Source organism: Myxocyprinus asiaticus, chromosome 30 (genome assembly GCF_019703515.2).
Source record: "Myxocyprinus asiaticus isolate MX2 ecotype Aquarium Trade chromosome 30, UBuf_Myxa_2, whole genome shotgun sequence".
Classification (NCBI taxonomy): Eukaryota; Metazoa; Chordata; class Actinopteri; order Cypriniformes; family Catostomidae; genus Myxocyprinus; species Myxocyprinus asiaticus.
In genome coordinates this window covers 12,507,417-12,569,389 of record NC_059373.1, presented here as the reverse complement: position 1 = coordinate 12,569,389, position 61,973 = coordinate 12,507,417, and the positions used below count along the sequence as shown (strand labels likewise).

General features: G+C 36.8%; 2 protein-coding genes across 4 annotated transcripts; both read left to right on the top strand.

Annotated features, from left to right (window-relative positions):
• The first annotated feature begins 2,752 nt into the window (after positions 1–2,752).
• On the top strand, positions 2,753–6,634 carry txnl4a (thioredoxin-like 4A). Its single transcript, XM_051664453.1, has 4 exons — positions 2,753–2,887; positions 3,160–3,336; positions 3,529–3,632; positions 6,203–6,634. Exons 2-4 carry the CDS (start codon positions 3,184–3,186, stop codon positions 6,372–6,374), a joined length of 429 nt encoding a protein of 142 aa, XP_051520413.1. The 5' UTR covers positions 2,753–2,887; positions 3,160–3,183; the 3' UTR covers positions 6,375–6,634.
• Positions 6,635–8,816: 2,182 nt separating this feature from the next.
• On the top strand, positions 8,817–38,572 carry LOC127421410 (cytosolic non-specific dipeptidase-like). 3 transcript variants are annotated; one of them, XM_051664443.1, is made up of 12 exons: positions 19,533–19,599; positions 19,902–20,015; positions 20,167–20,310; positions 23,227–23,389; positions 26,039–26,127; positions 28,530–28,730; positions 30,988–31,072; positions 31,749–31,909; positions 33,284–33,448; positions 33,552–33,693; positions 34,068–34,215; positions 37,912–38,572. In XM_051664443.1, the coding sequence occupies exons 2-12, from the start codon at positions 19,956–19,958 to the stop codon at positions 37,976–37,978; spliced, it is 1,425 nt and encodes a 474-aa protein (XP_051520403.1). In that variant the 5' UTR covers positions 19,533–19,599; positions 19,902–19,955; the 3' UTR covers positions 37,979–38,572. The 3 variants fall into 3 exon arrangements, with proteins under 3 accessions (XP_051520404.1, XP_051520405.1, XP_051520403.1); XM_051664444.1 differs by lacking the exons at positions 19,533–19,599; positions 19,902–20,015 and adding an exon at positions 8,817–8,861; XM_051664445.1 differs by lacking the exons at positions 19,533–19,599; positions 19,902–20,015; positions 20,167–20,310 and adding an exon at positions 9,100–9,186.
• Positions 38,573–61,973: the final 23,401 nt, after the last annotated feature.

The window sequence follows — 61,973 nt, the reverse complement described above, 5'->3', positions numbered from 1 at the left end:
TGGAGGGTCATTTCAGGATGAGCCTGCAGGAAGGGCACCACATGAGAGAGGAGGATGCCTTCCCTGTAACGCACAGCGTTGAGATTGCCTGCCATGACAACAAGCTCAGTCCGATGATTCTGTGACACCGTCGCAGACCATGACTGACCCTCCAACTCCAAATTCATCCCGCTCCAGAGGACAGGCCTCGGTGTAATGTTCATTCCTTCAATGATAAAAGCGAGTCCGTGACTCGTCAGTGAAGAGCACTTTGCCAGTCCTGTCTGGTCCAGCCATATTCAACGTTGTTGCCGGTGATGTCTGGTGACAACAGGCCTACAAGCCTTCAGTACAGCCTCTCTCAGCCTATTGTGGACAGTCTGAGCACTGATGGAGGGATTGTGCATTCCTGGTGTAACTTGGGCTGTTGTTGTTGCCATCCTGTCCCGCAGGTGTGATATTCGGATGTACCGATCATGTGCAGGTGTTGTTACACGTGGTCTGCCACTGCGATGAGGATCAGCTGTCCTTCCTGTCTCCCTGTAGTGCTGTCTTAGGCGTCTCACAGTACGGACATTGCAATTTATTGCCCTGGACACATCTGCAGTCCTCATGCCTCCATGCAGCATGCCAAAGGCACGTTTGCGCAGATGAGCAGGGACCCTGGGCATCTTTCTTTTAGTGTTTTTCAGAGTCAGTAGAAAGGTCTCTTTAGTGTCCTAAGTTTTTATAACTGTGACCTTAATTGCCTACCATCTGTAAGCTGTTAGTGTCTTAATGACCATTCCACAGGTGCATGTTCATGAATTGTTTATGGTTCATTGAACAAGCAAGGAAAAACTTAAGTTATTTGGATTTTTACATAATTATCTTTAAAATACAGTGTCCTGAAAAAGAGACGTTTCTTTTTTTTTGCTGAGTTTATATACATATATACACTGGCGGCCCAAAGTTTGGAATGAAATTGGTACTTTTATTCACCAAACTGGCATTTAACTGATCACAATGTATAGTCAGGACATTAATAACATGAAAAATTACTATTACAATTTGAAAAAAATGTTCAGAACTTCTTAAACTACTTCAAAGAATTCTCATCAAAACATCCTCCACGTGCAGCAATGACAGCTTTGCAGATCCTTGGCATTCTAGTTGTCAGTTTGTCCAGATACTCAGGTGACATTTCACCCCACGCTTCCTGTAGCACTTGCTATAGATGTGGCTGTCTTGTCGGGTACTTCTCACGCACCTTACAGTCTAGCTGATCCCACAAATGCTCAAAGGGGTTAAGATCCATAACACTCTTTTCCAATTATCTGTTGTCCAATGTCTGTTTACACAATGTTAAGCTTCATTTAACGAAACAAATAGCTTTCAGTAGTGTTTGATATAATGGCAAGTGATTTTCTAGTACCAAATTTGCAATTTAGCATGATTACTCAAAGATAAGGTGTTTGAGTGATGGCTGCTGGAAATGGGACCTGTCTAGATTTAATCAAAAATGACTTTTTTCAAATAGTGACGGTGCTGTTTTTTACATCAGTAATGTCCCGACTATACTTTGTGATCAGTTGAATGCCACTTTGGTTAATTAAAGTACCAATTTCCTTCCGAAACAGCAAAATCTGTACATTATTCCAAACTTTTGGCCGCCAGTGTATATATATATATATATATATATATATATATATATATACTCAGGGTTGGGAGGGTTACTTTTGAAATGTATTCAACTACAGATTACAGAATACATGCTGTAAAATGTAATTTGTAACGTATTTTGTTAGATTACTCAAAGTCAGAAGCGTATTCTAAATACTTTGGATGACTTCTTCAGCACTGGTAGATTTTTTCACTTGTTTTGACTATAAAAACTCTGCCAGTACAGTAAGACAAAATACACATGTTAAAAATACATTCTCTGAAAAACCTAAATATCTTATGCAGTGTAGTTTCTAAAACAAGATAAATCAAACTGATCTTGTTTTAAGGATTTTTAGATATTTTTACAGGAAAACAATACAAAAATGATCAAGAATACGGTTTTTGCCCTAATATCAAAGGTATTACTAGAAAAAATAAATTATGATCTAACGTGAATTTTCTTGATTAAAAAAAATATGATCGTGCCTGGTAACATGTACATGTAAAATGGCTAGAAATAGCATTTTAGCTTAGCGTAAAGCTGACAATTTACACAAGGTCTATTTCTATTTCTTCTGTTCTAAACTTACTTCAAACTTACTTCTCTGTCTGCTCGTATGAATGTAACACATCATAAGAAAGTGTTTCACCGCTGTTCAAATGCACTTTGGATCGCATCATTTATATGTATAAATGTTTTCCATCTGAAAAGACTAAATATTAAATGAAACAAATGACAATAAAATGCAAAGTAATCTCTTCAGTAATCAAAATACTTTTTGAATGTAACAGTATTCTAATTACCAATGATTTAATTTGTAACTGTAGTGGAATACAGTTACTTATATTTTGTATTTTAAATATGTAATCCCGTTACATATATTTTGTTACCCCCCAACCCTGTATATAGTACATAAAAAAACAATAATAAAAAAAAAAACTTAAAAACGACAAAAAACCAACATGAATTGTGTAAATGTAAATTTGTATCACACCATTGAAGAGACTGTAAATCTACCCATCACAGCCTCTTTTTCATTCCCGCCAAATATTAAATATGGCGCTACTCTCTTTCTGGAAACTTCTGGAGCGCTCCAATCCAGGAGAGGGCGATAGTGACATCGTATCCGTTTAACGTTTACAAGCATTGTCCACTAGCAGCCCTCGGTTCAGTACGTAAATACAAGAAAGCGCTCTTACAAACTAATAAAATCACAGAACGCACAATTATTCCAAACATTTAAAGCCTAATTTATATTGTAAGGTAAGATTCGCAATTTAAATTTCGTGTCTTTGTAGATCTAGATCCAATTAATTATGGACAACCTGTAATTTCTTGTCAATATTTTCCAGAATTTTCAATGCTAATAGCTAACTAGAAACAAAGCTAAATGTAAAATGTAAACAATCAGTATCGTATTTTTTTATACTATAACTTAGTGGAAATGCTTTACTAAGGGGTTATTTACTCCATGCTTAGATCTGTATGGTTTGTATGCACGTAAGTATTACACCAACTTGTCGTGTGCTTTTTAGGAGTATATTTGGATCTTCATCAAAATGTCGTACATGCTCCCTCACCTTCACAATGGCTGGCAGGTTGACCAGGCTATTTTATCCGAAGAGGATCGTGTGATTGTTATCCGCTTTGGCCACGACTGGGACCCTACATGTATGAAAATGGATGAGGTTTTGTACAGCATGGCAGAGAAGGTATTTTCGTTTTCTAACATCTAAACAATGTGAAAACGTTACATCAGCTAATTGAGTATTTGGTGTACGAATAGATCGGGTTGACCTGTCTTTGAAACTTTACAGCGTTGCTTTGGGAATTATCAACATTGTAACATTATTGTATCAAAGTTTTGGTCTGTTTTTGTGCTTAAATATCAAATGTTTCCTTAGGTAAAGAATTTTGCAGTCATTTACCTCGTGGACATCACAGAGGTGCCAGATTTCAACAAGATGTATGAGTTGTATGACCCTTGCACAGTCATGTTCTTTTTCAGGTAAGCCTTAAGGTAGCAACACAATGTCTACATAGACCACATTTGCTTGAGTAATATCCATTAATTATTTGTTATTAAAACAGTGACTAAAGTGAGTCCAATTAGTGCCAAAAATTATATCGATTGAGCTTATCCTTTTTGACCTGGTACATTCATTAAAGAAATATTTCACCCAAAAATGAAAATTCTGTCATCTTTTACTGACCCTCAAGCCACCCCAGACGTGTATGACTTTTTTTATTCCGTAGAACACATACGAAGAATGATTTTTAGAAGAATATCTCAGCTCTGTAGGTCCATACAAAGCAAGTGAATGGTGACCAAAACTTTGAAGCTCATAAAGGCAGCATAAAAGTAATCCATAAAACTCCAGTGGTTAAATCCATGTCTTCTGAAGCGATCCAATTGGTTTTGGATGAGAACAGACCAAACGGCAACTCCTTTTTCACTTTACATCTTGTCATTGCAGTCTCTTGGCACGATCATGTTTTAAAGCTCGATTACACTTCCTTGCGCCATCTAGCGCTCTGCCGGAAACTATTTAGCAGAGATGAGTCTCATCCAAAGCCACATTAATGCATGGGCTTACCGGGGCTTAAGCCCCGTGGCTGCAGGGGGCCCCAAACTCCTGGGGACTGGCAAGGGCCCAGCGAAATAGTAAGGCCCGGGGCCTCGCAGCACCTTAATGCGGCCCAGGGGCCTCATGTATAAAACTCAGATTTCTTCCTAAAAGTGTAAGCACAAAAGTCAGATTTTGCATACGCACAAAAAAATAAAGAAATAAATATAAACAAAAAAAATAAATAAATCCCAGCTAGCGGAAGATTGTGCTTACATGCACGTGATTCATTCCCCACCCCGTCTCCTCCCCAAAATAACCATATATGGAGTGTAAAACGGCTGTTTTTACTATGCATATAATTATCTGCATACAATTACCATATGCATTTCACCATCCAGACACGTGATTACTGTGTTTAACGGTATTAGAAATCGTATTATAAGAGATAAGACTGTAAATGTCACATGTGCCCAAAGGTTAGATGCTGCACCATGAAGAAACATTATTTATTAAGATATGAACTTGTTTTCAAAGAATATATCTTGAGTAACACTTGGTAAAATGTTTTCATCTTTGCAGACATAAATCTAACCTAAGCAATTTTGCTTCTCAGAAAAACTTTTAAATCGTTTTAAGTGTGTTTTTATTGAGAAGTTAAATATTTAGTACTATAAACGAAACGAAAATTATTAAAATTCTTTGTGCAGCATTGTCTGATATCATCGCATTACTAAGATTTTATATTTGACTGGTATTTTATATTCAAAAAACATACAAATAATATAGCCTTCTATTGGCTTAACGATTACTTCTGTTTCAAGTGCTTAACTACATAGTTTTTTTTATTCTAAATGAAAATCAAGAATAATCAGTCTGTTCAGTTCATTATTTGTCCAGCTGGAGTCGTCAATTCACACACACCAGTAGAAGAGTGCGTATGCACAGCCAAGAGTGTCCGGACGGTGCGCACATTTATGGGTTTATTTTTTATAAATCATGATATGTTTGTGGGAAATTGCGTATGCACATTTCAGTTGAAAATTTCGTTTTTTTGTGTAATGAGCTAAAAAAGAACAATTTATGATACCACTGTTGTCAGATTTTACTGCTGATTTGAAATAAATACTTTGATCGTAACCTTGACCAACCATTTTGGAGATTTCGCTCTTTCCCCATTCAAGTATATAGGATCTGCACTTATATGCTGTGTGTTTACAAAACAATAGCTGTCTGGGAGCATTTTAAAGATGGCTGCCGAGTGAACTGACTTGGTAAAAAGACTTTGGCTCTGCGCATGCATGAAGCACTAGGAAGTGTAAAAGCATCGTGCCTAGAGACCACAATGACAAGACGTACAGTGAAAAAAAGAGCTAAATTTTGGTCTGTTCTCACCCAAAACTGATTTGCATCACTTTAGAAGACATGGATTTAACCATATATGGTTATATTTAACCATATACCATATATTTAACCATTAATGGAGTCTAATGTATTAGTTTTATGCTGCCTTTATGTACTTTTTGGAGCTTCAAAGTTCTGGCCACCATTCACTTGCATTGTATAGAACAACAGAGCTGAGAGATTCTTCTAAAAATCTTTTGTGTTCTGCTGAAGAAAGCCATACACATCTGGGATGGCATGAGGGTGGGTAAATGATAAGAGAATTTTCACTTTTGGGTGAACTATCCCTTTAAGACTACATTGTCAAGAACTACATTTGTAATTATTTGTGAACAATGTGCATTTATAACTTAAGTTCTTTAAATTAAAGACTACTACATATCTAAATGGTTTAGGCCTTTATTGCAAGGATTTGTAATTTTGCATGTGTTGAAGGTCTTGTGTATATAGAGTTGTCTCCCCCCTAGCGGAGAATTCAAGTAGAATAAAAAAAGAAACCTTTTTATTCACGGCCCACAGGCACGGTTTTCTTAAAGGTGGTGCTAGTTTTATGATGCATACTTTTCTTTATAACATGCCTGTTTATGCTTTTCTATGTGTATCTCAGGAACAAGCACATCATGATTGATCTTGGCACTGGTAACAACAATAAAATAAACTGGACCATGGAGGACAAGCAGGAAATGATTGACATTGTTGAGACAGTTTACAGGGGGGCGAGGAAAGGAAGAGGTCTTGTGGTTTCCCCTAAAGACTACTCCACAAAATATAGATACTGATCTCTGTGCTCCTATTTTTTTTTTTTTTTTTTTTTTTTTTATTACATTTTTTCTTTTCATCAACATCTTGGTTGGACAAGATCCGAGCATTCAGTAATAAGGTCATTTGGATTATTTAATGGCCTTATCTGGGATTTACAACTGTATTTAAATGTTTTTACACTGTTGCAATTATAATCATCAGAAACATGTCTTTTCTAGTTTTGTTCTTCTGAAAATGCCACTTTATTTTAAAGGAATTAATAAATGTTTAATGTGTTTCTGCTGTTTGTGTTTTCAAGCTCTATTTTTTCCTGGCAATGCTATTAGTTCATTTTATCCATAATAAATACCCAAATCAAAACTAAATATGTGCCAAAAATCAAAATGAATTGCCTTTATTGATGAGCTGCAGCAAGAACAATGTTTTATTATGGGTGGGTTTGTTGCAGCATGGGCCTACATTGACTGCTTCAAGACAATCACAAAGGAGATTTATTTGTGAAATATGCACTAACATTATACTGTAGCTCTAAGATATACACCATTTGTTTACTAAAAGCAGAATAATACTCAAATAGCAATAGAATAGTTCATGTTATGAAATCTTGTGAAAAACTGAATAAAGTTAAGTAACAAGTGAATGTGTAAAAAGCATTTGCTGAAGTAGTTATTTTTTCATATGTATTTGCTTAGAAATGTTACTTAAACATGTCTTTCCACTTTAAAAGTATTTGTATATGGTGACCCTTATATACCCCAAGTATTGAGCTCCAATATTTATACTTTATCCTATACAGTATGTCTATACGAACTTATGAAGTCTTTTGATTTGGAAGAGCTGCCTCCTTTTGGATTAAACTATTCAAAAATTGGCCACATTCACTGCCATTCATTGCTTCACTGTAACCTCGATTTTTGCTTTTTTTTTTTTTTTTTTTAAAGAAAAGGAGGGGCAAGTCGAAATTAGTTTTTGTGGTAACCAACATTATGCCACAAATGCTGTCAATTGAGCTTAACTTGTATTGAATCCAGATATTCCTTTGAACTGATAATTGCTTTATTGATAATTTGGGAATTTGTTATGCCTACATTAACCCATCTTAACAAAGAAAATGACTGACTGACAGAAATTAAGTCGCTGCGCAGCACGATGCTGTTTAAATACGGCTCTTTCAACTCCTCCCCCAACTGCTATGGAGGACCAAGTAAGCCAATATTAAAATACATATTTCTAAATAAGTGTAAAACAATGAAAGAAAAGAGTACATATAAATAAATGCATTAAAAAATTGGACAATATTTTTTATACTTTTATTTCCTTATTTATGTATTAATTATACATTTCCACATTTATTTATTTCCACTTGTTTTTAATTTCCTCATTTATACATTTATTTATTTTCACATTTATTTTTTTTTAATATATATTCCAATATTTATTTTTAATAAATGTATTCATTTATTCTTATTTTTTTTTTTTTTTTCAGTATGTATGTTAATGAGGTGGCGTGTTTTTACTTCAGGGGCAGCAATCAGGCTCAGAGTGCTCCAGAGTTAAGTCAAGGTTGGAGGTCACAGTTTCATTTTGTGGTTGACAAAATTAAATGCGAGAATACAGACTTGATATATAGCCACAGATGTGTATGGACGTGCATTTTAAAATTGTATAATATACCTGTGAAAAGTTCGAGTCAAATAGATGTGTTACTTCTCTATAATTTAACAACTATGCTCATTCCCGTGATTGTGATTCCTGTGTAAGTATATTTATGATCTTTCGAACTGATTTAGGGTAAAAAGGGACTTACATGTTTATCTGCTTCTCATCCACACATATTGTATCGCTTCTGAAGATATGGATTTAAACACTGGGGTCATATGGATACTTTTATGTTTCCTTTATGTGAATTTTGGTGCTACAAAGGTCTGATCACCATTCACTTGCATTGTATGGACCTGCAGAGTTGAGATATTCTTCTAAAAATCTTAATTTGTGTTCAGCAGAAGAAAGCATACACATCTGGGATGGCATGAGGGTGAGTAAATAATGGGAACATTTTCATTTTTGGGAGATCTATCCCTTTAAATAAGATAAATACTGAATCATTCATGTACACACACTGCTTTTTGTCCATGTCAAAGTTTCTTTGATCAGATCTGTTCATGTTGTGGTTTCTGTTCAGATTGTCTGCCAAGATTTTCAGACATATAAATACTCACTAACATCATATTTGAAAATGAATTAATTTATTACTATGTACAATATTTTTCATTATTTACATTTATTTACAAATACAGAGCACAGTATGTATTTATTTATTTTTAATATTGGCAGACTTTGTCCTCTATAGAGGTGCAGTTGAACTCAACACACCTAAAATCTTTTCTAAATGTCAGTTGGTCTTCTGCCACTGTCACTGTGTGATTGGATCACTGTGGAGCAGCAATGTCTTTCCTTCCAATTCTCTTTAATATGTGGATGAGCACCAGGACCAATATGTTGAGGTATAGAATTGAATTTTCTTCCTCTTTCATTTTTTTCCAGATGTTTTTAATATTGGAATATGTTGATGCCAAGCAAGTGGCACATACATGTATATATAATACACACACACACATACACAAACACACTGTGTTTATGGAGTAAATTTATATGTAAACACAATGTATAAATGTTTGTTTGAAGCGCCTGGCACAATGGGTTGCTGTACAGAGTGTGTCTGCCTGGCCAGAGAAACGAGGAGAAATAAAAAAAATGATGGAGATAGCAGCCAAAGACATTGAGAGACTTGGGGGAACTGTTGAGATGGTTGACATAGGCATGCAGAAGGTGGGTTTTTGCTTGAATTCTAAACAGTTTCACTAGGGGCGTACAAGAACGGTCTAGAGGGGGGCACATTCTAAATCTCATCAGCCTCTCTTCACAGTACAAAAGTTTGAAAGAATTTTTAAGAATATGTTATATCATTTGAAAGAAAGCATATCAACGGAACTAAGAAACATCAGTCGATCAAGCACTTTTTATCATAGAACTTTTATAATTAGAACTAAAATGTAGCAACCATGTATGAATGAAAATGTTCATATTAAACAGAAGAAGAATTATCATATAATTTAATGACTGCTGTCAAACATTTCAAACATTGGTCCAGTCAGCCAGAACCAAAGAGTTAAAGAATTAAATATCCCTTAATCTCTTTGTCAAATATGAGATACTACTATAATGGTTACTACTACTTTTCTAGGGACGGGGTGTTGCAAATTAGCATTTGCTATAAACACTATGATACTTGCAATGGATAGCTGTTCTCAGTTTATCTATGTATATTGTATCTGTCCCTAACAAATAAACCATAAATTCATAAATAATAAATACGCCCCTGAGTTTCACAGTAAGTCTGAATGGTATATTTCAATTTCTTGGCTTGGTTGCATCTGGTTTTGGAATTTGTAACAATTTTTCCACTTGGACCGGTCAGCATTTGGCTGAAATCTTTGTCTATATTTACTGATACTGTTTTCCTCCACTTAAGCTGTGAAATGTCACCCGTGTTCGCATTCAGGTTTAAAAATGACATGTTGATGCATAGCATTTGTCACAACCGAACTTTGCATGCCAGTTTGAATATGTGAAATGAAGAATGAGATTTAAGGGCTGCAGTGATGGGTACGATTTTCAGTGAATAACGACTTAAATTTTGGTCTCTTGATGACATTTTTCATTTTAGGTTAACCCTTCCTTTAGGTGTCTGTTGTAGTTACAGTAAGTTTAACTCGATCCAGTAGTTAAAATACTAAACAGTCTATATCTCAGCACAGATGTAAAAGCACTTTGGCTAGTAAATTTAAAGGCATAGTTCACTCCAAAATGCAAATTCCAACCTGGTCTCTTAGTAAAAACGTGACTCTATATAAATTTTTCTAAAACCTGTTATACATGTCTCCAGGTACAATTCCCTGCAGTTTCCAGGTGAAATGAACACTAGAGGCGCAACAACAACTGTGTGTTTTATTCACTTTCACTCAAATCTGACTTTAATGGCTGATTATGACTATAAATACTTTTTTCACTGTTCAATTCGGGCACTGGCAAGGGTGTTCATCCACTGAACATTGGGGCACCATACGACTCAATCACCTGCGACACGATTACGAGCTTGCTGATTAATGTGCTCTTCAAGTGGAGTCGGAACTATCGCAATTATGAGTTCTGAGCACATCAATGACCCTGCTAGGTCTTATTAATGAGTGGGAAACTCGGAAGTCTAGATGATACAAAAGTTTCTGAGTTGGAAGGGGCGTGTCCACATGAAAGATGACAAAAAGCAAAGATTTTGCTAAATTATTTCAACTTCTGTAATTTATTTAAATATTTATTGACAGTTATTTATGACAGTCAACTATTGACTAAACCTTCGCGGTTTGTTTTAATCAAATTAATTAATAAAATGTTAGATTATATGCATTAATAAGTTGTTTAGAAGTGATGTAGGTTTATTCACTCATGTTTATTCACCGGTACAACAGAAAAAGTGCTTTTGCTCTCGTTCTTAGCATATTTTTTTAAGATTAGCTTCTTCTTTTTCTTCTTTTATTTTTTATTATTATTAATATTGTATAACTTTTTCATTCTAACAATTAGGTAATCCTCTGTGTTGTCAGAGAAGATTAACAACAGTTATGGGTGGTGTTAACAATTTAGTTATTCTCTGCTGTGCCAGGAAAGATTAAAAACAATTAAAGTGTGTGTTAACAATTTTTGGTTATCCTCTGTTTATTCAGAGAAGGTTAACAACAGTTAATGTATGTGTTAACAATTTAGTATTCTTTTTCTTTTTTATTCATTTTAATCATTTTAACTTTTTTAAAATATATTTTATTTCTTTTTATTCTTATTTCATGTTCTTAATTAGTTTTTAATTTTTTTCGTTATGTATCTTGTATTTTCTTTATCATTTTTATGTAAAGCACTTTGAATTGCCATTGTGCATGAAATGTGCTATATAAATAAACTTGCCTTGCCTTGAAGGTGTGACATGTCATAGGAACGAATGCCCGACTTGGAGGTACGAGCTTCCTAGGTGCACTTGAAAGCAGCATAAACAAAGCTGGTATAGAGCGCAACCCGCCCACTTATTCAGCTGTCTGGGTTCCGGAAATATTTTCCCCAGTCATTTCTTCCATAGACTTTTTTTTAAAATCATTCTTAAAAGAGTTGTAAGCCATGAACCAAACCAACCAGCTCCAAGGTAAATCACAACACCACAAACTTTGTTTTGAGGCTAAAAAGTATTTGAAAATCTGACAAAAAGACAAAGGTACAAAGATGAGTACTTAATGTCTTTCATGAGGGCATGGACTACAATCCCATGAAGCATTGCTGTCATTGAATAAAAAATGATGGGAATATATAAAACTATTGATTTTATGTTGTTGATTATAAGTATAGAAACAATATATTTTTAAGTTTATTGCAAAATATTCCAATATGTAAAAATAGATAAGTAATTTAAGGGTGAAGAGACACTGACTTGATTAATCTTTCACAGTGCATCATGGGAATGGTTGGTCACACTGAGGCACTACTTGTAAGCTTTGTTGGCTGCAGTTCTCTGATTGGTGAAGCTTTCTTTTTAATTATTATTATAATTGTATTTATTACATGTTATACATATACAGTGAAATTCTTTTTTTTTTTACATATCCCAGCTAAGCTGGGGTCAGAGTGCAGGGTCAGCCATGATACAGCACCCCTGGAGCAGATAGGGTCAAGGGCCTTGCTCAAGGGCCCAACAGTGGCATCTTGGTGGTGCTGGGGCTTGAACCCCCTGATCTTCTGATCAGTAACCCAGAGCCTTAACCGCTGAGCCACCACTGCCCCTTTCTCTGCTGGATCATGGGTTATGTAGTTTTTCTTTGCCATGCATTCCGCTATCAAACGTGATTTTTAAACAATGAAGATGAAATAACACAGACAGATGACTTCAATGGAAGCATATACCATCAATGAACAACCTTGTAGATCACAAGGTCTGCCTCTAAAGGTTTATAAGTTATCACTGACAATCAGTTCATCTAAGAGATAAACTAATGGGATTTTTACTTCCGGAACCAGACTGTTGCGCTCTATTAACCAACAACATCGCTGTGTAAATGAACTAGATATTAAAACGTACAGTGTTATTAAAATATAAATATACAAAGGAGTGTATTTTTAATCTTTTTCAAACAACATTTTGATATCATATATTTTCACTAGCACTTCTTCTAATGACTTGAGAGACTTCAGAAGACATGACGATGCTTCCAGTAAGGGAACATAGTGAGCAACGATGCTCCCTGGCTTTTGTGGTAAATTGTGGGAATTTTTAGGGAGCAAACAATTTTGCGATTGACACAGCCCTAGAAATGGTCAACTCACTGGTCAGTGTCCTGACTACTGAACTATGAGCTGATTGAGACGCACCCTTAGTCAGCGCTTTAGTCAGCATTGTTTATGCAAGTGGCGCCCTCTAGCCCTATTCACGCTAGTGCCATTTTTTATTTTTAATGGGAATGATAATGAGGCGAAGGAAGTACAACCTCTGCTGGGCTTTTTTCACAATTGAGTCAATGTGGGTCTCCCACTTCAGGTCCTGTGAGATGGTAGTGCCCAGGAACCTGAATGACTCCACTGCTGCCACAGTGCTGTTTAGAATGGTGAGAGGGGTCAGTGTTGGGCTGTTCCTCCTAAAGTCCACAATCATCTCCACCGTTTTGAGCGTGTTGAGCTCCAGGTTGTTTTGACTGCACCAGTGAGCCAGCCGTTCAACCTCCCTTCTGTATACAGACTCATCGTCATCTTGGATGAGGCCGATGACAGTGGTGTCATCTGCAAACTTCAGGAGCTTGACAGAGGAGTCCTTGGCAGTGCAGTCATTGGCATACAGGGAGAAGTGTAGTGGGGACAGCACACATCCCTGGGGGGCACCAGTGCTAATTGTACAAGTGCTGAAAGTGAATTTCCCCTGTCTCTCTAGCTGCTGCCTGTCTGTCAGAAAGCTGGTGATCCACTGACAGATAGACGTGGGAACGGAGAGCTGGTGTAGTTTAGTCTGGAGGATAGCTGGGAGGATGGTGTTGAAAGCCGAACTGAAGTCCACAAAAAGGATCCTTGCATATGTCCCTGGTCTGTCCAGATGTTGCAGGATATGATGCAATCCCATGTTGAATGCATCATCCACAGACCTTTTTGCTCGATAAGCAAATTGAAGGGGATCTAGAAAGGGTCCAGTGATGTCCTTCAGATGGGCCAATACCAGTATCTCAAATGATTTCATGACCACAGACATCAGAGCGACGGGTCTGTATATATATATATATAAACAAAAGGCTTTTGTAACTAAATGTGTACACTTCTCCTCATATTTAAGTCATATCTATGAATTTCTACTCCCTATTTGCTAAATTATTACTGCTGTTGTTAGGCATCTATAAATCATAATAATAACTATAAAACCAGCAATGATAATAAAAATACTAATGATAATAAAAATAATGGAATCTGAGTAAATATTAATCATGAAATTTGTTGAATTCATCCATCTGCTCAACAGCAAGGTTTGGTAGCAAACCTCAGAAACAATTCACAAAACCAACAACATTACTAACTTTCTTTCTTTTTTTTATCTTTCTCTATGTCTCAAGGGGCTGGGTGCCTTCTCACGTGCAAGGAATATTGTGAATATGGCAGCATTTTTGCAAAATAAAATTATGTGGCTTATTACACTTCTCAGGGCAGTTCTGAAGTATAATGTTCACTTTGTGGTGCTAAAAGCGAGTGTAATGTTCTCCCGAACAGATGAGGTTTTTAAGGTTAATGTTCTATCAAGAATTAAATCAACAAATCCAACCTCCCCACCCTAAACCTTAAACCTAACCGATAGTGTCATAAAAAGGAAATGTGAGATGAAAAACACAACCAAATAATTTTGTGGTGCTTCTATGACACTTTCGGCTCACGTGTCTACTCGCGTGCTCTTCAGGACTTGTAACCCGGTCCTTTGTATCGCATATGCAACACTCTATCAGTTGAGCTCCTGCACAATTTGATCACACTTAAACAAGCTTGTAAATGTAGTTGGTTATTCAATGCAAACGTTAAAATTAGTCATGTGCTATAGTAAAAGTGTTTATATGTCATAAGATAGCATTGTGTGAGGAACAGAATGAAAAATAAATGTTTATGATAATCTGATGTTTTACTCATGATTTGAGTGAAAGGGGAAAAAAGTAATTGTTGTTTCAGCGCCTCTAGTGTTCATTCCACCAGGAAATTGTAGTTATATACAACAGGCCATATAAAAATCATTTTGCAAAAATGTAGTTATTGTAACATGATTTTTTGACCAGATTGCGAATGCCACTGGGGGAGGAACATGACACTCATCAGAGACAGTAAAAATGCAACTTAAACTAATCGAACTGAACAACAACCTCTCTCACACAATCTCCTCTTTTGATTTCATTCCAGCTAGGAAAAAATTTACTTTTTACTTTTTTAATACTTAAGTACAATTTAATGTGAATATTTTTTTACTTTCACTAAAGTATGTTTTTGGGTAGATACTTGGACTTTTAATTTAACTTTCACTTAAGTATAATTTCTGAGTACTTTTTACACTCCTGCACAGCATTATATATTATCCATTATACCACAACAGAACCTAAAAGTTGGTAACTTTTTATTTTACCATGATGTGGTTGACATTTCTGTGGAATTGCCCAACATATGCATAATAGGAATTTGTGATGTTCAATTATACAAACATGTCAAATTTGAGTTCTGTTTTTTAAAAAAAAAAAAAAAAATGTTTTTATTTTAATGAATTTTATCCCCTTTTCTCCCCAATTTGGCATGCCCAATTCCCACTACTTACTAGGTCCTCATGGAGGCGCAGTTACTCACCTCAATCCAGGTGGTGAAGGACAAGTCTCAGTTGCCTCCGCTTCTGAGACAGTCAATCCGCGCATCTTATCATGCGGCACGCTGTGTATGACACTGCGGAGACTCACAGCATGTGGAGGCTATTCTCACGCTATTCTCCGCGATCCACGCACATCTTACCACGCGCCCCATTGAGAGCGAGAACCACTAATCACGACCACCAGGAGGTTACCCCATGTGACTCTATCCTCCCTAGCAACCGGGCCAATTTGGTTGCTTAGGAGACCTGGCTGGATTCACTCAGCACACCCTGGATTTGAACTCGTGACTCCAGGGTTGGTAGTCAGTGTCAGAGTTCTGTTTTTTTTAACAGCAAAAACAGAAGTGCAAAAATGTTTTAGAAGTACAAAATAATCCTTTTTTACATCAAGCATCATGCTTTGATATTTAGTTATTTTTCTTTTTTTTTTTTTAAATCTTTTTATCTTCCATTTATCTTTCATTGTGGCTCTCTTTAAAAGTTTGACCTGTCATGTGTTCAACAGATCCAATCCATGTTCAATGGGAATTATTTTTTGTTAGAACATTAAAAAAGCTTTTGTAGTTCTTTTTACATTTTTAAAACATAATTTCTGAGCAAAACAGTGATCTGATGACAAAATAAGATAAGTGGAAAAATATCAGTTGGTATCCGTATTGGCCAGTTTTTTATATAGTTTTATCAAAATTCTGGCCACAATTGACTTGCATAGAATGATGAATATTTTTATTATATTTTTTTTTCATGATGAAATATTAATTTAATTAAAATGAATACAAAACAAAGCATGCAAAAATCTGTTCATCTTGAAAAATGTTTGTACAGTCACAATACTCTGGCATTATAATTTGATTTGATAGTAGAAGCCTATCAATGTAAATTGATATGTTTTGTATAGGTCACTTTAGTACCTGCCACCGTCAATCTCAAATTGTGGAATGAATGGAGTGTCCCATATTTTCCTAAAAATAGATTGGCAGTCCCCATTATTTATTACCACTTTGTCTGTGTAAACAAGGAATTGTCAAATTTAACAAAAGTTAAGTATGGAGTGCCACAGGGATCAGTTTTAGGGCCTCTGCTTTTATCCTAATATATGCTTCTGTAACAAGTGATAGTGACAACAAACAGACCCAAGAGCAGAGGAACAGTTCAAAGGAATTTTTAACAGCAATAATGAGCAGTCACTGGGTTGAGGAACAGATTCATAGAATCCTCTGCTGAAGCTCAGTGAGATGCAGAACAACGGCCAGCAGAGATGGGCGATCTTAACTCCCAACACGCAGGCAGAGATGAGGTATCCTCCGTGGAAGACCAGCTGACATGCAGCAAAACTGGAGGGCAACCACACACCTGACATGCAGCAACCAACAGTTACACGAGACAGGACCAACTAGGCAGAGAGTGTGAGGTTAGAACTCAACATCAAACAACAATGCTCAAACTCAATCAACACTGAGCAACATTAAACATTCAATGTCTAACTACATTTAACAATCCAGCAAAGTACTTGACACATGAGGGGATTAATATAGGCATGAACAAACAAGGGGCAGGTACCGCTCGCAGCTGAAAGTTGGCATGATCAGGGTTCCAATGGAAATGCTGATTCCGCATGCCAGAGGCACCTGAAATACATGAGGGCAAAAACGTCAACACGCTTGGAACAAAACAAACAGGGAATGATGATCACCGGAGAGCACACGGCGGTAACTCGCGCACGGCGGTAACCAACAACCGCACCCATGTACTCACACAAAGAATGTACACAAAACACGAGACAGACAGGGGACGATAATGCCATGGTCCTGTCAGACAGAAACCCAACCTGACAAGGTGACAGGACCCTGATAGCTTCCCCTGGGAGATATTATCAGGAATTGTGGAATAAGTTTCCACTGTTATGCCGACGATACCCAACTTTATATTTCTTCAAAACCTGACGAAATTTCAAAATTCTTCAAATTAGAGTGTATCAATGAAATCAAAGATTGGATGGCCAGAATTGTATTTCTACTCAATTCCAACAAAACAGAGGTACTAATTATTGGACCAAAAACCTCTAAACATAAGCCGCTAAAATATAATTTGACTCTTGATGGATGTACTGTTACATCGTCTTCTACAGCGAAGAATTAGGAGTTATGTTTGATACCAATCTGTCCTTTGAAAATCAAATTTCCAATGTTTGTAGAACAGCATTCTTCCACCTCAGAAATATTGCTAAGTTACGACACATGCTTTCTGTGGCTGATGCCGAAAAACTAATTCATGGGTTCATGACCTCAAGACTAGATTACTGTAATGCATTACTCAGAGGATGTCCTGCAAGTTCAATAAATAAACTTCAATTGGTTCAAAATGCAGCAGCCAGAGTTCTGACTAGAACAAGAAATACGATCATATTAGCCCCATTTTATAATCGTTACATTGGCTACCTTTTAAATTTCGTATTATTTTTTAAAATTCTGTTAACTACGTACAAAGCTTTGAATGGTCTAGTTCCGCAGTACTTAACTGACCTTCTACCACACTATATTCCATCACGTTCATTACGATCGCAAAATTCTGGCCTGTTAATAGTTCCTAGAATATCAAAATCCACAAAAGGAGGTAGATCCTTTTCCTATTTGGCTCCTAAACTGTGGAATGGTCTCCCTAACACAGTGCGGGATGCAGACACCCTCACTCAGCTTAAGTCTAGACTAAAGACTCATCTATTTAGCCAGGCATACACCTAATTTATCCATCAACTCACAATTAGGCTGCTTTTGTTAGGTCTGCCGGAACCAGAACAACTGATCATGATCTATAACTCTGCAAAAAATTTAATGGCATCTACGCTAATATTATTCTATTTATTTCCCTGTCTCAACCTCGGGATTCATATCCCAGAGGTTGAGACAGGTCATATCCAGCTCCGTTCCTGCTTGGTGATGACGACTAAATGCAGCCGGTGCCAGCCAGACATCACTTCAGTCTATTACGATGGACTTCAGGGGATGAACTGATGCCAACTGCAACCATAAGATACTTCATATGTCACTGCCTTAACATTGGACTTAGGATAGACCTCACCGAAATGACCTGCTGGTTGAACTGTGATGCACCTCATTGATCTCTGCCTGCATCACCTTGGTCTAATGATGGACTACACTCTTAAAATTGAATACATAGACTATCAATTAATTACCAACAAAAGCCTTCATCAGACAACTAACAAAGGACAATGCATCTATGTGAACTTCTGCAGTTAATCCAGGATGGACTTCAAAGACATTTGTCATTAATCTTAAAGTTCATACAAAATCATTTTTTAAACACTGGCCCTTAACATTTACTTAGTTTACAAACCTTTAAACCATGACTTGCACTGCACATAAATAACTAATATTGGCATTATATCCATGCTGTTTAGCCAGAGGGGAACTGGCCCCCACAGTGAGCCTGGTTTCACCCAGGGTTATTTTTCTCCATTAACCAACATTTTATGAAGTTTTGTGTTCCTTGCCCCAGTTGCCTTTGGCTTGCTCACTGGGGTTCTAAATACAATTATTATATAATTGTTTCATTATTTATTTTTAAACACAATTTACAATCATATTTATTCAAACTACACAATGATGACTCTAATACTTTATAGATATTACAGTTTCATTTTCTGTTAATGCATGATTTTCTGTAAAGCTGCTTTGAAATGATGTGTGTTGTGAAAAGTGCTACACAAATAAAAATGACTTGAATATTTGCCTCTACTGAAGTTGGCAACCCTACAGCAGTCTAATGAATTTCTAGTGGTCAATATGCCATTCAGTCTATCTGATTTCCTGATTAATATCTGAATGGTTGTCATTATGGAATATAGCATAATCTGTTATCTGTTTTAATCATTTTACATACATATTACATATGCACGTCAATAAAATGCAAATGATCTCATTCAAATTGAACTTTTATTGCATTTCCAAATGCTGAATGGAAATAAGCGGCACTTTCAAGACACTATGTGTGATAGAATGTTTAAAATCGTGCAGAAATGTACCTTAAACATCACCTTTTGTAGAATGACTCAAAAAGTCTCGCTATTTAGACACTTGACACTTTTCTTAACAAGTTTTCATAAACTCAACGACCCATTTGACCCAAATTGATACGTGTGAGTGATCTGCCCATGTATCAGACTTTTATTTTGAAAACCATTAGTCTCTTCTAAAACTCGTGAGTGTGCGGGTTTCACACCACGTGCATGCATAGAGGGCTTGGGACTTTATTGAGATGTAAAGTGCTTTTTTTTTTTTTTTTATCAGGTTCCTTTGTTGTGTCACATGTGCATCTGTTTGCTGTTGTTTATTTAGTTGTTAGCAGTCATTGCTAGCTAAATGAATTCCTGCGATTAATATGTCGCAGTGTGTTCTATTTTGAACAGATTGTTACTTTGTAGCGCAGCCCATTTCTGATCCCTTTCATCCATTGACAGACTGAGGGAATGATTTTATCAGCAGTTACAGAACTGGGAGGAGTTTCTGTTTATCTCAGCCATACAAAATCTGTATTACACATCAATCTCCCTTTCTTATAGAGAAAAAGTTCAGTGTCTTCTGTCACTGAGTGGTTGGATCACTGTGAAGCAGCAATGTCTTACCTTCCAACTCTCTTCAAATATGTGGATGAGCACCAGGACCAATATGTTGAGGTATTTAATTTGCTTTTCCCTCTTTCTTTTTCTTTACACCGTGACTGTTTTTAAAATCATCAAATAAACATAATTATAATTACAACTGCATATGTTTAACCTGTTGAGTACATGGGGTAACTTTGTATGATAACACTTTGATTCTATGAAGCGCCTGGCACAATGGGTTGCTGTACAGAGTGTGTCTGCCTGGCCAGAGAAACGAGGAGAAATCAAGAAAATGATGGAGATGGCAGCCAAAGACATTGAGCGACTGGGGGGAACTGTTGAGTTGGTTGACATAGGCATGCAGAAGGTGGGTTTTGCTGAAATTCTTTCACAGTAAATCTGAATTCTGCTGCAATGGTTGTGTCTGGCTTTGGAATAAAAAAAATGTAACAGCTGGACTGGTAATACCAGCATTTGGCTGCAATATTGTTTGTCAAGCTAATTCCTCTTTTCTTATTATTGTGGTAGTGAACCACCTGACTGCATGTGTCACACAAATCACAAGTTTGCGGTTGTGAAGTTATGCTTTGAATGTCTTAAACCAAGAACACAAGTGAAAGTTGATTTAAAAAAGCAATTACTTAAAGGTATAGTTCACCCCCAAAAGAAAATTTTCATTATTTACTCACCCTCATGTCTTTTCAAGCCTGTTATGCAGCACTTTTTTAATATAAAGACAGTTAATATAGAGACTGTGTCTGTCAAGCTACAAAAAAACAAAACAAAAGAAAACAAATATAAATCATAAAATCTTGTATGCTATAAGCTAAGTCTTCTAAAGCCATACATTAGCTCTGTATGAGGAACTCAAATTTAAATTGTTATTCACTGAAAACTGTACCCTGCTCCAAAACTTTAAAATTTCACTTGCAATCAAGTTCATATTAAAAAATGGTGCATTAACGCATTACACCAGGTTTGGTGTCATTGATGTACACCATCCATTCTCATGTACAGAAAAACAGAATGGGCAAGGATATTTGAGATTTTAAAGGGCTAGTTCACCAAAAAAAGAAAATTGTGTATGACTTTTTCTTCTGCAGAACACAATTGTCACAAAATATCTTAATTCTGTAGGTCCATAAAATGCAAGTGAATGGTGATCAGACATTTGTAGCTCCAAAATCACATAAAGGAAACATAAAAGTAATCCATAAGACTCCAGTGTAGAAATCCATATATTCAGAAGCAAAATGATAGCAAAAATCAGCATTCAACACCATAGTGCGCTCCAAGCTAGATGAGAAACTCCGGGCTCTGGACTTAAACAGCTCGCTGTGCAGCTGGATCCTGGACTTCCTGTCAAGCAGACGCCAGGTGGTTAGAATAGGCAGCAACATCTCCTCCTCACTGACCCTCAACACTGGAGCCCCACAGGGCTGTGTTCTCAGCCCACTTCTGTATTCCCTGTACACACATGACTGTGTGGCAACACATAGTTCCAATGCTATCATTAAGTTTGCTGATGACACGATGGTGGTAGGTCTGATCACTGACAATGATGAAACAGCCTACAGAGAGGAGATGCTCACTCTGATACACTGGTGTCAGGAGCACAACCTCTCCCTCAACGTCAGTAAGACCAAGGAGCTCGTGGTGGACTTCAGAAGAAAAGACAGAGAACACAGTCCCATCACCATCAATGGAGCACCAGTGGAGAGAGTCAGCAGCTTCAAGTTCCTGGGTGTCCACATCACTGAGGAACTCACATGGTCCATCCACACTGAAGTCGTTGTGAAGAAGGCTCATCAGCGCCTCTTCTTCCTGAGACGGCTGAGGAAGTTTGGAATGAACTGCCACATCCTCACACGGTTCTACACCTGCACTGTAGAGAGCATCCTGACTGGCTGCATCTCCGCCTGGTACGGCAATAGCACCGCCCACAACCGCAAAGCACTGCAAAGGGTGGTGCGAACTTCCAGACACATCATCGGAGGTGAGCTTCCCTCCCTCCAGGAATATATACAAGGCGGTGTGTGAAAGAAGCTCGGAGCATCATCAGAGACTCCAGCCACCCGAGCCATGGGCTGTTCTCACTGCTACCATCAGGTAGGCGGTATCGCAGCATCAGGACCCGCACCAGCCATCTCCATGACAGCTTCTTCCCCCAAGCAATCAGACTTCTGAACTCTTGATCTCCCACGATCAAATACATCAGCACTGCACTTTATAACCCTTACTCTTATATCTCACACCGGACTGTCATAAATTATATTATTATTATGTTATATTCTCTCTTAACAACTGACTATCAACCGACAGCCTGAATGTCAATACAGTACAATACTGTACATTCTATATAGATATACTTTTTTTTAAATGTATTTTTATTTTTATTGAATAATGTGTATCTATATAGTGCATATTGTATACTGTACAGTGTATGTTATTATTTGTAGATTGTTGTGGGTAATTATGTGTATATCAGTCATTTAAATTGTGCTGTGTTAATTTGATGTTATTGTAAATTGGTGTATGTCTCATCACTGTCGCGACTACTATGTTGATCGGAACTGCACCCAAGAATTTCACACACCATTGCACTTGTGTACATGGCTGTGTGACAATAAAGTGATTTGATTTGATTTGATTGGGTGAGAAACAGAACAGTGTTTAAGTCTTTTTTTTTATTTTTGTTTTATTTTATTTTTTTAACTTTAAATCTTCATTTTAACTTTCACTTTCAGATGTGAAAGTGAAACTAAACAGGCACCACATGTGACTTTCAGATGTGAAAGTGGCGATTTAGGGTAAAAAAGGACTTACATTTTTATCTGTTTTCACCCACACCTGTTATATCACTTTTGAAGATATAGATTTAAACACTGGAGTCTTATGAATTACTTAAGTTTGCTTTATGTGATTTTTGGAGCTACAAAGGTCTGATCACCATTCACTTGCATTGTATGGACCTACAGAGCTGAGATATTCTTCTAAAATCTTTGTTTGTTTTCTGCTGATGAAAGAAAGTCATACACATTTGGGATGGCATGAGGGTGAGTAAATGATGAGAGAATTTTCATTTTTGGGAGAACTATCCTTAAGTTAATTCAGTGTCTGTGTTATCCAGTAACACTTAATCCAACTGTTACTTGGAACATCTTGTGAATAAATTTGAATCAATAAGATTAAACATTCTGTATGTCAGCACTGATGGTACAGCACTTCAGCTAGTAATGCAACTCCTGTTTTTTTTTATTTTTTTTTATTTTTTTTTTTAAAGTTGCCAACTGGTGAGCAGATCCCTCTGCCTCCAATAGTTCTGGGCAGACTTGGCTCAGACCCAGGCAAGAAAACTGTGTGCATCTACGGGCACTTGGATGTTCAACCAGCCAACATCGAGGATGGCTGGGACACACCACCCTTCACACTGGTGGAGAAAGACGGTATATATACACACACACACACACACACACACACACACACATAACATAAGTGATCTTTCAAGTGTTAAAGGTGTACAATAGCAGTCTCTGGAGACTGATGCTCACATCTATTTATTAATGAAGCCTTTCTGTGTACTGAAGAAACTTGTTTAGACCAAATTAGATTTATTTAATTGATTTGCTTTTTGTGCAATACTCTGCAAATAGTTCTCCTTCCAGGTAATATTTCACTTTCAATTTGGCCGTACTTAGTCACTTCACTAGCTTTTTTGAACCGAAGAGACTGCTGGTCCAAATTTCTTTACACACATTCCGCTTGCATGTGGCTGATGAAAAAGAAGAAGGAAAAAAAGACTTAAAACTGAAGTAATCTCACTGACTCAGCATTTTACATTTGTGTCCCTTTAGCCTGAAGAGATTTCAAGACAAATCCTGTTGTCTTTTTTTTTGCTGAGATAGATCTGACTCTTGAGCCTAGCCTTGTGACCTGTCAGCTGATTTCCATAGATTTTTTTTTCATGCTTACACAAATGAATATTCATCTAAAAAAAAAAAAAGATATATATATATATATATACAGGTGCATCTCAATAAATTAGAATGTCGTGGAAAAGTTCATTTCAGTAATTCAACTCAAATTGTGAAACTCGTGTATTAAATAAATTCAGTGCACACAGACTGAAGTAGTTTAAGTCTTTGGTTCTTTTAATTGTGATGATTTTGGCTCACATTTAACAAAAACCCACCAATTCACTATCTCAAAAAATTAGAATACATCATAAGACCAATAAAAAAAAACATTTTTAGTGAATTGTTGGCCTTCTGGAAAGTATGTTCATTTACTGTATATGTACTCAATACTTGGTAGGGGCTCCTTTTGCTTTAATTACTGCCTCAATTCGGCGTGGCATGGAGGTGATCAGTTTGTGGCACTGCTGAGGTGGTATGGAAGCCCAGGTTTCTTTGACAGTGGCCTTCAGCTCATCTGCATTTTTTGGTCTCTTGTTTCTCATTTTCCTCTTGACAATACCCCATAGATTCTCTATGGGGTTCAGGTCTGGTGAGTTTGCTGGCCAGTCAAGCACACCAACACCATGGTCATTTAACCAACTTTTGGTGCTTTTGGCAATGTGGGCAGGTGCCAAATCCTGCTGGAAAATGAAATCAGCATCTTTAAAAAGCTGGTCAGCAGAAGGAAGCATGAAGTGCTCCAAAATTTCTTGGTAAACGGGTGCAGTGACTTTGGTTTTCAAAAAACACAATGGACCAACACCAGCAGATGACATTGCACCCCAGATCATCACAGACTGTGGAAACTTAACACTGGACTTCAAGCAACTTGGGCTATGAGCTTCTCCACCCTTCCTCCAGACTCTAGGACCTTGGTTTCCAAATGAAATACAAAACTTGCTCTCATCTGAAAAGAGGACTTTGGAACACTGGGCAACAGTCCAGTTCTTCTACTCCTTAGCCCAGGTAAGATGCCTCTGACGTTGTCTGTGGTTCAGGAGTGGCTTAACAAGAGGAATACGACAACTGTAGCCAAATTCCTTGACATGTCTGTGTGTGGTGGCTCTTGATGCCTTGACCCCAGCCTCAGTCCATTCCTTGTGAAGTTCACCCAAATTCTTGAATCGATTTTGCTTGACAATCATAAGGCTGCGGTTCTCTCGGTTGGTTGTGCATCTTTTTCTTCAACACTTTTTCCTTCCACTCAACTTTCTGTTAACATGCTTGGATACAGCACTCTGTGAACAGCCAGCTTCTTTGGCAATGAATGTTTGTGGCTTACCCTCCTTGTGAAGGGTGTCAATGATTGTCTTCTGGACAACTGTCAGATCAGCAATCTTCCCCATGATTGTGTAGCCTAGTGAACCAAACTGAGAGACCATTTTGAAGGCTCAGGAAACCTTTGCAGGTGTTTTGAGTTGATTAGCTGATTGGCATGTCACCATATTCTAATTTTTTGAGATAGTGAATTGGTGGGTTTTTGTTAAATGTGAGCCAAAATCATCACAATTAAAAGAACCAAAGACTTAAACTACTTCAGTCTGTGTGCATTGAATTTATTTAATACATGAGTTTCACAATTTGAGTTGAATTACTGAAATAAATGAACTTTTCCACGACATTCTAATTTTTTGAGATGCACCTGTATATAATATATTCTGGTTTGCATGTCAATTAAACCATGTTGATTTTTTTGAGATAGTGAAAATGATTTGCAGTACATTTCTGCTTTCATTAAATTTCCTTTAATTCTAAGTTTGGCAGAAAACTTCACTAATTGTCATAATTTCACTATTGGGTTCTTATTTCATTTTTAAGTTTTACCACTGGCTAGTTGTAACAGTGGAAATCTCTTATTATAGATCAGTCAAAATATTTTATTGGAAAACATTCCATTTGGTAGAAATTCAGAAATAAATGGTAAACCATCCCTTGAAACTTGCATAAATTTTCACTTTTTCATTATTTTTTAATTTATTGTTAAATGATGGTGTTATTAATTGGTCTTTTGTATAGAAAAATACTGACTTAATAGAGATGGCAACTAGAAATGCGTTTATAACACTAGATTTACGTAGTTTTTTTTATTTTCTTTATTTTAAAGGTTTGTAATCGCTGTTTATTTCATTGTTGTAAAAGGTAAAATGTATGGACGAGGATCTACTGATGACAAAGGCCCTGTACTAGCCTGGTTCAACATCATTGAGGCCTATCAGAAGATTGGACAGGTGCAAATACTGTTTTTGATTTTCTAAATTACGTCATCTGCTTACTCATTAAGCCTTTAACACCTGTGCAAATTCCTCATTTATGTAACTTTAGAAGAAAAGCAGAATGTATTACAAACAGTATGATAATATCAGTGGTTTAGGATGGTTGCTAAAAGTTTATCACTTAATATTAAGTTTGATTGCTTAAGAGTAAGATAGATAATATGACATCAATTTTACCATGCCAGAATAGAAAGTAAATTGCAGTTGCATGTGGATCGATTGTGACCGAGTATAAGCTGAGCTCAAAACTGCAAATTATAATCAAATTACATTGCATACAATCCTCCCCTTATCCAGTGATTGTCTCATATGCCACAGTTTCTCAATCATTTTCGCCTGAGTTAACTATGTCATTAGTTTTACAGTTCCACCTTTATTCGCTTATTGACAGCTTGACAGAGGAACCAAATGTCCAAAGGTTGTTTTATGGGGGAGTCATGTGATGCCATGCGAGGATTGGACGTGTAAACGGCGAGCTCTGCACGCTTTGCTAGTTTGATCAGTCCAAGCGAGTGTAAGAGTTACCGTCCAATTTCCCTGATCCAGCTAGATGTAAAAATTTTGCCAATGATTCTGGCTAAACGATTAAGTTATGACATCTCTTATACATATAGGTCAGGTGGGTTTACTACACTCGGTGACGTGTATGAGAGTGGAGTGTTGAGATCTTTTGAGAATTTGGTTCATCATTTTGGGATTCCCAGATCTCAATTTTATAGGTATTTACAGCTGCGCCACCTGCTCTGTATTGTTTTTGGGAGTAGCACACACCGCCCTACAGTGGCAGATACTCTGGTAGAGGTGATTACTGCTTTTGGAAAAGGTCATGAGGCATCAGTGTATTACTCCCTGCTAATTCAGAGTCTGGGGGATGGAGCTTTAACTTCTATCAAGAGATTATGGGAGAAAGATTTGAACTTGGTATTAGAGGGGGGAGTGTGGGCTAGGATTCTAAAAAACGTCAAGTCTGCATCTAAAGATGCAAGGGTGCGCCTTATTCAATGTAATATTTTACATAGATTTGATTGGACCCCCTCTAGATTATATAGTGTTGGTCTTAAAGACACACACACCTGCTGGCGATGCCAGTCAGAAGTTGGAGACACAACCCATGTCTTTTGGGGGTGTGTTAAGATTCAAGATTTTTGGTTGAAGGTTCAGAGTTATTTTTGTGACGTTTTGAGCACTCAAATTTTACTTTGCCCCAGACTTTGTATTTTGGGTGATGGGGCGGTCATAAATTTGGGGGACAAATATATAAAAAATTGGGTTCTGACTAGTATTATGATTGGCAGACAAGTTAATTTAAGGGGTTGGAAGTCGGACGGAGCGGCATCATTTCCAGTGTGGTGTGCGGAGATGGGGAGGGTGGCAACTTTTGAAGAAGGGTTATCTAGAAGACTGGGAAATTTGGACTTGTTTGTGGGAAAGTGGGGCAAATATCTGGTGTTTTTGGAAGGCTCTCGGGAAGGACAGTGGAGAGAGAGGTGTAGTTATGTGTGTGATATATATATATATATATATATTTATTATATATATATATATATATATATATATATATATATTATATATATATATATATATATATATATATATATATATATATATATATATATATTTATTATATAATTTTTTTGTTTGTGTGTGTAATCATGTGGGACCACTGGGGTGTTCTTGTAGGTGGGATTGAGGGGGGGTGAGGTAATAGACGGGGTTAAGTGTTGATTTTGTTTGTATGTTTTGGTTTTATTTGTTTAATATATGAATCAGTTAAAAAAAAATGTTAATCACAAAGGTTGTTTTATGATCTTTGTCTCATCTTTTATGATTTAAACTTGTCTTGTGTGTGCGCATTTAAAACCTTACCACTGTCAAGTTAATTCAATTAGACTTAACTGTAAGCATTGTTTTAATGCTATGCAGTGTTTTTTTATATATACTGTAGCTATACTGTACTTTACATACACTATCAGCCAAAAGGTTTGAACACAGCTACTCATTCTTTATTGTTACTATTCTTCCTATGTCATAAAAACTATACAATAACACAAATAAAAGTATGGTCACTGTGTAGTGATCACAAAAATATTAAACAAATCAAAATTATCTTATATTGTAGTTTCTTGAAAGGAGCCAACTTTTGCCTAGATTACAGCTCTATACACTTTGGACATTCTCAATTCTTCTTGAGGTATGCACCTGGGATGCATTGAAGAAGTTACCAAGTAAACTGGGCACTTGTTGGCTGCTTATACTTCATGATCACAGTCCAAAAATAATTCAGATTGTTGGTTTGCAAAAAAACTTCTCATACAGGTGAAATATTTAATGGATTTTGCATTGAAATTCTACCACAGGAACTGCCCATCAATATAAAGTTCTGCTTTGAGGGAATGGAGGAGTCTGGATCAGAGGGATTAGATGAGTTGGTTTTCTCCCGCAAAGATACTTTCTTTAAGGATGTAGACTATGTCTGCATTTCTGATAACTACTGGCTGGGGAAGACCAAGCCCTGCATTACCTATGGCCTGAGAGGAATCTGCTACTTCTTTATTGAGGTATGAGTTAATGACAAGGAAACTGGTGCTGCTTTATTAAGGTTGAGTTAGAGAATCAGGAGTTATCCAAGGCAAATGATCAATTTCTTCAACCTGACTTCGTCTGACTGCATGTGCTGCTCATAGTGCAATGGATTCTGTAATATTATTTCCCATATTCATAACTTGCGATCAACTGAGTTTTTAAAAGGCCAGTGTAAATATATTTATACAGTATACTGTATAAAATCCGGAAATCCGGACCTATTGAATGCGTCTTTCGCTGTCCAACAAAGCGATGCAAGACTATTAATGTGTTATGTATGTGTTGTGTTGCTGTGCTGAAGTGCCGCCTTTAGCCAATAGATGCCCGCCCCACGCTCACACATCTCTGACCCAAACGCTGAAGGAGAAGAGCTGTTTGTTTGCGGTGAAGCGCTACCGTGCAAGGACTAATTGCGATTTCATTAATTCAGTCAATCGTGCAGACTTAATGGATACCATACCGATGTCTCAGATATCAAAATCGGCAGGTTCCAGAGTGATTTGAATGTTTTTTTCCTTATTATTCAGTAAGTGCTACGTTTACTGTCACTGCCACATTTGTAACGTCGGTTTTTCTACATTAATGTGAAAATGACAATGAATACAAATTAAATAATACATTTTCTCTGGAGTGCCAACCCCTCTACATTCTGTGGAAATGATTATTTCTGGATTATGCATTTCAATTCACAGTTTTGACCAAGTATGTGGTCACTACTTTTTCTCTGCATATGATTTAGAATGGCGTCACGTCGTGTGGTTCTTCACCTCCACATCGTACATTTAAAATCGTTTAATGCACACCTAGCCGTGGATTATCCCTTATTTACTGTAAATATACATTATATATATATATATATATATATATATATAATGTATATGTGTATAGACAGAATCAAGGCTGATACATAGTGTGTGTGTGTATGTGTGTAGTGTGTGTGTGTGTGTGTGTGTGTGATATATATATATATATATATATATATATATATATATATATATATATATATATAAAATATCTCACACATAAAATGCTATATAATTATACATATTTTACATATAATGTTGTTGTTATTATTATTATTATTATTATAATTATATACATATACACACCACATTACACTTATACCAAGATCTGGACAGCATCATGGCCGATATTATATGTAGTATACAAAACATTGCAAAGAGAGAAAAGATGATGTACACAGAATTGCTGCCTTTAAGGAATGTTCTGGGTTCAATACAAGTTAAGCTCAATACAAGGCAGCATTTGTAACATAATATTAAATACAACAAAAATTAATTTTGACTCGTCCCTCCTTTAAAAAAAAGCAAAAATTAGAGTTACAATGAGGCACTTACAATGGAAGTGAATGGGGGCCGATTTTTGAACATTAAAATACTCACTGTTTCGGAAGTATAGCCACATGATGTAAACAATATGTGTGTAAACATGATTTTAGTGTGATAAAATCACTTACTAATATTTTCTGTGTAAAGTTATAGCCAATTTTACATCTCCGTTGCCATGACGATGTAACATCAACAAAACCTAAACCCCTAAAATGACTGTAAAAATGATGATTTAAACAACTTGACAGCTCAAATAATACAAGAGTTTTAACAGAAGTGTTTTATAAAATTATAAGCTTCACATCTGTGTTTAAACCCTTCAAAAATTGGCCCCATTCACTTCCATTGTAAGTGCCTCATTGTAACCTCGATTTTAGCTCTGTTTTTGGGATGGGGGGCCAAAAAACAAGCCACGTGATAAGATGCGTGGATTGACACTCTCAGACGCTGAGGCAGTTGAGATTTGTCCTCCGCCACCCGGATTGAGGCGAGTCACTACGCCACCACGAGGACTTGGGAATTGGGCATGCCAAATTGGGGAGAAAAGGGGAGAAAATCCCCAAAAAATAGAGGGAAAAAAAGGAGGGATGAGTCAAAATAAATTGTGATAATCAACATTATGCCACAAATGCTGTCGATTGAGCTCAACTTGTATTGAACCCAGAACATTCCTTTAATGCCGATGGACAATTATTTTACAACATTTTTACACAAATTAGAAAATTACATATGGAATCCAAAAGATAAAAGATAAATAAATTAACAACTTTTTACTACTCATAACTTTACTTCATGGGAAAGGACAATATGCTTTTCAAGGCAAAGTTTTGATTTTTCTCTTTAAGGATCTCAAGTCTGTTTAAAACGTCTTTTATTTTTACAGGTGGAATGCTGTGATAAAGATCTTCACTCTGGAGTGTTCGGAGGATCTGTTCATGAAGCTATGACTGACCTCATAGCTCTGATGGGTGAGAGTGGACAGATGCTTACATTGTTTTTTTGGAGCAAACAGGGTCAGTAAGTTGATTGTGGAGATTCAATATGACAGGGATTTCCTGGAATGTATCTAGCAAGGGCCCTTGGATCAGCTCATCTCACAATTGTATGAACCTTTAAAATGTTTATTGGTGTTTGTTGATACATCATAACCACATTTACAATTTGTGGCCATTTGATTTAATTTCTAAACCTTGGACATTAATAGAGAGTTATAACCACTTCAGTCTTCTGGGAATATGGATAGAAAGTGGCTGCAGGAATTTGCTCCCATTCAGACAAAAGAAGACTGTCCTATTGCCGTATACCAGTTCATCCCAAAGGTGTTCAATTGGATTTAGGTCTGACACTTTTTAGTCAGTGCAGGCCAGTCAAGTTCTTCTAATCCTGACCCAGTAAATTTTATGGACCTCGCTTTGTGCACAACAGAAACTTGGTGCGCCCAATTCTACAAAAAAAATTTGTCTAAGGAGATTGCATTTTGTCTAAGGAGATTACATGGCTGTATGTTTGATTTTACATACCTGATAGTAGTGGGTGCAGCTGAGATAGCCGAACCAGTTAATTGTAAGCGGTGTCCATGTAGTTTTGGCCCTGTAACAAATCTGTTTCATGATGCTTGAATGTGCATGAACTTTGTGTTTTCAGGCTCTTTGGTGGATAACAAGGGGAAGATTTTAATCTCGGGGATGTATGATGATGTGGCTAAATTGACTGATGATGAGAAAAAGCTCTATGAGAAGATCGACTTTGACATGGCAGAGTACGCCAAAGATGTCGGAATATGCAAACTGCTGCATGACACCAAGGTAAATTGCCAAAATGTTGGTGTCGGCGGGTCCACAGGGGGTGCTATATTGCTATTTAAATGTTTTTTTATTTCTTTTTACTTAAAACATTAAAGTCCCAGAATACATAGGTCAGGCACATGAGGTATCGTTTGAAAGCTTAGAATCTGAACTTTTTAGAGAATACAATCAATAACAAAATAAGGCCTGAAAATATATTTGTAGCAAATTAGCACCCCCCCCTAGAGGTAATAGGGTAGAAATATTAATTTGAATATAAAATTCTTTCACATGGCACTGAAATGGACAAGTCATATCTCCAATGAAAGCTCTCGTTCTCAGGAATGTGAATATTTTGTTGCCCTAATACCACAGTTTGAAGGAATTTTAAAAGAATCACAATATGAAATATGATTTCTGTAAGTCATCCAATACATATGTCTCTTATGTACCTATTATTGCTGCTGTAAGCTGCAAATAGATAAAAACTTTATATTCGCTTTTACCTTAGGCAGGTGTCTAAAAAAATGAGCTTAATTGGTTGAATAATCTAATGTTATATGTCCAGAACAAAATATGCCATCCATCAGGAAAAGCATGCTAAATAAATCATCATAAAAATATGTTTTCAACTATTGATGATAAATAGGAGGATCTCAGCTTTCTAATGAAACCTAGATTGAGCTTCTAGTCCACTCAGAGGCCGAGATATTCAATGAAAGATGAGAGTGGTGTATAAACAGAAAATTAGACTGAATGCCTATAAACGAGCAAATCTGTGAGGGCTTAAATGCGTTAGAGCACCACCTACATCTGCATATTGTGATGGAATGTGATGAGTTGTGCGTGGATGCCGCGGAGAATAGCGTGAAGCTTCCACACGTGCTAGGTCTCCGCAGTAACGCGCTCAACAAGCCACGTGATAAGATGCACGGATTGACAGTCTCAGACGTGGAGGCAACTGAGATTTGTCCTCCGCCACCTGGATTGAAGCGAGGACTGTGATGGAATGTGAAGACTTTTCAAAGTGAGAGAGTGAACAGAACCAGAATTACATGCTTACAAAGTTGGAACAACAACAACAAAAAAGATAAAATAAAATAAAAATCTGTTTATCATATGATTATAAACACATACAATATTATTTAGGAATAATTGGACTTTTTTTTTTTTTTTTTTTATTTTCCTCTTCGGGGCTTTCTGTAGAAATGAGACCAATTTTTTGCATTTAGTCCACAGTGTGTGTGAATGGTGAGCTTTTAAATTTGAGTGTGAAAAATTGCAGGCGGCAGCCCAAAAATGCATCAGAGTTTAATGAGTAATTAATGTAATTTTAACATTTGACACACTATAGGAGTCAAGGCCCTTTTAAATGTCTCACATGTGTCTGTACAGGACCAAATTCTGATGCATCGTTGGAGATACCCATCTCTGTCTCTGCACGGCATCGAGGGAGCATTCTCCGAAGCAGGGGCCAAAACTGTCATTCCACGCAAGGTCAATGGCAAGTTCTCCATTCGTCTGGTGCCTGATATGGACCCCAAAGTGGTGGAGAAACTGGTTTGTAGTTGTTTTGGTTTATTTAATGCTCTGCCAAACACATAGAGTCATCTCCATTCCCTACAAACTTAGTGCATGTCTTGATGTGTTGTTTGTCTCACAGGTAATTACCCACCTGGAGAAGAAGTTTGCAGAGTTGCAAAGTCCCAACAAACTGAATGCGTATATGGGACATGGAGCCAAGGCCTGGGTGTCAGACTTCAACCATCCTCACTACATGGCTGGCAGAAAAGCCATGAAGACCGGTAAGATACAATACATGGGTTAATATGTTAAAAAGAAGTCCTGCCTTACAGTTAAAAGAGCCAGTCACCTTTTTATTTACTGTTGAACATGTATGTGCATTAGCTGGACCAGCTTAAAGTCTTTTTTGTAGCATTATTTCAGCTAAAAAAAACATTTATGATGATGCGTTTAGGTCTGATTTGACACATTTTAAAAAGTCATCTTGCCAAATAGTTTTGGAGGTTTTGTTTTTTTTATCATTCATATTGCAAGCTGTACTTGCATTTTTTTTTTTCTAGATAGAAAATGGCTGGCCTGTGGGCTACCAAGATGGCTACTGGGTGAAAGGACCTTGATGTAACCAGCTTCTGTCTCTGTCTTTCAATTGTGTTAGTTTTTGGCGTGGAACCTGACCTAACCCGTGAGGGAGGGAGTATCCCAGTGACTCTAACCTTCCAAGAAGCTACCGGACAGAATGTCATGCTGCTACCTGTTGGTTCCTCCGACGACGGAGCTCACTCGCAGAACGAGAAACTCAATAGGTAATTTTTATGCATAGCTACAACAGACATCTTGTTGTTAAGGTCTAACTGTGAAGCCACTAATGCATATGACAGCACCTGTCAAAATCTGTAGTCAACAAATCACTTCATCGCTCTCATAGACAGTGTTGCTGTACACATGCATGGCTGTACACTTCCGATGCTGCTCCTGCGCAGACCAAAGGAAAATATTTGAATATTTAAAATATGTGGGGAAAAATCAAGAGATTTTGTGAATGAGTGCTTCAGTTAAGAGTCCATCTGCATATCTACTGATATTCAGCATGGAACTGAAGCTGTAAGAAATCATGAGCGGAAATATGCAGAACTGATGCATTCGTGAGACAAATACAGATATTTAACATTTTTAATGCCACTAAACAGAATGGAAAAAATAATGACTGTTTCCAAACATATGGAAACCCACAGATGCCATGCATTATTTTTTTTTTCTTTTCTTAAAATCACTACATATTTTTCTTGATCATGAGAAAACATAAGCAAGTTAGCCTAAATATTTGCTATATATACAGTTGTGCTCAAAAGTTTGCATACCCTTGGAGAATTGGTAATATATGTACCATTTTTAAAGAAAACATGAGTGAGCAGGCAAAACACATTTATTTTATTTCTTATGGAATTCATATTCAACTGTAGGTTATAACAGAATGGCACAATCATAAAACAAAACATGGCAACAAAGAAAAAAATTAAATGACCCCTGTTCAAAAGTCTGCATACCCTTAGTTCTTAATACTGTGTATTGCCCCCTTTAGCATCAATGACAGCGTGCGGTCTTTTATAATAGTTGTCTATGAGGCCCCAAATTCTTGCAGGTGGTATAGCTTCCCATTCGTCTTGGTAAAATGCCTCCAGGTCATGCAAAGTCTTTGGTCATCTTGCATGAACCACACGTTTGAGATCTCTCCAGAGTGGCTCGATGATATTAAGGTCAGGAGACTGTGATGGCCACTCCAGAACCTTCACCTTTTTCTGCTGTAACCACTGGAGGATCAACTTGGCCTTGTGCTTAGGGTCATTGTCATGCTGGAAAGTCCAAGAGCGTCCCATGCGCAGCTTTCGTGCAGAAGAATGCAAATTGTCTGCCAGTATTTACTGATAACATGCTGCGTTCATCTTGCCATCATTTTTCACAAGATTCCCCGTGCCTTTAGAGCTCACACATCCCCAAAACATCAGTGAGCCACCATCATGCTTCACAGTGGGGATGGTATTCTTTTCACTATAGACCTTGTTGACCCCTCTCCAAACATAGCGCTTATGGTTGTGACCATAAAGCTCTATTTTGGTCTCGTCACTCCAAATTACAGTGTGCCAGAAGCTGTGAGGCGAGTCAAGGTGTTGTCGGGCATATTGTAACCTGGCTTTTTTTGTGGCATTGGCGCAGTAAAGGCTTCTTTCTGGTAACTCGACCATGCAGCTCATTTTTGTTCAAGTATCGTCATATTGTGCTCCTTGAAACAACCACAACGTCTTTTTTCAGAGCAGCCTGTGTTTCTCCTGAGGTTACCTGTGGGTTTTTCTTTGTATCCCGAACAATTCTTCTGGCAGTTGTGGCTGAAATCTTTCTTGGTCTATTTGACCTTGGCTTGGTATCGAGATCCCCAAATTTTCCACTTCTTAATAAGTGATTGAACAGTACTAACTGGCATTTTCAAGGCTTTGGATATCTTTTTATATCCTTTTCCTTTTTATATCCCCCAAGGATGATCCAGACTTATGGAGGTCCACAATTATTTTTTCTGAGGTCTTGGCTGATTTCTTTTGATTTTTCCATGATTTCAAGCAAAGAGGCACTGAGTTTGAAGGTAGGCCTTAAAATACATCCACAGGTACACCTTCAGTTCAGTTCACCTCCTGTCAGAAGCTAATTGTCTAAAGGCTTGACATCATTTTCTGGAATTTTTCAAGCTGGTTAAAGGCACAGTTAACTTGGTGTATGTAAACTTCTGACCCACTGGAATTGTGATAGTCAATTAAAAGTGAAACAATCGGTCTGTAAACTATTGTTGGAAATATAACTCATGTTATGCACAAAGTAGATGTCCTAAACGACTTGCCAAAACTATAGTTTGCTAATATGAAATCTGTGGAGTGGTCAAAAAATTTGTTTTAATGACTTCAGCCTAAGTGTATGTAAACTTCCGACTTTAACTGTGTCTATCTATCGATCTATCTATCTATCATTTATTTATTGCAGATATTTAGGGTTATTGTGCCAGGATGATTTCTAAATAACTAGAACACGTTTTCTCAAGATGTATAAATAATGTATATATTTCTTAATAATTTGTACTGTTCTGTATTTTGTATACTACTGTATGCTACTGAAATATGCAATAAATGAAAAAAATTTATAATATTTATTTATTGCAAATATTTATGCTACCGTAATTGTGCCAGGATGATTTCTCTATAATTAGACTAATAATTTTAACTAATTAATTGCACCATTTTCTGCGATTAATCGCTATTAAATTATGGTACATGATACATTACATCAAACATTAAAACAATGTTTATTTACTTTATACATTTTCTCAAAGAACTTGCAAGAGATTGGTTAGTCATCATTTATTTTAATTATTTAGATATGCATGTTATTATTATTATTTTTTGTTTTTGTGGATAGAGTTAATTAAACAAATTTTTACAGGTATTAATCTTTGATACAAATATATGTGTACATGCCATAATTGCTGTAATTAAAAGTTGGGCAAAATCTTGTGTTTTCCAGTGGACCTTTTTTAGGAACAAATGGGCAGATTAAATCCATATAAAACTTCATTGGCAAGAGAAATTTAAGTGTACATTGCCAAAGCATTATCAGACACTATACATACAGATATAAAACATATTGAATGCTGAAGTTTATTATGCCCGGGACATGCATCACGCTTAATGAATAAGCGTGCACTGCTCCACACAATAAGTTTCTGTGCGAGGATGTGAAGTTGATGCTCAACGTGTGCACCTCAATTTATGTATGCTAATTTTAACCACAGAAAATTGGGAGAAACATTAGTGAAGTTTCGCCCATTGTACAGAGGTGTCTGGGTTTGTTCCTGGCAGGCAGCAGATGCCCTAACCTGTCCCCAACCTAATACTAACTATCAGGAGCCTGTGAGGCTGAGTAGCATGCCAAGAACAACCCGATACACCTTTCACCTATCGCGTGAAGTTTCAGGAAGTGTAATTGTGTTAACTTTTTTTTTAACACGTTAAACAAAAAAATATTAATTGCAGAAATTATATTTCCCAGCCCTAATAAATAAATTATATATATAAAAATACTATGTACTGTATGCTACTGAAATATGAAAAACCCTTAAAGTCGGGACTACCAAAATATGTTTGAATTGTTAGCCTAATGAAGAAATTAAATGTTCTGCATTAGATGGTTAATTATTTGCATTGCATTTCTTTATAAAGAATGACAAAGTGAAATCTACATGGGTCTGGTGTTTCTGATAAAGGTTCTGCTTTGAATGGTCTGCCCAATAGAAAGAGGTTTTGCTCAGCAAGAACAAAAATTACATTGCTCATTGCAGGCAAACTGTATTTATGCATACCCACTGTAAGAAGTTCTTATGTTACAGGTGAGATGTTTAGAAATGATAATGGCAATCTTTTGCAATGCTTTCAATATTTTTTCCCCTTTTTCTGCCTTAACAGGTCCAACTATGTTCAGGGCACCAAGATGTTGGGAGCTTACTTCTATGAAGTATCTCAGCTTAGTTAACTGGGACTTCTGGTTCAACATGACTAGGCTGGTGTATTTTTAGGTGTCTGAAGATATGAAGAACTTTGATAAGGGTACGGGTCTCTAAAGTGATCCTATCATTTTATTGTACGATCTTTCTTCAGCCCTGGTGGCATTCATTTACTGGTGAGGAAATAAAAAGTAAATGGTGGCAGGCTTGTTTTATTATTACTGAGCCTTGTGACCTGATGACAATCTTATGCGGTAGCACGTGACAGTATGCAACAACAGCTTGATGGCTCTTAGTTGGCATTTTGCTATTAAATACATTTACAGCACTTATGTATATTTCCACCTGTTTTGCAACTCTCCTGCAGTCCAGTTCTCTCTAAATGTGGTTCACCAAGCATATCAAGTGTTTGTGTATGTCAGAAGAAAAATGCCATTTAAACCAAAAACACATACGTTGCTGATTTAGCTACATGTATCCCTGTCAGTCTGTCAACTCATGTCTTAATATTTGATTTTCAGATATGATTCTTTTTAATATGGAATATGACAATCTGTAATCTGACATATGTTTTCATATATATTACATATGCACACCAATAAAATGCAAATTACTTTTCCAAATATCTTTTTACTGTTGTTTATTGATTTAAAACCTGATGAAAGGCTGTTTTTGTGTTGTTTAAATGCATACATTGCTTTTTCAAACAGATAGTCTGATAGACAATATGATGCACTGCTTACAATTAATTGCGATTTATAATCGGGAAGTGGAACACAAGACGGGGTCTCAAACTATTCGGCAATCTTTACTTAATTGTTAATAATTTATCCTTAAATTTATCCTTGTCCCTCAAATGTGTTCCCGGTTGGCTAGTGGTCCCCAAGTAATTTGAGGTGGAGACAACCTTAACATAAAATATTTTTATTTATTTTTTATGTAATATTGGGTAAAATATCTTAGAAAACATGTTTTACAGTTTTATTTTTTTATATTTGACATCATGTCTCATTTACTTTTCACATACAGTACATATTTATATGTGTGTGTGTATTTATAAGCTGATGTTTGATGCTAGCAGGTGGACTAACAGCATACCGGTGGGTCTGCCCTCTATGAGCGGGAGGTCACATTTATCCCATACCTCCTCCTTTATAGCCTCAGGTACCATGCAACAAAACCAGGCGAGGTAGCTGAATCCAAATGGACAAACTTGTCTGGTGGCGCTATTGTCTCATGACAACCAGTCTCTAAATCTGACCAGACAGCATATCTGCCCTTAAGATGTTTTTTTATTTTATTATTTTTTTTTATTTTTATATATAAACGTCTCTCCCTCTCTTCTGCTTGTGTTCAGAGCAGTTTTGGTCCATCTGACATTTTTCTGAATGTAGCATGTTGAAATGCACATCGGCCTTGTGAGATATGGTGGCCTGTGGCAATGGTTGTCAGAAGGAAGAGTTTCGGAGCAGGAGAATTTGAATACGAAACTGTTTACCAGGCTTTGCTGTGAGGAGCACAGCCACATTTCATCAGGTCTTACTGGTTAAGAAGAATGTCAGACCTCACATGCAGGATGTCCAGTCTATGATCTAAAATTGGCCTTGAAATGGAGTTGCTAGTTTGATGTTTACCAAGACAGGACGTTGAAATGCATTGATGTGTCATAGCTCAAATGACTTTCTGCATGATTGTGGCAAGACTTGGAAGACTTACGCCTGTCTAAATTAGTTCAAAATTGCATCATATATAAAGGGTGTACTCCAAGCACATATCTTTAAACCATAACCAAACCAAACCATAAATGATTAAAGTCTGATCTTACACCCAAGGTCGGTGCCGGGGCGGGGGACATTAGAGAGTTGCAGTTTTCTCATTCTTGCCACTAGATGGGGACAAACGCTCATATTATGTTACTTTCACGTTTAGCAGCGAATGGTCTGCACTGCTTTGAATGCAATACAACTGCATTCCGTATCAGACGTGCATGCATTAAAGGGTGGCATTTGTTTGATCCTTTATTTTTGAAGCACTTCTTATGTCCCGTCCCTTATATTTGTTTGCATGGTAACGACACGTTCCAGCAAAATACCACAGTTTTTGTTGCTACTGTAAAACCATTTTTCAAAATAGCCATTTTATTTATATTTTCCGTCAAACAAAAGGCTTTCAGAATCATTGTCATTTTATTTTTATACATTAAGGTCCGAGGTTTTCCGAGATGAAAACAAGAAATCTTTTAAAAATCCATGTATTAAGTTCGTGAAACGTAATATGTGTCCATATTATTTTTTATTAAAACATTTTTGAAATGCATTTAAAGCATTTTCTTAAAAACAAACAAACAAACATGGCATGGCTTAAAAAATGTTGTGTAACCATCAAGTAAAGGGTATTTTTTTCTTCAAATGTTTATATATATATATATATATATATATATATATATATATATATATATATATATATATAATGTGTGTGTGTGTGTGTGTGATAAGTTACAACTATTTTTTAAAACTATAAAATATTATATCTTCTCAGGTTTACACCATTTGACGTGAACAAAATGTCTTTCATAAAAACATTCAAATATCTTATATTTTTCAAAAACCTCACACACCGTTATGACGGTCTAAATGGGTAATATTTATTTATTTATTTTTGGTCACATGACAACAGAATGGCTACCTGCATGTTGGTTTCATCACCAAAAAATAAAATAACAAATATTTTTTTACTTTATTACATTTTTGACCTTTTTAAAAAATAAATAAAAATGACTGAACTAAAGTAAAAACAAACAAACAAAAAAATATATATATATATATATATATATATATATATATATATATATATATATATTTAGAAGTGTATTCTAGTAATTGTTTTGTGTTAATTGCATTTTTATGTATTTTTGAATAACTTAATAGATCCGGACAAAAAAGTTTGCGTCACGTCATTGACCCATGTTTACTTTTTGAGGAGGACAGCGACGAATATCAAGTTAGCACACTATTATTGTAGTCGCATTAACCACAGGTTAGCGTTAGTGGCGGGCACTATGATTGCCATTTGCCATGGTAAATTTTTCAAACTGAGGCGTTTCAAACTGTTGAGTTTTGACTTCTGGTGATATTATGTTAGATACTCCAGACCCACAAGAACACGTTTGAGGTAAGACATTGCATATTCTACATTAAATGCCACACGGCAAAACGTAGCCTATATGTGTAGCAGTAAGCTACTCTGTATGTGTAAATGTAACAAATATTGTTTGTGGTTCATAAGGCAAATGTAATCCCATGTCACTTTAATTCCATATCAGATTAGAAAGGGTTATATACATCAGACACATAGACACACAGAGGCATTATACGTGTTTTAAAATGAACTGTGATGTGAGAAAGAAAGAATAGACAGTAAATCAGCATCAGTCTCACCTGCAGCAGCAGCCTCCATAAAACTGAAGGAGGGAGTTGAGCTCCACTAGTTTTATGAGGTCTGGCTCATTACCAGATTACATTAGCTTGTCTCTCTTACACATTAATAAATGACCTTAATTTTTTTTAAAGTTTTCTGCAGTATTTGCCCTTTTTCTTTTCTCAAAGCTGTCTTTCTTTTGGAGAGGTCAAACGTATCTAGCATTTAAATAATTCCTCACAGTGATGCCTATTTTTGTGTTTGTGTGTGTGTGTTGGAGAGTAGTCTGGGAGTGTGGGTGTCTTTACCTGTTCATTTTGATGTCAGATTGGCTCGACACATGATTGTCGCTTAACCCTCGTGTTCTGTTTGGTGTCTAAAGAGATCCAAACGCCATTTATTAGCTTGAAAACCAGACTTAAAGGAATAGTTTACCCAAAAAAACCTCTCATCATTTACTCACCCTCATGCCATCCCAGATGTGTATGACTTACTTTCTTCTGCAGAACACAAACAGAGATTCTTAGACGAATATTTCAGCTCTGTAGGTCCATGCAATGCAAGTGAATGGTAACCAAAACTTTGAAGCTCCAAAAAGCTAACAAAGGCTGCATAAAAGTAATCCATAAGACTCCAGTGGTTTAATCTATGTCTTCTGAAGTGGTGATATGTTAGCGGTAATGTTAGCGGAATTGGTTTTGGGTGAGAACAGACCAAAATTTAACAAATGTTTTAAAATTATAAATCTTGACATGAACAATCTCATTGGTGATCATGATTTCAAGCTTTACACTTCGTAGTGCCATCTAGTGAGCTTGAAATCATGATCGTGCCGGAAGACTGCAATGGCAAGATGTACAGTGAAAAAAGAGTTACATACATCCTTTTTAACTTTGAAGTATTAGATTGAAAAAATTTCAACTTGATCACATGCTTTAACTGTCCTCTTTGAAAATGTTTCATTACTTATTTGTGGGATCTTAACATGAGGATTAAAGGAATAGTTCACCCAAAAATGAAAATTCTGTCATCATTTACTCACCCATATTGTTCCAAACCTGTTCAATTTTCCTTCTTCTGTGGAACAGAAAAGATGTTTGGCAAAATGTTAGCCTCAGTCACCATCCACTTTCATTGCATGGAAAAAAGATGCAATAAAAGAGAGTGGTGATTGAAGTCATTCACTTTACCCTTTAACTTTTTTTTTTTTTTAACTCTATGAAATTTGTGATGCTCTTTGGACAATTGCCTGAAACGATCTGGGATGAATCAAGGAAGGCAACTCCTCCTTGTGTCTGTATCTATTATTCGTCTTATAAATATCCTTCAGTATTTGATGCATTACCAAAGGGGGGGGGGGGGGGGTACTATGTGCATATATATATATATACAGTATATGCATGTGTGAACATAACGTACAGTATTCATATCTTCTTGATCTCTCTCTCTCTCTCTCTCTCTCTCTCTCTCTCTCTCTCATATCTGTTGTCAGTTGCAACATGCCTCAAACCACAGCTAATTTTAGATAATATTCAGTACTCTAAAGCCGTTGATCAGCATACTAAATGATGATTTCAGAACAGGCTAACACTCCCCTAACACTCTAATACAATTAGGCCAAGACAGCTTGGCTGGTTATGTTTAATGGGGATGACATCAGAGGAGATAGCAGAGAATGAATAAGTCATTCTTGGTCTCATTTCAAATGTGAAAGATTCATACCAGTAATTTAGATGACAGTATTAATTTAACATGACACTGCATTAATGGTCGATTTTAGATTCACAGAACTTGTTTAAGTGGAATGGACTTCCTTAATTTGATGAGATGTGGTGGCAGTGCGATGCCATGTCTCTCTATCTCTCTCTCCCTCTCCCTGTGGCATGGGACACACACACACACACACACACACACACACACACACACACACACACACACACACACACACACACACACACACACATATATAAATACAGATACTGGCTGGTGTCCTCAACATGAATGGTAACTGAGTGAGTGTGTGTGTATCTGTGTGTTTGCATTCTGAAATATGCACACTTCTTTATATTGATTTACTGCTAAGTGAGTATTTCTGTCTAAAGATTGTTAAGGCAGCAGAATATGAAGCATTTAAAAATTGGCCTTGAATGAAAAATACATCTACTTTAGTTCTAGGATCGTGATGGAACTCTAATACAATGCCAGAGTTTTAGAAGACATAATTATTCATCATATTTACAGGCTAAAATACAATTAAGTTATACGGTATGTGTTATTTATAACTCTATATGTAACTCTATAAATGCAATACTGATAAAGCATTAGTAGACTTAATTAAAGGGGCTTCTGTAAACATCATGTAAAACATAAAATAGGGTCTGAAAGTCAAGTAGAAACTAGTGAAAATGCTTCTTTTGCATTATTTTATAATTACAAATTATATTCTTAGAGTAAACATTCTGAGTGAGAAGTTAGACTGAAAAATGAATATGAATTTCAGAAATCCTTATTATTATGTCGGACTCGCCAAACTTTTGACGATGTAAGTGTAATGCAACTGAACACTGAAAAATTTATTAAGCAAACCAAGAAATGGGCATCTTCACATACATATACGACTTCATGCAATATAGTTTGCAAGATTGTACATTTTATTTTCATATTTCGCTTTTGATCATTTTAATCACATTTTAGCTTGTGTACAAATGTACAAATTTCACATTCTATCAATTTATATGATGTCATGAAATTACATTTTCAATAATGATACAAGCTGTTCTCACTGTTTGAAATTTCATTCACATTAAAAAAAATTATTCACAAGGTTGGAATCTAATAATGAAAATAGAATTCCACATATAAAAATGATTTAATAATTGTATTATAAGAATTATAATTTAAGTGCTACTATATCAAAACTATTAAGAAAAAAAATAATTTTACCAAACTCTTGCATAGATGCGGCACAGGCCTATTTGTTAAATTCTTTAATATTTACAGTGTTTTCTGAAGTTAAAATATTTAATTATGTACAGTGTGATTGTGCCTTTAAATACTTATGTATTTACACATTTATTACACTTACTACATTACTACATTTTGTTACATGTTTGTTTATATGCACTTGTGCAATTTACATTGAGTTTGCATTAATATACAGGTGCATCTCAAAAAATTTGAATATCGTGGAAAAGTTTTTTTTTCCATAATTTAATTCAAAAAGTGAAACTTTCATATATTCTAGATTCATTACACATAAATTGAAATATTTCAAGCCTTTTTTTTTTTTTTAATCTTGATGATTACAGCTTACAGCTCATGGAAATCAAAAATCCAGTATCTCAGAATATTAGAATAAAGAATTTATAATACAGAAATTTCGACCTTCTGAAAAGTATGTTAATTTATGCACTCAGTACTTGGTCGGGGCTCCTTTTGCATGAATTACTACATCAATGCGGCGTGGCATGGAGGCAATCAGCCTGTGGCACTGCTGAGGTGTTATGGAAGCCCAGGTTGCTTTGATAGCAGCCTTCAGCACATCTGTATTGTTGGGTCTGGTGTCTCTCCTTTTCCTCTTGACAATACTCCATAGATTCTCTACGGGGTTCAGGTCAGGCGAGTTGGCTGGCCAATCAAGCACAGTAATACCATGGTTAGCAAACCAGTTACTAGTAGTTTTGGCACTGTGGGCAGGTGCCAAGTCCTGCTGAAAAAGGAAATCAGCATCTCCATAAAGCTTGTCAGCAGATGGAAGCATGAAGTGCTCTAAAATCTCCTGGTAGATGGCTGCATTGACTCTCGACTTGAGAAAACACAGTGGACCAAGACCAGCAGATGAAATGGCACCCCAAATCATCACTGACTGTGGAAACTTCACACTGGACTTCAAGCAACTTGGATTCTGTGCCTCTCCACTCTTCCTCCAGACTCTGGGACCTTGATTTCCAAATGAAATGCAAAATTTACTTTCATCTGAAAAGAGGACTTTGGACCACTGAGCAATAATTATTTGCAGTAAATCGTGCAAATGGAGCCCCGACCAAGTACTGAGTGCATAAATTAACATACTTTTCAGAAGGTCGACATTTCTGTATTATAAATTCTTTATTCTAATATTTTGAGATACTGGATTTTTGATTTCCATGAGCTGTAAGCTGTAATCATCAAGATTAAAAAAAAAAAAAAAAAAAGGCTTGAAATATTTCACTTTATGTGTAATGAATCTAGAATATATTAAATTTCCACATTTTGAATTAAATTACGGAAAACTTTTCCATGATATTCAAATTTTTTGAGATGCACCATAACAAGCACTAAATTGTTACTTTCTCTTTCAGAGAATGGTAGCTTCACAAGCAAATGTTTACGGTTAAGTGAGCCAGAGACTATTTAGCAGAGATGGGCCACTTCTGTTAAAATGAATGGGAAAAATTGGAACGCCCAACCAAGGAGCTCTAGCGCCCAACGGTCAACAGATGTAGAAAGGAAGTCCCACCTTACAGGTAAAAGAGCCAATCACCTTTTAGATACAGACATCGCCTGTCAATCATCTTGAGAACGTGAAAGAGTATTGGCTATACAAGACGGGAAAATTAAAGCGTAATCTGAGGTAAAGAAGCACAATATATGATACCAGCATTGTCAGATTTTACTGCTGATTTGAAATATGTTCTTTGATCGTAATCCTGACCAACCGTTTTGGAAATTTCAGTCTTTCCCCATTCAAGTAGATAGGAGCTGCACTGTCAATACTGGTAATAGCTTCCTGGGAGCATTCCAAAGATGGCCGCCAGTGGACTGACTTGCTAGAAAGACTTTGAATAAGTGCAGTGCACATCAGAGCCCTTCTAGCAAAGGCGGTCCCATAGACATTCAATGGCGGTACACTGGCGAGGAGGAAAGAGACTTTTTTTTAATGGATGTCTATTGAGGAGATGCTTGAGGTCAGCTTTTGTGAGGAAACTTAAAGAATTGACCACTAATCTTCAACTTGTTATACACTAAACAATCCATTTGGAATGAACTGTGTGTGGAGTTTACTACAAAACAATTTATGTTTTATAAGAGAAGACACGGACAAATTTGCGACAGGTAGGTAGCGGTTTATGGCTCTCCCCATTAATTTGTATAGTATCCGCAAAGGGTGACTTACTGTCGTAACACACTAGTTGACCGTTACACACTCTCCTATGGTAAAACGCAGAGTTTGTTTTCTCAGTATAGAAGATCTCTGGCGCACATTGACGAGAGAGATGTTGCAAGGTTGTTTATCCCTCATCCTTGAAATATATTATTAGAATGTTTCTTTTCTATCTTTTTGATCACCAACTGACTTTAAAAACAGAAAGGATATTAAAAGAGACATTAAATTAAAATGGAGTGCCTGGATCTCATCTTTGAACACAATACATGGATCTAAGCATTAAATCATGTTAATGCATGATTTTCTGTATAGCTGCTTTGAAACGATGTGTGTTGTGAAAGGTGCTATACAAATAAAATTGACTTGACTAAGCAAAAGGAAACTTTTACTTGCATACTGTGTCATACTTGCATAATGTGTCATACAAGCATACTTGCTTGTACAAATATCTATTGTACATGTTCTCAAATATAAATCTACTAGCTCTCGAGGTTTGCAAAACTTTTACCTTCTAACAGACATCCAATAGGTGCAATACACTGATCTCTAACCATGCTTTAAAATGGAGAATGTTGTGAAAACCGTCTGTGGTTTGACATCAAATTTGACATCATTAAATGCAATGTAAATGTAAATATATCGGTTTTACTGATAAATCGGTTATCGGCAAAAATCTGTGCCGATAGTTGCGATAGTTGTTTTGTTTTATTATTTTTTATTCCTCTGTGTTCCTCTTTGGCTGGCACTGGAAGATTCTACAGTTAAAACTGCTTGGTTCTACAGTACAATAGGGGCCACTGGAAGTGAAATAAAAACAATCACTGACACCTCATGTGGATTTGCTGTATCTAAATCTTTTATCAGTGACAATATTCATCCAATATTCATACTCATTTCAATGGATATTTTGTTATTTTGATTAGATAATCAAGTGTTCTAAATTGAAGCAAGTTCATTCAAAGAAAAATGCATAGATATTGTATACAAAACCCATAATTTTGGTGAACATAAAGCTATTAAAAGCTTAATTTGCTTAATACTTCATGTAGTGCATTGTATCTGGGCCAAGCCTTGGTCATTTAAAAATAAGAGTCCCCAGGGTGTTTTGGGCTTATTTATAGTTAAAAGTCCTGCGTTATGCATTAAATCTTTTTTTTTTTTTTTGTTTTTTGTTTTGTTTCTGGTTGCAATTGGGATTTGTGGTTGAACAATGAACTTCACCAGGGATTTTATTTATTTTTAACTCTTTTGGCCCTGTCTGTGCCTGTTAAAATAAGGAAACAACTTTTTTTTTAACAATCTCGAATTTAAAAACCATCAGCCAATTAATCGGTTATCTGCCTTTCCCACCACCTTAGTTATCAGTATTGGCAATATCGTCAATATCGGTCGACCTCTACTACAAATTTTTAAACACAGACCTACCGTGAGTTCTGAGGTTGTTCATCGATGGCATATGCTTTTGTTGAAGCCATCAGTCTGCGTTATTTCAATTTCATTGTTTAAAAATTGTGTTTAATAGCAGAGTTCCTGGTGAACAACTACACTGCCTGTGGTCCAGCAGAGAAAGATCCACCAATCAGAGAACTGCAGAACAAGACTATTTAGTTAGCAGTTTGTCTTACTGTAATGTCTGTATAACCATCAAATTTTAAACTTTTAAAACTAGTTCAAACTTTCAGACAAGACTTTATCAAGCCAATATCAAAGATTGTCTTGACAATCTTTACCTATGTAGTTTGTGTCTCATTTTGCTTTAATGACTGTATACACTCGTGCTGGCATGGACTCCACAAGTCTGTGCAAAATCTGATTATCTGTGATATCCCAGTGTGATCTGAGAATGTTCCAAAAGAGTATCTTGTGTACTTCAATGGAAGCAAGGAAATCAGAGTCAGGAAATGTGCGAATTTCTTTAGTGACCTAAAAATTGTGCATAATCTTAAATATTTCATCTTAATTTTACTTTGTAACCTTTCTTTGTTTTACATTTTTCAAAATCCTAAAACTTTTTATTTCCAGGTTTAAATGAAAATATCCCAAAAGTACATAATTATGAAAGCACCAGGTTATCTCATGTCTTGCTCAATGTAAATCTATATTAGGCTGCTGTAAACTCTATGAAATCCACAAGTGCCCTGCTTTCTGCAACATTCCTTCTCTTATTTTAACTCGCTTCTTTGTATTTGACTGATGATATTTCCGAGATCCAGTCCTGGTTGGTTGCACCAGCTACAGGTTGCTGAGAAAGTTAGCTGTGTTTTTGTCTGAGCCACTGAGTCCCCAATGTGTCCGTGTGTCTCTAAGGCTTCTTAATGACTGGACTCTCCTGCTCTCTGCCTCTCTGATGGATGGCAAGCAGGGACGGCCTCTCTTTCATCCCGACAGCCTGACTCGTCTGATTTATTAATGACAATAATTAGGAGTAAACCTCTCTGCAACCAAACCCAGAGTGATTAGCACAGTAACGACGGCGGGGAGGGGTTGTGGATATGGCGATCTGATTAATGTCGGCCATTTTGACCTTTCTGAGCCGGGCTGCTCTGTAGTCTGGGGAGAGATGAGGAAAGAGAGGGTGGCTATCTGTGGTGTCCACTCACAATTAGGTGGTGAATGAATTAGAATGCAAAATGTACCACTCAGGTCATTAGCTGTGCTGTTCACGACATGCTTATTCTTTTAGAACGAATCAGTGAGGTTTTGTGTTATCTATATATGACAAAATGGCATTGGTCACTCTATTCGAGATAACTTGCATTTAGCTACCAATGAGAGAGACTGTTTTTGCAGATTCTCATTTCACCAGTGTAGTTTATAATTAGATTCAATCTTCCTTTCTTAATGGTCAGAATAAATCTACCTGCACATTGCATTTTACTCTTGGACTCAGTGGGAAAGAATACTGAATTTCACTAAAAGAGATAGTTCACCCAAAAATGAAAATTTGGCTATTATTTACTTACCCCCATGTTGTTCCAAACCAGTATGATTTTTCTACCTCCTGTGGAACACATAAGATGTCTTTTGGTAGAAAATCTGGCCACTCTTTTCCATACAGTGAAAGCGAATGAGGACTTGGCCTGTCAAGCTCCCAAATGACAAAAAAAAAAAGCACCTTTAAAACATCATGAAAAATTAGTCCAAACCAGGCGCAACTTTTCTATATGGCAGGTAGGACAGAGCCCTACATAAATATTAATTCACTTCAAAACATAGATCCATATTATAAACTACTAATAATCTGATTTGTTAACCCGTAAATGTGTTAAAAATGCTGACTTTTGTATTTAAAAGCAGGCAAGGTATACGTTTTTATGCTATTTTTAAAGTGGTAATGTAGCCTAAACCTCCATTACACTTGTTATTAATGACACCTGTGGCCGTTAAGTGAACTGCAGCCTGTTGCTCGTGATCGCACGCACACACTCTATATGGACGCGAGCGAGCATCGACCAAAACAAAGAGACTGAACGTGATTCACTGGCATCATGATGACAGATGAGGTAGCATAATTAAAATTACACAGTTATGATTGTTTTACTACAAACTTTGAGACTGTATATTATATTTGACTCTTCAGTGCTGGAACAGGGCTAAAATAAAATGTGGATATAGGTCTGGCTATGCGAGACTGTAGTTTGAAGTAATCACTTTTCTTTGCATGATACATTGACTGCATTTATACGATAGCCTATGTCGGCGTTAGCTAGCTAGCCAGCTTTATCAATAGCTGTTAGCTAAATTTGGTGGATGATGACAGTAGCTGTTTATAAAATATACTGTACATTATAAATATGTTGACACAATTCAGTATTGATGTGATTTCATCTCAACTGTCATTTTGATATATTGATGTGCTATTGTTTTATAATAACATATTTTGTATATATTTTCTGTATAACCAAGTTACATTACACTAATGAATGGAGGTTTTTGCATTATCTTGAACATTGTCTAGCATTCATTTCATGTGTTATTGTAGTTTATCTTGCTGAATAATTACAGATTAACATTATGTCAGTTACTGTAAATCAGTGTACCTGACTTTTAGTAGAAAGAGAAGATCGTTGAAATTATTTGAAAGTTACGAAGCAAGGTAGCTTGCAATTCGTCAGCGTTAGCAGGCAAGGCCAAGTTAGCTAAAATGACACCGATCAATCCTTATGGCACTATATTTCACATGCTTTGCAGTTATGTATGCTTACTTGTCCAATAAGAAGAATGCCAATTCAGGGTCGGTTTTGATCCCCAAAACCGAAGGAAGGTTCCTCCAGGAATCAAATGCCCTGCCGATGTTCACTCTAGTTTTCGCTCGACCACGATCACGTTCCTGCTTAGCCAGACTGGATTCAGTAAATGTTTTTTTTTTTTTCTTGGAGTTTGTGTAGGAGTCGGTGTTGTGTTTGGAGCCGGCCATTTGCTGGATTCCATCTCTAAGATAACGTTACCTAGTGTTGCAGACTGTCTGTTGACACTGTTAAATAGCGGAAGAGAAGCACTGAGGCAAGGTTCTCAGGAGTGTGCAAAACGTCACATCCTTTGGATTTTCCCGGCAAAAGCGACCCGCTCCCTTCGCATGAAAATCAGTCTACAGGCTTTAATAGGCAACCCAGGAAGTCCGGGAAGGGCTCGCGTTACAAGCTGTTCACACATTGGCAAAAAAAGGTAAATATTACATGAAAAATGTTACATATTGCACCTTTAAACATTTAGTTGTTTAGTACTGTGGAAACGTGTAAATGTCATGTAGATAGTTATTTTATTCATTATGTTATGAATAATGTGTTGAATGAGTTGAATAATGTAAAAAAAAAAAAAAAAAACATACATTACATATAGCGCTCATTGTGAGATCTGCCCCACCTATTTCTGTGGTCACAAACTGCCACTGGTCCATCTGATTCGAGTATTATATTGCATGTCTTCTGAAAACATACGATAGCTTTGTGTGAGGAACAGACTGAAATATAAATCATTATTTACTAATAATTATCACCTCCATTGAGCTACTAACTGCTAACTGCTAATCACTGAGTCCGTTTACATGCACACCAATATGCTGATAACTACTGAAGTCAGCTTATTTTAAAAAAATCCAACAAAAGCAAGACAACCGAGATTTGAAATAATAGTTATTCTCTACTTTTGATGTCAAACTGTGAAAAGGCATTCGCACAACATTTGCATGAATTGGATAAGACGGTACGGGTAAACGTGTTTACATGCAACGCAAAATTGGGGTAATGGGCAAAAATCTACCCATGTCGATCTGTTTATTCTTAAACTGTTTATGACCTTACACTGATAAAAGAAAGCTGTTTAATGCATTTACATGACCACACACCTTGTCGGCTTATTAAGCATAATTGGTGTAAGAATGTGGATGTAAACGCACTCAGTGAGTTGAATTCGAGAACTGGATCAGTCATGAACAAATCATTAAGACTGGTTTTGTGAACTGGATCAACCAATTAATTGAGCAGATTTGACTTAAAAGAATGATGTGTTCACAAATCAGACATCTGTATACTTCTCTCATTAATGTGCAGAGAAGAGCAAGTGTGGAAAAAAAATTCAGCAAACAACTTAAATTTCTTAAATGTCAGATGAACCACTTTTATACTTTATGGTGCCAGGAAGAGTAGCCAGGAAAGTAATTTGGGTTTGGAATAACAAGAGGGTGAGTAAATGATATCAGAACTTTCATTTTTGAGTGTACTATTCCTTTTAAGTTCATCCTTTAGCTGTTTTCTCAGATAAGTACCAGTAGCTAACCCCTATATTTACCTGTTTGAAAACACAAATCATTTAACGAGAGACACAGACATGCCGATAACACACAGACTCTGTGTGACATTTGATTAACGAATGTAAATGAAGGTCAAGAGTCATTTTGCGTGGCCATCTTCCTTTCGCCGGGCTGTGACAATGAAATCTGTGCAGACACCAGCTCCTATCCACATCTCAGTAATGGCCACATTTAAACTGCAGTCATTTAAGAGCTTGTACCCAGTACAGCTGCAAGTAATGGAGTTGGTCGGAAAGGTCAGAGTCTTTATCTGGGTCAGATTGGAGTCAGTGAAGTCAGCAGCCAATGAATCTGAGACAGGGGAGATCAAAGTAAAAGCCATGTCAAGTAGCGCTGGTGAGTGATCGCAAAGCTAGACCTCGACGACCTGGTTTGGGATCAGTTTTAGCATTCGGTTCACTGCGGTTGTGAGGCAGATGACTGATTCTGGATCTATTATTTGTCAATTGCGTGAACAATGCTGTATGTGTATGTTTAATCTAAGCTGTCTGCTTCACTGGCATTATAAGCTGTCATTATATGGCTAATGCATTCTCTATAAGGATTGTTTACATTCTGATACCGGCTCGAGGCATTTATGAAGTTGGCAAGTAGCAACAACTGTATGCAGAGCAGTGTTGGGTAGGGGTGTAAATCGGACATTTCATCATGATACGATATCGATTCTCTTGGCCTGTGATCCGATATTTGCAGATACTTCAAAGTCTGCCGCAATACAATTTCGATTTGATTTGGTTCGATTCGATTCGATTCAGGGCCCTGCGATCGATATTCTGATATTATGTGCCTATTTTACACAAACAATTAAAAAATGTTTGCTTTCAAATGCAACCAAAATATTGTTTGAATATTTTATTGAGCTCTCTGAAAAGTGCAAATTGAGTATCCACATTGGGACATCCACAACAAAAAAAAAGGTACTTCAGATGTTGAAAAAAATTATACAGATAATACCATAAAAAATAACGTCATACATAAGTGATCATCAATCGTTTGATTACAGCTTATTTTTCAGTTTAATCCAATTCAAAGTACTTACAAACCCATGACTTGTTTCCAACTATCCATGCTATCCGCAGTTTTCATGGCTATAATTTCCACAGTTGTAATGAAAAATTCTGTTACAGTTAACTGGGATAAATGTTAGTTGATGTGATGTGTAGATGTGTAAAGTCTTATAACTGATGCTAGTGCTGGGCAGCAGGTGATTTCTCTTTCACATTCTCATCAGTGCTGTTCAGAATGGCGGCGTTGTCAGGATGTTTCATATGATGGTTGAACTGCTCCATGGTACTATTAAATAGCAAATTCTCATGTAAATTTCAAATGGGTCACATGCACAATGATATCAATGGAAGCTGGAATTAATCGCACATGTGAGCCACTCTGCGTTTGTCACAAGAGCTCGCATTTTAAAGGCTGAAACATACTTCACACAAGTACGCAGAAGTGAGTGCTTGGCCAACACATGGCCAACGCGTGGTTCCATGTGCTCTTGCGTTGCTCTGGCGGTTACAAACCTCAGACCACAAGAGGGGAATAAATTTTTTAGGCATGACCACGAAACCGGTGCTGCGTCTGAAACCAGAAAAATGCTGCCTTCGGAGGCTGTATACGGTGGCAGGATGAAAATAAGATGCTTCTCAAACTGTTTGGAGGCCAGTTTCCAAAAGAGTTCCATTCATTCAAAACAGCTGTCAGTTAATCCATTAACTGATTAGGCAGCAAGTCAGCTGCCTACGTTTTCGGATGCAGCCTGGATGTGGTAGATGAGTCGATAATTGAGGAGTGGGGAAGAGACACGGAGAAAAAACAAGTTTGTTTGAATGGACTGGGGACAAAAATCATATATATTTTTCAAAAAGATTCAACTCAAATTGCTGCCCGAATCCGCCATGACAGTTGTTGACTGAAATAAGAAAATCCGCTCTAGCGCCCCTTGCGGCAACACTGAGAATGCAGTGCGTACTTGCATTGGGTTATGAATTGAGCACTGACACATTTCACAACGCAATGATGCGTGAAATCGGGCTTGCGTAGCAAGGTGTGTCTGCGTTCACGTACTTGCATAGAGTATGTTTGGGCCTTAAGAAGTGCCCAGTTGATGTGCTTGCACTGATACTGTCACTGGTCTGGAGCTTGCGTTTCGTGGGAAGTTTGATTGACGTACGCACACGGATAGCAAATTTGGCTTCACAGACTCTGCGCACATCCTTGTCCCACGTGAAAAGCGTATTTAGCGAAATGTGAAATGAATGTAATAAGGTTGCTTCATCGCCTGACAGAAATGCGTACGAACGTGGCTGACATGAGAGTATTAAAATAAAGGTGCATCTTAAAAAAATTTCTGTATGGATATTTACGTGTTGTATCGATAACATTGGATCATTGGTTATTGGATCGATGCATCGATCCAGATCGATGTATCATTACACCCCTAGTGTTGGGCAGGTTACTCAAAAATAGTAATCCTCTACACATTACTACTGTACTATACATTACTTATTTCCTGCAAACATTGTAATCAGATAAATTTGCTGATTACTTAATTGAAAAATGTATCACATTATTAATTACTATACACTTAATTCACTTTCTAACACTTTAGAAAGTAATAGTCTTTTCTCAGAAGAAAGATTAAGAAGCAGGACATTTAAAGGTGCACTCAGTAGTTTTTGTTTATGTTGTCTTAGACTTACACTGACACCAAGAGTCGTGGATGCAGCATAATAAAAACACAAAAGTTTTCAGTTATCAGTGCCATTTTATAAGTTCACTCTTCACAATCAGCCATGATTAATTTAATCCCTGAGTGAAAATGTCCAACAACAGGGTTGTTATTGAGATTAAGCCAGTAGTATTCAGCTGGTCATGTGATCCTAACATGGCAGCCTCCATGAGGGGACCCTCTCCATGTAGAATAAAACAGCTTCTATGAGGTCGCTGATATGACCGGAACCTTTATTTCAAGTAAATGGTCATGACATAACAATTTGTTTAGGAGTAAAACTTTTCAGCTGAGGAAAAAAAATAAAACAAATACTGAGTGCACCTTTAAGCAATAGTCTCTATTTGATTTCCATTTGATTTCAATGTAATATAGTTGTGGTCTGGGAGAAACAATTGAGATCTAAAGAAGATCTCCTCTGTGATTTATCTTTCCTGAGGGTAATTTCACTCAGTTTTGACAGGAAGCAAGCATGAAATCAAGCCCATATCAACTTGTCAATGATTCTGAATTACTGCATTTGAAAAATGCTCACACCAAGTAGGCCAAGTAATGAAAACTCTTGTCCCTTCCAGCTCTTCACAGCCTGAGTCTTAAAGTCTAATTTGTCCTCATTAAAAGTCCCCCTGCCTTGTGTTATTATTTTCCTGCCCCATCTCCTAAAACACAGGGAACTGATTGAACGCAGGGTAAAGTCGGTCATCATGACATGACCTGCAGAAACAGCAGAAAGAGCGCGATGGCTGACCCCGGCAAACTGCCTGCCTGCACATATTGCACAATCCTTCATATTTAATGGGGAAACACGAGCCTGTGATTTTGTCTGCGTTCTCTCTAGTCTGCCGCTCGGGGTGGAGTGAAGCCACTTAATGAGAATCCCCTGTTCTCCTCCATCATTTTTAAACAGGCACTGCACTCAGCAGCCTTGCCTTCCCTCTAAGGACCCCCCCCACTCCCCACCCCCCGACATGCTGTGCTCGTTTTTGTAAGTGCTAAATTATGTATCAGCTCTTTAAATGCTGTGAAACATTGGTTTAATATGGTGTAAACTTGTTTTTCGTAATTCCGCACTCAAATTAGGGCACGATACTTAACTTTGTTGTGTGTTCGTTTTTTTTTCTGCCACCGTTGGAGGCCGTTGATTGCTTATTTTGTCTTTTTGAAACATTTAAATCTTGGAACTACATAGGGAGCTGCAATATATGGATTTTGCATGCATATAGAGTTTTTATTTTATCCTTTATTATTTAAATGGAAATAAAGTCTTACAGAGTTCATAAGAGGATGGATGGTGAAACAGACTCTGTTGCTTGATCTTTCACTTGGCGTTTCTTCATTTAGATTAAACTCTAACATCAGTAATACTTTGCCCCAAACAATAATGTCCCTCTGTATGTGTATGAAGCCTGTCCCTGCCAGCAAACCGACATCTCGACTGGCTCATCCCAGCGCAGCCAGCTCTTAACACAACTACTATTGTTAAACGTCCTCCGCAGCCGTAATATCTTCTAATCCTCAAATAGAGTGGAGTTAAAACTACAAGCTCCAAACTATTTTTACTTGCCTCACTAGTTGTGGCAGATGAAAAGTGATCTCTGCGTAGATGATTATTTTGTCATCCCTTGATCTTTACTGCTGGAGTAATTGTAAATCATTGCCTCATGGCACGTCAGAAGTTGTCGGTAGCAGGCAATTAAATGGCACAATATAATAGAGCAAATTATTGCCTGTCAGATTTTGAACAACACAGTTGGTATTTGAATTACACTTAATCATTACATGCATTAGAAAGCTCATTGGAATCCTGCTTAGGACTGAACATGAGCCATTGCATTATTTAAACCTCTAATTGTGAAAGCCATTTATTTGTGGTTACTGTACAACAAAAAGAGTCTCACCAAGCAGACTGGCTTTAAAAGCTCGATATATCCAAATCAGCGTCTTCAGATGCATAAACCAAATTGGCCAAAATGGGCAATTTCGCTGGGGTGGAAAAACATTTAGCCATGCAAAGTGTTTTGTAATTTCAGACTGCAAGGATGAATATTAAATATTTACTTTTAAACAAGCCCAAGCCAGGTCCCCTCTTTGCATAATTCATTAGGCAAAACAGATGAGGTTATAATTTGTCTAGGTGCCACATATCTGTTTCTCAGGGCTTGGCCCTCTCTGCACACCCCCCACCAAACACCCTAATTCTTCAGTTACAAAGTAGCAAATGACAAAATATTGCAATTCTGAAAAATGTTCAGTTGCTTTGAAGTTTTATTTTTCACAACTTCTGTCATTAAGACAAAACACAGATGCTTACTTATTTAGTAGGTTTCATTCCTAAACCCACATTCCAAAGCTTTTAAAGTGATTATACAAAATAATTTTTATACAGATACTGATACCTGTAACATTCAGTAGAGGATGCATAAAACAAATAATATGTTTTCTTTCACTTTGGTGACAACTAATTATTTGTAGCATATTAATCATATTCGTTCACAACATAAGAGGAAGTTACTTGCTTTGTGCAATCTGCCACAAGTGCCAGAACAGACACCCTATATTAACAAGACTTAAGTACTGTTGTCATGGCCATGCAGCCAGCTTGTAATTATTGGTTAGCACTATACTGTGATGCATATGGGATGAATAACAATATTAAGAAGCAGTGTTTTCTTAAAATGGATTCTGATATCAGTTTTTCATGTCTTTGTCCATCCAAACATGCCACAGATTTCAGTCAAAATGTGACAGAAATGTATCATAATACAGTGTACATGGGTGAGTGTGCTGTACATGGGTTTTAATTGCAATAATTGTCATATCAGATCTATCATTTCTCCAGGAAATTTGTTACTTACCAAACATTTCCATTAAGATTTTTCAAATAGGCCTAATAATGAATAATAATTTGTTTGGCACAGCTGGATGTGCTATAGTCAGACACATATTTTGAAAGTTCCCTTTTAACTTGTTATTTTGCTGCACCCTGGCAGTGAGTACTAAGATCTTCTTCTAAGCCTTTCCTGTTGTTGTCAAGGCATCACGGCCCTATCTGTCATATCATATCAGTGCACCACTCCCACCGCGCAATCCACTGTTTAAAGTACTGCTTTGGCTCATGTTACTCCAAGTCAGTTCCTCCAGAAACATCTGTTTCTTTTCAGAGGGAGGAGAGACAAATAGGCCCATTGTCACATCTGTATATGAGTCCTTTGGCTTTTCGGACAGGTTGGAATTATCGAGGGAGGGTGAAAGGCAAATAGCCCTATTGCTCAATCACCATTGTTTGGAATCAGTCAGTGGTAATATTAGTGTTGCCCAGAACACAATTACTCATTAGCAGCATCTTTAACATCATCTTGAATTTATCCTCTTGACGGATCCGGAGACTCATAATTTAATGCAAGTTATGATTAAAATCCCCTTACTGTCAACCCCTTTGGAACAAATAACAAATACCTCTGTTGGGAAAAATGACAGTTTTAAAAATAAATGAAATTACACGTTGGAGCTGGCGTGGGGAGTGGTGCGCGGGAGACTGTGAGACGTTGTGCGGGAGATTTAGGATTCGAGCATGGCGTGTTGGGGTGGGGGGACTGATTAACAACAGCAATTAAAAGATGAGGAAAAGGTATATAATTAAAATGGAAGTTCTTGGTTGTCAAGTGCACGCGTGTCATCCATTGTGCTGCTTGTTAAAAGGCGAAGGAAAAAGAAACCGACACTTAATTCCAGGCTTCGGCGTCAAGGAAGGGCGTTGATCGCATGCCCGCTGATGCTTTTCTGAAGGCTGTAACTCAGCTGAAAGTGATGCCGTGTCATTAGAAGTTCAAAGCCATGCATCTTGTGTTGACACTCATCGGCAGCGAATGTTTGGCAGTCGGGAGTAATTTCACTTAATTAATGGGATGCATATTTGATGGGAGGAATGAAATATTCAAGCTCAGCAAAGTGGAAAAAAAGGAAAGATTTAGTGTTCAGTAAAAAGGTGGAGGGATGTAATTTGTGCATTCAGTTCAGAGGCTACTGGGGTATAGAGATAGAAAGATACAGAGAGGTGAGGAGAAAATGTGAGGGAATTCAGAAGACAAACAGCATTAAAGATAAAAAAATTTAAAAAACGAGAGGAAATGGGTACAGTAAAGGAGAATAGAAAACGAAACATGGGAATAAAGAAGACTTTTATAACACTAACACAATATCGACCCTAGTCCTTATCTGGTAACAGAAGTAAACAAGCATGCAGACATTGATTTGAATGCAAACAGCGACATATCCCCAGTCGGTTACTTTATTACCATATAACTACACATGTTCATTGTATTCTTGTACATGGTGATATCTCATTGCATTAACAACTGCTGAAACCACAACAGTATGATAACAGCACAATGGAATAAATAGACTGTATTTATAAATAAATAGTGAGTGAGAGTTAAAGGAATATTCTGGGTTTAATACAAGTTAAGCTCAATCAACATTTGTGACAATGCTGATTACCACAAACAGTAATTTCGACTCATCACTCCTTTTCAAAGAAATAAATAAAAAAAATTGAGATTATAGTGAGGCACTTACAATGGAAGTGAATGGGGCCAATTTTTGGAGGGTTTAAAAGGGAAAATGTAAAGCTTATGATTTTATAAAAGCACTAACATTCATTTTTTCCATATTATTTTGATCTGTAAAGTTGTTTAAATCGGGGGGTTTTTGCAGCGGACTACTGTTCTAGGTGGATGAACTACTTATTTGACGGTGACATTACGTCGTCATGGCAACAAAGTTTTAAAATCAAATATATCTGTACACAGAAAGTTAGTAAGCGATTTAATCACTCTGAATTTATATTAACATTAATTTTTTATTTCTTGTGGCTATGCTTTTGAAACAGTGAGTATTTTAACAGTGGCCTCATTCGGTTCCTTAGTACTGTAAGTGCCTCAATGTAACCTAGAATTTTTCTTATTTATTATTATTTTTATTTTTTGTAATAAAGAAAAGAGACAAGTCAGAATTAATTTTTGTGGTAATAAGCACAATGCTGTCGAATGAGCTTAACTTGAATTGAATATTCCTTTAAATGCAATCTTATTTCTGCTTTTATAGAGTTATGTATTTATGTGGTCGTATTAGTTGTATTGTTAACTCTTGAGTTTGTAAGACACAGAGTGAGCATGAAACCAGAAATAATCCCCCTCCCTGCCTCTGTTATCACGTATACGCGTTGGAGTACTTTTTTTTCTTCTCCATCCTTCCCGAACAGCCGTAAGAGACTGAAGATTTGATGTCCGCCATTATTTTCCATTAATTAAATATTATTATAAATTATAAAAAATAAATAAACAGTTTTTTAATGATAAATAACGATAACACATATTATATATTGACCATTCTTCATCATCTCAGCCGCCCAAAACTAAAAAGAACTATGAAAAGCTTTTATATGTTTTTTTTTTTAAAGCAACATTTAATTGCCACAGTCCTCTATGTGTTCGGTTTCAAATGCTGGCTGCCACATTTTGAGTAACAGTGAAGACGGCTTTAGAGGGAAATGGAGAGCTCCCTACTAATGACTTGAAGGCTTTCTGCTTATTGTGTGTTCAAAAGCCAATGAGCCAATGTGTAGCACTCAGCTAGTATAGTTCTACTACTCTCTCAACCCAAGAGACTCTCCTGGCCGGGATAATTGGCCAAGGCTTGTCTTCCTTTTTTTTTTTAAATTGAGACTTGTTATTTACATGAATTTAAGTTCTTTGCTCAAAACATTGAGGCAAAGAACATCTTTCAAGAATGCAGCTAATTGAAGTTTTCCCCCCTTCTCTCGGTGTGTCAGGCCAGAATGGGAAACTGAAATAAATGATAAGGCAAGGAGATGAAATTGTCCCCTTTAAAATTTGCAATTATTTCCCAATTAAGGCAGGCTTGGATAGAGATGTTGGCACTATGGGCTTGTTTGGGCTGATTTGGACAGTAGATGGCGTAAGTTATCTTTCCATACAAAAGGAAGAGCCAGATTTTTAAATGTATTTAACCGTGTATGGCGTCATCGCCAAAGTAAACTAATTTGATTGAATGTCAGAGCAAGAATGTCACCCCTACGGTTTAACAAAAACTATAAAAGTAACATTTATCCAGTTCTTTTTTATTTTCTTATTGTGCTGCATTATAATTCCAAGGAGAAATTATTATAGACATATAGAGTGTGAGAACACAGGGCTGTTATTGAGCTGGATCCTTTGGGCCACACAGAGGGCCCCATGGCACTTTGTCCAGGGACCTTGTACGTTGAAGAGGGAGAAGAAGAAAAAAGGAGAGAGGAGAATGGGGTGTCAGGAGGGCAATTATGGCAAGGACAAAGCACATGTAATAGGAACTTCCCTTCTAGAGCACCTTAATTAAAAGAAGACTTACACTGAAAGAGCAGGAATGCAGCAATTAACAGGAACTGATGATAATGAGGGTGTAAGATCTGTGAGGTGTGTCTGTGTGTGTGATGTGTGAAGTTTGACTTCGAGTTTGACTCTTGGCCACTTTTTGCCAGGTGTGACCCACATAAGCAGGCAGATATCCTCTTCGAAAACCATCCAGAAATACTTTGAAATACACAGACATGAGGTCACTAACTGGCATTGTTACTTGAGAGACAAATGTGACTGTTTTTTCTGCAATTTATTTGTACGTTTGTGTTTGTGAGTGTGTATTTGTGGAAACCACTGCGAAAGGGCATGGAATGGAGAATCACACAGTTTTTTATTTCAGATGTTTTTAAAATGGCTTCATGCCTAGGATGTGTTAGCAGATTATAGCCTGGAACAGTGATTCTAACATTCAATATTCAGTATTGAAAAACTGCTTGCATTTTAATATATTTGAATTGTTTTTATAGTATCATTTATTCAATACAATTTCACAATTCTAAACTAAATA

What these genes read in the sequence shown, in the direction of transcription:
- LOC127421410 (XM_051664443.1), top strand. Translation starts at nt 19,956, where the DNA reads ATGTCTTACCTTCCAACTCTCTTCAAATATGTGGATGAGCACCAGGAC. An exon ending in AACTGCTGCATGACACCAAG is followed by an intron (nt 31,910 to 33,283) that starts GTAAATTGCCAA and finishes GTGTCTGTACAG; the next exon opens with GACCAAATTCTGATGCATCG. An exon ending in CAGAACGAGAAACTCAATAG is followed by an intron (nt 34,216 to 37,911) that starts GTAATTTTTATG and finishes CTGCCTTAACAG; the next exon opens with GTCCAACTATGTTCAGGGCA.
- txnl4a (XM_051664453.1), top strand. Translation starts at nt 3,184, where the DNA reads ATGTCGTACATGCTCCCTCACCTTCACAATGGCTGGCAGGTTGACCAG. An exon ending in TGTACAGCATGGCAGAGAAG is followed by an intron (nt 3,337 to 3,528) that starts GTATTTTCGTTT and finishes ATGTTTCCTTAG; the next exon opens with GTAAAGAATTTTGCAGTCAT. An exon ending in ACAGTCATGTTCTTTTTCAG is followed by an intron (nt 3,633 to 6,202) that starts GTAAGCCTTAAG and finishes TGTGTATCTCAG; the next exon opens with GAACAAGCACATCATGATTG.